The sequence below is a fragment of the Rhinolophus ferrumequinum genome, chromosome 9, assembly GCF_004115265.2.
Source record: "Rhinolophus ferrumequinum isolate MPI-CBG mRhiFer1 chromosome 9, mRhiFer1_v1.p, whole genome shotgun sequence".
NCBI lineage: Eukaryota > Metazoa > Chordata > Mammalia > Chiroptera > Rhinolophidae > Rhinolophus > Rhinolophus ferrumequinum.
In genome coordinates, this window is record NC_046292.1 from 21,899,142 (window position 1) to 21,971,230 (window position 72,089).

Here is a 72,089-nt window from a genome sequence, read left to right on the forward strand (position 1 = left end):
GAGGCTCTCATTCCCGTGGGAATGGCTCATTGGGATTAAGGTAGTAATGACCTTGAATGAGGGGCTGGCTACAAGCGGCACTGAATTTGCCCAGGATGAAAGAATGACTAAGGGTGGAACTTCGTGCACTGAGTGATGGGGAAGGTGGCAGAGGACAGCAGCAGGGAAGGGCAGTGGTTGTAACAGCCTGATGGTAACTGTCTCAAGATGATATTACCCAATAGCGGAAGAGCAACTGTCTGGACATGGCCATGGAGAGCTGACCCCTCATCTCTCACTGGCTCTTCCAGTACACGGGTCATGAGAGAATGAGGAGTCTCCATGCTTCTCTGCTTACAGAGAAAGCAGCGTCCTCAGGGGACAACTTGGTTTCAGTTCATAATAATAGCTTCCACTTATTGAATGCAAGTGCAGTGCCATGATCAGGGTTTCTGAGCTAGAAATTGCAGGTTAGAATTCTGGCTCTACCACTTACTAGACATGTGATACTAGGCAAGCTACTTACCCTTTCTGAGCTTTCCTGTCCTAATTGTAAAATGGAGATAATACCTACCACTCAAAAGATAATATACTTAAAACACTAAGCACAGTGCCTGGCAGATGGTAAACTTTCGGTAAGTTGTAAATATTATTGTGGCTACGTAAGTGAAAAATCAAGATGAATAATTATATCATTACAATTATGCATTGGGGTGAGAGGGGCAGATAGAAGGAATACATAATGATGTTAATACCAGTTGTCCCTGGACGGCAGGATGAGTTTTTCTTCACTTCCTCTGTATTTCCTAAAATTTCCACATTAGCCCTATTTTTACTTTCATTCTGAAAAAAAAAAAAGTATTTTTTAAAGCAAGGAGTGTGCACAGGAAGGAAAATTTTCATTTTAAAAAAAGACCAGTGTTGTTTCAGGGCATGAGAAAATAAAACAAAAGTCTACTGTAGTACACATGGGACTATCACCTGGGCAAATTATTGCAAAAGGCAGAAAGAACACCTGAAGAGTTTAACATTTCCAAGTCATCCTTTTTTACCACTGAAAAAAATCGATGTCAGAGGTTGTCTCCTCTTTTCTATTTTCTGTCTCATCCTGTGATTTTTAGATTTCAAGAGAACTGGTAGTAATGAATAAAGGTGCTATAAATTAATCTAACCACCAAAATGTTACCTGTTAGCAATCTTAGGGTTTCGGGTGTTAATGGCAACTCTAAATGAAAGTCAAATATAAACATTTGCATAAAAGCATTAGAAGGTGATTAGTTGGTATTTTCATGCAGCTGTGATCTATTCTGCACTCATAGAGATGAAAAACATTTTAACTAAAAACATTTACACTAGGGGGCCGGCCCGGTGGCTCAGGCGGTTAGAGTTTCATGCTCCTAACTCCAAAGGCTGCCGGTTCAATTCCCACATAGGCCAGTGGGCTCTCAACCACAAGGTTGCCAGTTCAATTCCTCCAGTCCCGCAAGGGATGGTGGGCTGCGCCCCCTGCAACTAGCAACAGCAACTGGACCTGGAGCTGAGCTGCGCCCTCCACAACTAAGACTGAAAGGACAACTTGAAGCTGAACGGCACCCTCAACAACTAAGATTGAAAAGACAACAACTTGACTTGGAAAAAAGTCCTGGAAGTACACACTGTTCCCCAATAAAGTCCTGTACCCTTTCCCCAATAAAAAAAATCTTAAAAAATAAAAACATTTACACCAATCCTCATGAAATTGCAGAACACCCTCCAGTTTTCCATGTACTCAGTTACATTGATAGCATTTTCATTTTGGGGTCACATTTTATATTTCCTGATTTTAAAAGGCATTACAATTGGGCACTCTTGAAAATTAGGCTGATTTCCACACCATTCCTTGAATGTTTATGTGTTCTGTTCCAACAGAATGATAGAGATGAAATTTACTCGTGTTAACAAATTCCCATTTGTGTGTTTTAACATGCTATGGAAAATATACTCCTCCAATTTCAAGGGGACTCAACTTGAGGTGCCCTAAAAAATAAGTCACAGGGCTTAGGTAGAAAAGTGTTTTCAGAAAAGTGACTTATCTATGCTGAATAAAAGCTGTAGCACTGCCAGCTCAGAGCCAGTTGTGATTGCTAAAGTATGTCCAGGCTGGTTACCTAATGCCTCTGCAGGAATTTAGGCCACACATTAATGCACTAAAGATAAAATCAATTTGAAAATTTCTTAAATCAAATACCAATCCTGGAGTGATACTCTATGTGCAGGAGAACCGGCCAACAGTAATAGGGAACCAACTATAAACTATAAACCACTCTGCTCAAATGTCCTGGGTTGTTAGTGGTAGGGCCCATTACACACGGTTTGCACAAGTTAAATCCATTGACTGAACTGTTATACACACGCACACATACGCTCCCCTGCCCCGCCCCCCCCACACACACACTTAACATAAAGATGCAGCTCATTTAACAGGGACTCCTGTCAAGTGCAAAAACCCACAGCAACATCCTGAACATAACATCTTCCCATTCTACCATAGCAGTACAGCCAAGCAGTTAAATAACCGATTTTAAAATGAGACCCAGATTCAAATACTGGCCCAGCCATCTGCTTGTTATTTCACTTCTTAGTTTTCTCCCTTACAAAAAGGGGTCAGCAATGAGTGGTAGCCTATGAAGATTAAAGGATAATAAAACGATAATAATGCAAGTGAAATTCGGAGTACAGCTGTACTCGGCAGACGTTGACTAGTGTTAGGCCCTTATTCTTCCATCTTCCTGATGCAGCAAAGGAGACAGAAGCGTCGCACCATAGTCACACTTACCAGTGAACTCATCCAGGATGGTTGGCAAGGTTGTAAACAGTGAGGTATTCTAATTCCTTTCATTTGCATTGTGTGTTCTGTAGAGAAAATCAGAGGTGGGGCTGGTTTCACAAATCTTGCCGGTGGCCAGATATCCCAGTTGAGGTAAATCAATCCCTTGAAATGTGGTTGCAGATGTACTCATCTTTTCATGTAATCTGGGCTCTGGGGGCTGAAAGGAAAGCTAAACCTCCTCCCCTATTCCTGTTGTTCCCTTAGTTAGGGCACGAACACCTCTGTGCTGGCCCACTGCGAGTCATCATCAACCCACCATCCATCTCTCCAATTCATTCAGCTGATATTTACTGCATGCACAGTACAAATCAGGCACTGAGTCTGCATAACAGGTACAGCATCTAATTTAAGGAGCTTCTTGAATAACCTTTTGAACACAGATCTGACCATGCGCGCTGTGTTTACCAATCTTCATAGGATCCCCCTGCCCAAAGCACACTCCCAACTCGAGATCCTGATTCAGAATGACCTTGGTGATGCCCGGACATAGACATTTTGAATAAACCACACCGTGGAGTCTGATGTTTCCTCCTGACTGAGAAACAGTAGATACATTTTCAAATTTCTTGCTATGATACATAATACCCTCTGCAATGTGACCCCAAGCTTTCCAGACTCACCAAATCAACACAACCTGGCCTCTGCCTAAATTTCGCCTTCACTCCCTACTACACTCCAGCCATACTACCCACACTGCTGTTCGCTGAACATACATGTCAAGCTCTTCCTTTCAAGTTTACACATACTTACGCACAGATTGGAAAGTTCTTCCACTGCCTTCACACCATTTGCACATAGTAAGCTCCTTCCCCTTCCTCAGACCTCCACTGACCTTTCCACAAAACTCCACAGATAACCCGTCACTAGCCCCTTACCTGCTTTACTTTCTTCCTATTTTCATAGCACCAATCACCATCTGAAAGTGTATTACCTATTGGTGTACCTGTTTATTCTGTTCCACTTTCATTTACCTTTTCCACTAGAATCTAAGCCCCGTAAGGGCAGAGTTGGTCTTGTTCGCCACTGTATTCCCACTGCCTAGTATATAGTATGTGGCAGGTGCTCAAATACTCACCAAATAAATCATCACTCTTCCTATAGGTACTTGTCACAGCACTTAACATGCTATTTATATAATCCCTTCAAATTAAGGCTCTATTGGCTATTAAGAAACTGACTCAAACTGCTTCAAACAAGGAGGGAGGGAGGGGGAAGAAAGCACTGAAAGGACTCCAGAGGAAGCATGCAACTAGTCCTAATGGGAAAGTGGAACTCAGAATTTGGCTGGAGCCAAGGCATTTCTCCCATATTCCCAGGCCATAGTTTCTCCATTTTGCTTCCCTAGGCTGCTGCTCCAGACTCCTCCCTCTGTCCTGATTACTCACTCAAGTCATACAGACTCAACGCATACATTGGCCTCCCCAGCTGCTCACATCCAAGAGCCTCCCTCAGTTGAAACAGAGCATCTATCTACTGGCCACTGGTTAGCTTTGGGCCAACTGTCTATCTCTGACCCAATGAGTTGTTGCCTCCTTGAGGGGAAAGAGAGGCACCGTCTGGTACACTACCCGGTCTGATGACGACCAAACCTACCTGGCACAAACCCAATACCCCCCCCCCAGATTAAATCATACCTTCCCCCAAACCTGCTTGCTCTCATACTTCCACTCCCTTGTATTTCTTCTGCCTGAAATTACCTTCCCCCACATCCTTTTTTTAAATGCAATTCAGTGGCATTTCGTACTCACTGTCGTGCAACCATCACCACTAATTCCAGAACATTTTCATCAGCCCAAAAAGAAAACTCCATACCCATTAGCAGTCACTCTTTATTCCCAATGCCCATCCTAGCCAACAACCAACATTTGCAGTTCTCTCAGGTATACATCTAAAATTGGATATTGGCTATACTCGAATTGTTGGGTCATATGGCAACTGTTTAACTTTTGAGAAAGTGACAAACTGTATTTGAAAGCAGCTGTACACTGCCATCAGCCATGTATCAGGATTCCAATTTCTTCACACTCTTGCCAAGACTTGTTATTGTCCATCTTTTTTATTACAGCCATCCTAGTGAAGGTAGAGTACTCTCTCGCACATCAACCTTTTACCTCACACTTCAAGCCCAGCTCAGATGATCACTGTGGACTTGGTAACGTGCCCCAGGTCAGGTTTAGCTACTCCCTTCTCCATAGTACCGTCATTACCTATGCCTCTATTCATGCCGTCATTTCCCAAACACCATTCTAGGGGAAGATATGATGAACAAAACAGACACCCCCACACCCAAAAAAAAAAAAAAAAGCCGTGCCGTGTGTTTATATTCTGCTGGGAAGAGACAAACAATAAAATCTGTGAAATGGTGCCATGGAGGAAACTAAAGCCTAACAGGGCAATAGAGCATAACAGTGGTGTGCTGGTGGCAATTTTAAATAGCCTGGTCATGGAAAGTCTCGCAAAAGTTACATTTGAGCAGGAAGTGAACTTTGAACTATGAGACATACATGAGATATGTCAAGTAGCACTGGACAGTGGGTCTAGAGTCCAGAGAATAGAGTCCAGGTAGATAGAGCAGAAGTGCAGGGCCTAACAAAGAACCAGAAACTCAAACTGAGGTGTGGCTGCTAACCTCAGCAAAAACGCAAAGTATGGTGTCCTAGAAGGCAAAAACGTGTATTAGTTTTCTATTACTGCTGTAACAAAACACAAACTCAGTGGATTGAAACGATAGAAGTGATCCTACAGTTCTGTAGGAGTCGACTAAAATCAAGGTGTTCGTAGGCGGAGTTCTTTTTTGGCGGCTCTTAAGGGAAAATGTTTCCTTGACTTTCCAGGCTCTAGAGGCCCCCTTCCTCTATCTTCCAAAGCCAACAATACTACATCTACCCAACCATTCTTCCCCAGTCACATCTGAGCTCAGTCAAGAAAGACTCTCTGCTTTCAAGGACCCATGCAATTAGATCAGGCCCCCAGAAAACCCAGGATAATCCCCCCAGCTCAAGATCCTCAACAGTCACGGCCAGAATCCCTTTTGCCATGTAAGATAACATATTTATAGGTCCCAGAGATTAAGGATGTGAGCTAACGTCTTGGGGGCGGGGGGTTGTTATTCTGCCTACACAGCAAATAAGCAAAGCATTTCAAAGAGGAGTGAGAATTAACCACTGGATTAAGTACCAGGGAGGTTCTGGCGATCTTTACCTGGGCAGTATCAGTGGAGTCAAAATCCTCATTGGAGTGGGTTCGAGAGAGAAAAGTAAAGGTAGTGTAAAGGTAAATAACTATTGAGCTTTGCTGTAAAGAGCAGAGAAAGGAGATGGTATCTTAAGGGATGGATGTGGATCAGATTTAACGTGAAATAACAGCATGTCTGTAGGCTGATGGAAATGCTCTACTAGAGGAAAATGAACAGAAGAATGGCTCCATCTGGGCCCTCGGAACAGAGAAGGTATGGAATCTAGTCCACACATGGAAGAGCTTGCCCTAAGTAGGGCAAGAACAATATATAACTCGAGGAAAGACAAGTACAAACACAAATGTAAGTAGGTAAGTAGATGTGCTGGCAGGAGCCTGTGGAAATTTCCTTGTTTCTATTTTCTAAGTTAAAAAAAAAAAAAAAGGTCATAGGCTGAGAGTGAGGGTAGGAAAGGTATTAAAATGTAAGAGTTTTCAAGGAGAGTGAAAGAGTAAATGGGATAGAGTAGGATTGTCAGATGGTACTAAGGTCTACTTGAGGTCATGACTTTAAACACAGTCAGCTTGCACAAGTGCAAAGGTGGCGTACTGACCTTAACCAAAACTGGAGCTGAGCCAGGCAAGTCCATATAATGAAGCAAGAGATGGAGTGAGGCAATTTACTGTAGCCAAGAGTGACTGTAACTAAACATGGTCTGCTGACCCTAAGCTGGGTAATGAAGGACATGAGGTGGAAAATTAAAGACAGGTGAGAGGATCAATGAATTTTAAGTCACATAGTCCTGTAACCATTCACTCTGTGTATGTCTACAATGACCCCACTCTTCCAAAGCAGGATCACTGTTTTATCTTTTCATTCTTGGGACCTTAGCATGTTTGCTATCTGAATGAATGATGAATGCTTACCCATGGTTTAAGGGACATTCCCCACCCCCAAATCCTAGGATACATAGAGTTCCTCCTTCCTCACTGTTCTTTAAGAGTTCAAGTACAAAGATACAATGCTTCATCAAAACCTACGGTGTAACCTATGGTATAAACAAGTCCTTTGGAATGAGACAACATGCGAAATTCCTACAGTTTCGTGTCCAAGAACTGAACCAGAAAATGTACCAGATGTATCCCAACTACAGTTAAGTTTGCCCTTATTGAACACCTGGGTGCCATGAAATCTTTAAACTTCCCAACTTCTAATTATTTCACCTCCTTGCAGTAATTCGCAGGACCCAAATCAGGCCTTGAGAATAGCAAGTTTTCTAAAGAGATATAAGTGAAACTCAACCTGGGATGGAGAACAAATGTACAAACAAAGAGCATGTAAAATATGTTTATTGTTCTTTAAAAGGGTTCAGGGTTTGGTTTTAAATCAGGCTGCACACCTTTCATCAGTCTGACATCTCTCTCACCATGTCAAACTGCTTCAGCTAGCAATACTTCATTAAATCCAAAAGAAAAAAAAAACCTTTTAATTTTCAGAAAGAAAATCCAGTTCTGAGAACAATTAACATTAGTCTGTAATTTAAAACAAAATGAGAGCTAATGTTTCATGTTGCTTTATTACCCTTCTCATACAGAACCAGGAATGTAATTTTCCTAACTCAGGCAGGCACTGATACGGTGGACACTGCACGCACGCACGCACGCGCGCACACACACACACACACACACACACACACACACACATTGTCTCTCTGTCTCTCCCTCCCCCCAAACAACAAAAATCAGAGCATGTCAAAGGAAAAAGGTTTGTTATGGTATTGATCAAAACCCTTGGAAGCAACAGACAGTCTATCTGAGCTTAGAAGATATGCTGTTTTGATCTTTAGCCTATGTTAAAGAAATCTATTGTCATGTTCTGAAATAATTTTGGGTAGTACCATCATTTTTCACTTTAAAATCCTAGAAACAATTTCAAAAAAGCATTATTTTGCTTTGTTTTCTGGGATGGGGAAGAGAGAATCTACAGATTTTCATTTTGTTAAAAAGCAAAACAGCTCCGGCACAAGAGATAGGCAGTTCACAGAGCCAGCCAACGTCTGAGGTATCATCACTGAGACAAGGTCCTGGTCCATTCCTACTGGCCTAGCTGATCCTAACAAAATGGGAAGTTTAGGGCTCTGCACAGCAAATTCCAGCAGGACAAGATCACCCTAAATTTTTATTCAAATCCTTAGAAGCAGAGCACTATGAAGTATACTACCGTGTTTCCCTGAAAATCAGACTTAGCCAGACAATCAGCTCTAATGCGTCTTATGGAGCAAAAATTCACATACGATCCAGTGGTCTTATATATTATATAAGACTCAGTCTTATATGAATTTTTGCTCCATAAGACGCATTAGAGCTGATTGTCCAGCCAGGTCTTATTTTCGGGGAAACACGGTATTTAGATAAAGAGTGCAAGAGCCCCTGATGGTATCCTTCAACTTGCTTTGTCGATGCAGCCCGGTCACAACTGCCTTTCACAAAAGAGCAGAAAGACAGCTTTTTTAGATCAGCACATTGAACCCAGCAAAGAATCAGCAAAAATGACACTACACCAATTCCACTAACAACAGCCCCTCCTGCTACTGGTCGTCGGGCTGCTCTGTCTCTCTCCTACCCTGTTAGGGCCTGTGGACACATACTCACTAGGCATTGTTGGTTTTGAACCAGCGATTTTTTTTTTTTTAATCTCATAAAGAACCTAGTAAGAAAATAACAAGGCAATCAGTGGTTAAACTGAACTGTACATAGAAGGGGCAGTTTGGAAAATACCCATCACAGGCATTTCTCAAGTCCAAAATATTGTGTCTTTGCTGCTACTCCTCTGACTGTTCCTGAATATTCAGAGTACAAATATGTCCTAAACTAAAAATTTTAAACTACCAGCATTCTCTGACATTAGACAGAAAGTCAGAGTAATACTACAGCCCACAATTCTACAAGGTGTAGAAAGTGTGCAAACTCTCTGCCCTGGACACATCTTTAGTGATGACCTGGAGTACTCCCCTTCAGAAAACAAGTTTCTGGGATACTCACTTAGCTTCATTGGTTGGAAAAGAGAAGAATTCGACTCTCAGCTAAGTTTTTGAGAAAAAAGAGACTCCTCTTAAAATGCCACTTCCCCACTAATTTACCAAAACAAAAACCCAAACAAAAGGCTCTTGGCTACTGTGCCTAATGTGGAATAGAGTTTTCAAGAAAAGAAACTAACATGAACACCCGATCATCAGCAAAGACTAAAACCACCTGGATCGTATAATATATATGCCTCTGCTTTTTTTGTTGTTTTGTGGTTTTTTTTTTGGTTTTTGTTTTTTTTTTCGTTTTTTTTCCCCTTAAAAAAGCCCCAGGCGGGCTTAAGGCTGCCAGACTGCACACACATCTACAGCAACAAGGGCTTCTCCTATTCCATCTACAACTTGTAATGGGAGGTGGGGGGAGGATTAGGGGAAAGGAGAGAAGAGAGGAAACATATGCCCCCTGCCCCCCACCCCCAAAAAAGGAAAGAAAGAAATCCTACAACAGGAAGATCTATGTGCCAAGCATAATGGAAGAGTGTGCTCCCCAAACAGATGGTTCTGCACAGGCTGATGTTCTGCTGGTTTTCCTTAGAGACCTATTTTGAAAAAGTTAAAAAAGACAGGAGATTTTGAAATAATTCAATCCTGGCAGAAATTCAAATTCCAACACTAGGAGCAAAATCATCCTTCACTGAATTAATCCCTTTTTTCTTTCTCTTTTTCTTTTCTTAAACATTTTATTCATGTTATAGAGGGATTTCTTTTTTGTTTGCTTTTTTCCAATCATTAGGAGAGTGGTTGAGGAGTACTAAATCCATCACTACTTTGATGACACAGTCAAGATTCCAGATTCACATTTCCAGGTACCAAGAGTCCCCTCTAAATGCCACAATCAAATCAGGCTTCGCTTATATTTCTTCCTACTGAACACAGCAATGCCCATTGGTATCTCTGAAGCGTAATCGCATCTTAGGTCGGTATTTCTCCAGGTAAAGCAGCTGTTTGGAATTGAATGCTCCCCTTCTTTTTCTGAAAATACAAGAATGGCAAACTTTATCATGTAAAAAGAGAGCTGCCTGATTCACTAAAATGTATTATTTATGGTCTAAGGCCTTTCTAACTCTACACTGCTGAAAACCAGCATTTTTCCCATACAATTATCACTTTTTAAGTTGAAACACGAACTCTCTGTGCCTCCCTAAAATTAGACAATTTTCTTTGCTGACTCTTATTAGTCTATTAATCATTTAAAAAAGGTAAGAATGGTTTATCCAGAGACACATGACTATACTCTTCCCAATCAGATTAATATTCTTCAGATTAGAATTGTTATCAAGTATTCAGGATGCATGAGCAAGTATTTATATGAAATAGCAGGCACAGATGGCATTCCTTGAAATATGTTACCTTCCTAGAGCTGCTACCATTCATTTCATGCCCTCTGTCACAAATATTCTATTTTTTTCTTTTCTTCTTAAGGGAAAGGGAGAAAGGGTAAGAAAATAATTGCCAAAGAATTCTGGACAGCAAAATAGCATGGCCCATTACTCCAGACTGATGCCAAAATCAGTCTGGGTACTACCGTCTGATTTTGTGCCTGACCAAGTAAGTCACTTTAGAGTCCTAGGTGATTAACTACTCCTCTACAGATTCTGCCTTGCCTCTTTGTTAGAGAATTGCATTTTTTAGGTATTTTCAATATCCATTAAAAGAGACACGAGATCACTGACACGCTACTATCTAGCTATTCATTTTAAAGAGTCCTAGATATTCGAGTCATATACTGGATATATTCTACAGTGGCCAAAATTTGCCACCTAAATTAGAATATCTTTAAATCTGAAAACCAGTAGTATTATTAAGAGTCTCTTTATCACGCGCTTTTTGATATCTCCAAACAAACATTATTTTAAGCCAAAGACAGCAAATTATTCCATACTACAAATGGATACTTTCCATAATTCCTTCCTCTTTTATGATCTTGCTTTATGTGTTTCTGAACAAAGAACTTCATACTCACTGTCTTATAAACTGAACTGCATCTTCGTACTTCATTCCACATTCAATTAAAGCAAGTGCAACCAGCACAGGTGCCCTGCAGTGAGAAACTCATCTGTAAATATCCACATGACTTTGGAATTACAGGACTTTTTTAAAACCCAGGCTTACACATTACCAAAACAATGCAAAGGTTTAACTTCTCTTTTTCCTGTATATGTACTAAAATAGCTGATACTTTCCTATACAATAAAAATATCTGTATCATTATAGCTTCCATGGTATTATTTTAGAAAAGCACTAAATTCTAAACTTTTATTAAGCGAGGTTTACTCTTTAAAACATCACATTGTAGCTCAAAATTTCACATCATCATATGTCAACAAAAATTCTTCATTAGTCTTTAACCATTATCACAAATCAATTTTAGTATAGTTTCCTATCAAATATTAAAAAGATGCCAGACTTCTTCAATAAAATCCTTTTTGTGAGCTAGGAGAGTCAGAGAATTGGTAATTAGGAACATTCTCTCTATATTTTTTAAAGATGTAACAAAGGAAATGTTAAAAAAAAAAAAAAGTCCATTACAGGGCACTAACTTTGGACTAACTAAACATAACCACTAGTTAAAAAATTGCCCCAAGTCAAGTTCAAATATTACCTTCACCCTTCAGAATCAGTACTGAAATTTCTAACCCTAAAGAAGAAACTGTACTACACTAAACTGCAAAAAAGGAAAACAGCAAACAAAAGGGCTGAGCAGAGGTAACAACAGGCTGAGTCACCACCTCCTTGAGGCAACAGCAGCTTGCACTAATGTTTTGAGTCAAAGTACACATCATAAGTTGACATTTAATCTGCTGTTGATGAGAGTATTGCAACACCATTCTATGCAATGCTCGAGGAAAAAAGTTTTAAAATCAAAGTTAATATTCATTCTCCATACATCTCTCAGGAGTTTAAAGTTCAGCCATCTGCTCTCTACCCATTCATCTCAAAATTAACCATGTATAGATTCTTCAAAATCTAAAATTATTTTAATTTTTTTGCCCATTTCAAAGACCTGAACCTTTGATTACTTGAAATGGGGAGAAAAAGAAAACATACTGAATTAAGGCGGTATTTTTAGCTCAAAGATAAGGTTATTACATTAAGTCAATTTCAAAACAACTTCTGAACCATCACCCACTAAATCTAATATGGCATCAGAATCAGAAAAGCAATGAAACTCAAAAAGTAGCTCTGAGAAATCATACACCAGCTTTTGCTCTCATTTCCTTTCCTTTCAGGCAATATTTAGTGTAACAAACCCAAATTTCTACCAAAGTGAAATTTTTGATAATGAATTCACAGTCAAAAGGATAAGAGCTTACCTTCCCAATCCTGCAACACAATGCACTGCAACACAGCAACCTGGCTCTTCACGAAATTTGGTTTTTAACAGGTTTAACCAATCATCCACTATCTGATTAGGGGGTGGCGCTCCATCATCAAATGGCCAATCCTGGAAAGAAAAAAAATATTTTACATTGAACTGATTGTTTTCTCCAGGATTAACATCCTACTGCACAATAGCTGCACGGTACACAGGGCAGGCCTAATTGAACTAACTATACTATATATACTATATATACCTATTCTTAATAACACAACTCTGATCACTGCTGAAAAATGATCCAGGATCGAAATTCAAGTGTGACAAATAAACTTTCTCAGTATAGTCAACCTCTAATTTTATTTTATGGAAATTAGTGTTCCTCAAATATTTTATATGAATAGAGAAGTAATTAGACAAAGAAAACTAATTAAAGCCAAGACAAAGTAAAAGAAAATACAACACCTGTCAATATGACTTAAAAGTCCACTCTGGCAAAGAAGTATACCAACTGATATCTTATTGGTCTCTGCAAGTATTTTTGAGGTTTATCCCCCAAATAGTTCTAAGATATGACATCTTTTCTTTAGAGAAAGGCTCTCTGCTAAGAAATCTCCAATAGTTAGCACACTGTAACAGAAACATACTACCATCTTTGTGCTTATATTAAAAATAAAACGCCAAGTAGCAAATATTTAAATATTTTTAAAGCTCTGCCTAAATTACACATATTCCATTTAACAAGCACAGTGCCATATGATAGGGTATTGAGCAAACAGAGACCTTTTTCCCAAGTATTCGTTTCTTGTTATATCCATCAATTTGGGTTGTTTTTTAATTAAGACCAGCCCCACATGCATTCACAATACAGGCAGGGGGTTATTTTCCTTGCTACCTAGCAAGAGGGTCCTAAGAAACCAATACCAACCAGCTTTGAACAAAGGGGACTCACATTTTACATACCCTCTCTTCCATCTAGCTTCAAGGACAGAAATGCAAAAACAATGGGATTTTTTTAAAAGACTATTCTAATAAGATTAGATAAGGACACTTTAAGATACTAGAGAAGGAAAAAGAGAAAAGTGACAGAGCACTCATTATTGGCTCCACCAAAACATTTCATGTAGCCCATTAGCCATGACAGTACATTATGTTTGATTTGTCAACAACACCCCATAATTAAAGGGTTGTCAGTCTTATCATTACAAATGTCACTAGAGTTTAACTGTAAATAGCAATAAAACCAGTAAGTACCTTAGTTGAGAGCTTACTTGCTCTATAATCCCTAAAATGCACCCAGTTAAGAAACAATATGAAACATGCTTCACTAATTCATATAAGCAGTTTCTACCAAAAAATTATTTAAAGTAATAATTGAGAAGCATCTGACTTCAAATTGACATAACGGAAGCCACCATTAGTCCTTTCCACTGTGCCTCTGATTTGTAAGAGCATTGGTCAAAGGATTGAAAAGTCTTATGTTGGGGATATTCTCTTATACAGTGTCCCAAATCCTCTTCACCTAGCAAAAGTAAATTAACAATTCATCTTAAAATCTGTTTAAAGAAATTCCAAGCTTAATTTTAAATGTCTTTGTTTTCTCAACTTAAATTAGCCCTTTAATTTTATCTGATCATAGCAATTTAAAACAAAACAGAAGCCTAGATTTAAAGGCCTGGAATAAATCCCAGACCTACCATTATCTTCTACAAACTAGTTCAAGTTATTTAGTTCACTTTTATTTCATAAAGGTGTTTACCAATATTATTGGTTCAAACAGACTATGGTCAATCACAGTTCATTTTCTCACCCTGCCACCTGTCAAAACAAACTGATTTCTCCTCTACCCACTGGAGAATATACCGTAGTCCTCCCTTATCCATGGGGGAATACCTTCCAAGACCCCAGTGGATACCTGAAACTGCAAATAGCACCAAACTCTATATATACTTTGACACTGCGTTTTTTTCCTATACATACATATCTATGTTAAAGTTTAATTTATAAATTAGGCACAGTAAGAGATTAACAACATTAATAATAAAATAGAACAATTATACTGTAATAAAAGTTATGTAACTGTGGTGTGTGTCTCTCTATCTCTCTCTGGTAATTTTTATATTTTTCAGTGTAAACCTATCCCTCAATCTGTGTAACCACCTCTTACTTGCAATAAATGGCTTGGTGTCACTTGCTTTCTGGTGCAACACACTGCCACCAATCAGAACACGTTTTCTATTCATGTTTTCTACCCACAAATTTAACACCTTTTCCATTTTAACTAAGTACTTATCAATGTACTGTGGCCGTAACTTATGTAGTCTGAGGTACAACAGCAAAACTAGCACAAATTTCTTTTTCTTTCATCACAATTTCACAGACAAAAGACTCATTTTTACTGTGATCTTAGCAACCTTAGCATAAGTTTTTTTCTTTCCTTATTAAGTCAGGAACTTTTACCTTTTCACTTAAAGGAAGCACTCACTTTGCAGTTTCTCTCTGGCATATCTGAATTGCTAGTGTCACTACTCTTGCCCTTTGGGGCCATTATTAAGTAAAATAAGGGTGACTTGAACACAAGTACTGCAATACCACGACAGTCCATCTGATAACTGAGGAACCTACACTAAGTCACTAACGGGCAGGTAGCATATACAGTATGGATATGCTGGACAAAGGAAGAATTCACATCCCAGGTGAGACAAAGCAAGATTTCATCACACTACTTAGAACGGCACACAATTTAAAATTTATGATTTGTTTATTTCTGGAATTTTCCACTTAATAATTTAAGACCACGTCTGACCACAGAGTAACTGAAACCGTGGATAAGGAGGAACCACTATACTCACAGGGAAAAGAACTTGTATTCAGCCTGGTTTCGGAAGTTAAATTTTGGGTTTATTTTTATTTTGTGGGTTTTTCTTAATTGGGGAATACTGGGGAACAGTGTGTTTCTCCAGGGCCCATCAGCTCCAAGTCGTCGTCTTTCAATCTAGTTGTGGAGGGCACAGCTCAGCTCTAAGTCCAGTTGCCGTCCTCAATCTTAATTGCAGGGGGCGCAGCCCACCATCCCATGTGGGAATTGAACAAGTGACCTTGTTGACAGCTCGGGCTGTAACCAACTGAGCCATCCAGCTGTCCCTCGGGAAGCTCAGCAGCAGCTCGTTGTCTTGAGTCTAGCTGTGGAGGGTGCAGCTCACTGGCCCATATGGGAATCAAACCGGCAACCCTGTTGTTCAGAGCTTGTGCTCTAACCAACTGAACCACCCGGCCACCCAAATTTTTTAATTTTTTTTTTTTTAATTTATTGGGGTGACTAAATTTTTTAATTTTTTTTTTTTACACAGGGCTACATTTTACACGTTTATACTTATCCCCAGTGATTTCCAGAGAGGAGGCCTTAAAGTCCTTTAGAAATGGATTTGCAAGCAAATTACTGCCATCCCATACTACCCTACTCAAACACATTTTTTAAAAAACATAATACTTAGCTATTTAGTTTTTGTGTTTTCACCAAAATGGAGGTGAGGAAACTTTATGGATAAGACAGGATGACTGCCTTACCAACAGGACATTTATTTTCTTTGCATGAACTACCTGTCCAACTATTGACGGATACAATAAAGACTGTAGAACTACCTCTCAATAAAAAGTAGGAACATAACCTCATACCAGTATCTTCTTTATTATTTTCTTCCTAACCAACTACTTATAAAATCTCCAGTTCTCTTCCTACTATACTACCTTCCCACAATCAAATCAAATAGCTCTAAAACACCTAAAACTACAAGGTCATTTCATTACATGCTCCTGAAATTTAGACAACTATTGAGGGAAGAAGGTATAAAACTTTACCTAATCTGAGGCTCTTGTTTTCCATAATAAAATAGTATATATAGGGGATAGGAAGGAATTTAAAATAATTCCAATTACTTTATGTTCAAACTGAACTATGAAAGAAATCTAATCACACACAAGTTTCTTAGGAACCTACCAAAAAGTATCAGAAACTATGCTGATAACTTTAGAGCAAGATGCCTTCTCCCTCTCCTTTCTTATCTTCTTCTCCCACCTTTTTGTCCCCTCCAAGTTAACCACAAAATATTAAGTAACTAATTTGTATTTGCAAGTGATAGAGAATATTTCCATGTGACTTATGAATGTATGATGGAAATTACTTTCAGTTAGATTCAAACCAAGAGCCTGGAAACAAAAGCTAAATACTGCATTAATTTCCTAGAAAAAACAAAATGCAGATTTCCATTTTCTTGAAGTGTTCACTAAATTTTACTTTCTATTGGTTGAAAATACTCTGCAAGTGTAGAATTTAAGAGCACAAATGACCAAAACTGCCAATCCAAAGGAATTTAATGGTTGCTATGAACATTGTATCTCTCAAGCAACCTATTACGTGCCAAGTTTTAAAAATATCTATGTTTGAAAGGGATAACTTGTTTTTAATGAAAAATTAAAACACTACACACTCACTAGAACGTGGATTCCTTCTTTTTCAACTGGAGCTTTATCATATGTAGCATCACAAACTCGAACCAAAGTTGTCACTCCATACTTCTTAAGTTCCTTTAAAGAAAAACAAATATAAGGGAACTTGCTTTAGAATCTACAACCAAAGCTTTAAAAATGGACTATTATAAATTGAAACAATGAGATGTCATTCTTCCACAAATATCACTCATTGTGGCAACATATACAATGGACGCTCTTGCACTCTCAGTGGAAGCATCCATCCGTAAGACTCACCTTTAGAGGGCAATTTGGTAGCACCACACAAACACTTTAAAAGCACACATATACTTTGACCTAGAAATTCTACTTCTGGGAATTTTTACTAACAAAATAATTAAAGACATACACAAAGACTTGGGTGCCAGCACATTCAGCACAGGCTGTTGGGAATGGTAAAAAGCTGGAAACAACATTAATGGTCCAAAAAAACAGGGGAATGATTAAAGTATGGTATATCCATAAAGAATACTATGACCGCCATAAAAATAATACTGAAAAGGTTGGGGAAAGATTTTTAAAAATATACAGTCTGATCCTATCTGTATCTGTATTTGTAAATATAATACATATATGCAGAGAATAAAACATCTAGAAGTCAGGTATTAACAGTTAAATATTTTTAAATTGTCTTTTGCTTATCTGTATCTTCTTTTATGTAGTAAGTACTTACTGTTATTTTTTAATTCAAAGAAACAAATAAGTTACTTTGAAATTACGATTTAGAAAGTGGTATTATATTACAAAACCAACTAACACACAAACAATTACAGCCAGAAGCCATGCTCCTTTAAAAACATTCCTACAGAACTCCTAATCCAGTGACTACCTATCTTCAAGGGGCCACCAACATCTTTTTATAGTTGCAGGAGGACAGAGGCCTCTGACACTTTTGGAATCTACAGCCAAGGAATCCACAGGCTTAAAGGTGACTGAACAACCTAAGGGCACATGGGCCTAGAATCAATTTGTATACTGTATACACAAAGTCAAGAAGCTCAAGGACTTCTAAGTACAGGTAACCCCCGTATAACACGGTTGCTAGGTTCATAAAAATGCCGTGTTATGTGAATCCATGTTATACGAAACAAAGAACAAGTACAAAAAACGGGGTTAGGTTCCAAAAATTAAAAAACATACTATTATATTTTTATAATTAAGAGAAATATCTTTATTGAAGCAATTTTCACCAAAAGTATGACATATTAATATGTATTAAATAATGTTTTCTTTGTCATCACTACTAAGCACCATTAACCAAGGGCGTTTTCTTTGATAAGATACTTCATCCTCTGAACTTAATACTCCCCGAACAAAATGGATTTAAAATTCTAATAAATTTTGAAATTCTGTAATCAAATCTGATATGACATCCACACTCGAATGAAAAATTTCAAATGAGATATCTTTTGCTCTTAAAAGCTCTTATTAAATTCCGTGTTATTCGGGGTTTCCCCTAATTCTCAAATCGTGTTAGAGTGAAACCGTGTTCTAGGATGCCGTGTTGTATGAGGGTTTCCCCAATTCTCGAACCGTGTTATAGAAGTGCCGTGTCATAGGGGGTTACCTGTATATAGGTATAAGCAAGAACCGTGATATCCTATATCATGTGGTTAAAGAGTAAAGTTATTTTAATTGCTAACGGACTTTAGTTTTCTCAGAAAGGCCTTCTTATAAAACATAGGAAATTTGTTAGAATTATACTAAATCAAGAATTAAGAAGTTTCAAAATACAAATAAAATCCCATTGAAATGAACGTCATAGAGGCCATTCATTGAAAGGTTATGGTCGAATTTTTTATGGTAAATATTTGTGGCCTTAAGCAAGTCAAATCCTCTTTTGAATTCAGTTTTGCAGCTGTAAAATGAGAGGGGTAGATTTAGAATCTCTATCAGTTCATCCAGCTCTCTAGGTATACTCTATAAAATACGTCAACAGAAATCACAGTCAAACTAAACAACCAGGGAATGATTAACAAGCTTACATTCAAATGTTTGTTGAATGAAGTACAAAGAATTCTACTACTACCAATAGAAAAATGAAGGATCTGACGTAAAACTGCTACCTATAATAAATACCTTTCCTTCCCCCAAGTTTCTGGACACTTGTAGTATATGACAGTTATTATTGCTAAATAGTTCTGGGGTAGCTTTTCATCAAAAGTGATTAGAATATTTGAGGTAAACATGAGTTTTAGTGTCAGAGACAGTTCTACCATGTACTTTGCGCTTTTAGGCAAATTACTAAGTCACTCTGAGCCTCAGTTTCCTCATCTGTAAAAGGGAGATAATAATGGTACCTATACCTCATAGAGGTATTATGAGGAATAAATGGCATAATGCATAAAATTGCTTATTGTAATGCTGGGTACAAAGTGTTCAAAAGTATTTATTATTTTTATACTAGATAATTTCTAAGGTCTCCCCAAATTCCATAAATGTTCTTTTAAAAATCTGTTATAACTAATCCAACCCAATTCAAAGATTGGTAGAATGACCACCCATACTCCGATCACAAAAATAAATGGCTTTGTGATGAGATTTCTTTGTAACGGTGTTAATTTTTAATGGAACTTTACCTAATCCAATCCCAAAAGTAGACCACGCTACCTATGAACTTACCTCTGTGAACTTGTTGAGGGTAGCATTGGTAGGGTTGTGAGTTATCAGAAAACGCATGTTCTCATAAGAGATCTCCACAGGGGCTGGACGGTTCATTATGGCAAAGAAAAAGTGTGAGCGTGCGTGTGTGAGTGTGATGGGAAAGAATTTTTTCTTAAAAATAATCAATAAATCTTGAAATGTTTCACAGCAGAAAACATTAAAAAGACCACTAAAATGCCTATTATCAATCAGTGTTTTCTCTATTCAACTTGTTTATTCTTTAAGAAGCTTCTCTCTTCAAGACAAGCAGAAGTATTTAGAATCCACTTGAATCCAAATTCAACTTGGGCCTCAATGTCTGCAGATGGATACCTTCAGACTCCAAAAAATCCAACTACATACAAAACTAAGCAGCCTTTACTACATTTAGGCACTAGTGAAACAAGTTAAAAGTGTGGGTCACTTTCCACTTTTGTTTACTTGATGCTTAATTTTACTGGAGTCATTAAAAGAAATATGCTTGCAAGAAAAAAAAAAAAAAGCCAACTATTTCTGAGGCCAGTCTCGGTGTGCAGAGTCTTCAAGGCAATGTTAATTATGGCACATAGAACCCCCAAGCTCACTTGTCAGCAAAAACGCTGTGCTGAGCCTGGCAGAAGTCTGCCCTCACACTCAGAATCGCCATAAATGTGCAACGTATATTCCAACGAAAAACCTGGAAGAGAAAAGCATAAGTAAAATGAACTGAAGGTTGATAGCATCATAAACACAATGCCCAGAGACAAGAATGCATTCTTTATGAGACCAAAGGCATCTGAAATGTCACCAATTCTAAATTATTGCCATCTATAGAGAATAGGATAAAAGCATATACCAAGAGTTTCAAAAGCCAGAGATTCAAAAGTCAAGTATGTCTTTCTTTTTTCAAAACAGGATCCAACAAGCAAAGTTTCCGTGCTAACAAGATTCTTTCAAACTCAAAGTCATTTTTAAATGATTAAAAGACCCTTAAAGAAACCTTCCCTCCATGGATTCTTCATAAAGTTCACATCGATCTCATTTTTTGGCTTTGACGGTTAAGTCCTTCACATATATTCTTTGCTTAAAATAATATATATCTATAAATGGATGGAGGATATTTACCAAAATTCCACTTTGAGGATTTAATTCTTTCCATCCAAAGTATATACATTGGCCCCCAATTAGGATACTAGTCCATAAAGTACTTCTTTCAAAAAATTATCTTCTTTTCCTCACAACTCTGAGTAGTTGTTACTACCTACGAGGAATGAGGAAAAAGGATCAGAAAAGTGAAGTGACTTGTCTAAGGTGAATGAATTAGTTGACCCAAATTCAAACCCAAATCTTCTGTTAGTTCCGTGTTTTTCCAATGTACCACAATGCCAGCTGACTCTAATGTGTAAATCCCATCCTCTCATTTTCTAGTCCAGTTTTACCTTTTCACTATTTCTCACATCACTACCTCAGGAATACAAAAGCATCTAAAGGTCAATGACTTACACAGTATTATCCTGCCCAAATATTAATCCCTACCAAAAACAAAGTAAGAAAGAGAAGTGGCAGAATTGAGTACTTTAGGCCTGGTGCTTTGAAACACAGTCATCTTTATAAGCCTGCTCAGAGTGTCAACATAATCACAATTCCTCTGGAAATAGGGACAAGATCTAAATTCTTTCACTCGCCTCTTCCTTAAGCTACCAATAAATTCTTATTTAGAAGTCTCTAAAAAAAGATAACTGTGACCAGACCAAAAAAAAAAGAAAAGATAATGACTATAAAACCATTTCAGGAAGAAACTGAATATAAATTAGAAAGAACCTAGGCTTACAAACTTTGAAACCTATTCATCTATCCAAGTCTTTTTATGATATTCTTATGGCATTTTATTTTGTAAGTTACATACTTGTGGTAATATTACCATGGACACAAGTGCAAAACTAAAACATTCCTAAAATATGAAAGACAGATAAGAAATTCAAAATGGGATTCTAAGAATTTCAATACCTCAGCAGAATGAGTTACCCACCACAATAAAACTTCTACTCTCAAACTAAGAAAAACAAAAATACATACCACCACCACTCTTCCTCACTCATAATTCTAAATTCTAACTGTAACCCTAAAACACAGCCGCCTTCGATTACACATTTCATAGACTACTTCTTGTAAAAGTCAAGAAATTTTAAAGCTAGAAGAAACTTAGAGATCAACTACTCTGATCTTTAAAAAACAGATGATGTTTGGGACCCAGTGAGGTTAAAATGACTTGATAAGACCACATTACTGATTAGACGCAGATCAAGGACAAGAGGCCAGGTCTCCTAACTCCCTATTTTTCTTTCAATCTTGACTAATGGAGGTACCCACATATCTTTCAAATCATACTCTTTTTCATGTAAGTGTAACTTTTCTTCAAATATTTGCTTGGAGGTTCATCTGCAACTCTGTGACCTTATAGTAAGGGGAGAAAAGATGATTAAAGTAACTACTCAAAGAACAATGGTTCGCACGCAGTGCAGAGCAAAACACAAGGAAATTCTAACCTGTTTGAATCCCTTTGGTTTAAAATGATGTTATCACAGCTAATATGTGTGTCAGCTGAGTAAAGGCACTGAAAGACCTGCATTGTAGTGATGGCCAGGCATAAAAGGTTACAGCTCTAGCTAGCATTAAGTTTTCTACCCAGTCTCCAGTGTTTGTCTGCTCAGCAAACAGAACAAGCTTTATCCCATCTTATTCCTCCAAGTTCATTTTGGAAGGACCATTTCCAGGGATAAGGACAATTCATTATTAGATTTTTAATTCTTAACACCATACTGAGATCCCTAGCAAAAGAACTTCTGCCAAATGAACAGTGTGTTCTATCAATGTTAACAGATACATGATAAAAGTAAGCTTCTGTTCCTTCCCCCACCCCAAGCATTCAACTACATACACATCAACAGTTAAATGTTTTTGCACCTGTCAATTCAGATAAACTAATGTTAATTCCTGTGACACCCATAAGAATGCAAAGCAAACAGTCTGTAAAAAATCATAAACAACTTACCACAGCTGGAAAGTACTCAAAAGTTACAGAACCCTGTATTTTAGCATAAACTCAGCACCTGTACAGCTTACAAAAAAGCAATCTTCTAAAATTCTCTTTGGCATTAATTCTGCTCTATCTACTTAAATAAAAATTGATTTTGTTTTAATTTATCAGGTGATGAATAAGCAAGGTTTACTTGACATATAACAGTGGCCAAATTCAAATATGCACCCAACTATTCTCTCCAACCTTTATTTTTATCTTTTATAAAACCTAACTTTTAAAATGTTGAATTTAGGACATTTCCATTTCACAGGCAACATTTCCATTTTTAACAAAAGAATAAACTTCACTGAATGATTAGAAAAAATGGCCTGTGGCAAAGAAGGCCTTTTAAATTGAGGAGGAGGAAGGGTAAGGAGAAAGAGAAAGAAGAATGAAGAGGGCGGCTGGAAGAGAGCAAGTAAGCACAGGCCTACCAAGCTAAGATAGTGCACTGCCAATAAAACGAAGTCAGTAACACAACAGAATACTTAAAACTCTGAAGAGGAATATGTTAGAGTTTAAATGGCCAGTTTGAATATTGTAATGCTAACATCTACCTAGATGAGAATCAAAAACTAACATGCATGAAATAATACAATATGCATTCTTAAATAGAAAGTTAAGCAGAGGTCAAAAAGAATAAAACAGATTTATATGACTGTTATGGCAAGATGGCTGAAAGACACTAATAAATGAAAAAGGCAAGGTATATAAGAGTATGAACAGTATATATAGAAATATCTGTGAGTACTGTGTATGCTTTCATATCCATGGACTGTCTGGAAAGTTACAAAGAGTGGTTGCCTGGAAGGGAGCTGAAGACCAGGAGTATGATTTAAATTTTTTTTTTATGCTTTACTTTTGAATTTCCATGTACATGTTACCTTAATTTTTTTTTAATGCTAGGATGATAAATAACACTACAATAATCTACAATCTCATTACATTCATAACAGTGCTATAATCATGGGATTACAAAGAGCCTGAAGATAGTCCCTCTGTTCCAGACAGTCCTGTACCTACACAATTTCAGAAAGACAGTTTTCTTCTTTGTTTAAGATACTAAATTAATGAGTAAAATTCAGGTCCTGCTTTGGCAACTGTAATTCTAAGTTCAAATATAAACAGAGAATTCAAGAGTGTGAGAGAACTTTTAACCCAAACTTTTGAAAATTCTGTCAATCCATTCACATCAAGCTTTCCACTGAGAAATCACCTCTTTCCAAATTAAAGGAAATGATACAATAAACCCTCTAACTTGATGAGTTATGCCAGTTTTCATCAAATTAGCACATTATATATTAATGCACAATAAAGAATTATAGATCTAAGAACATAAAATCTAAAAGCAAAGGTCAAACAAGCATACATTTACTGTTACTTTTCTTACCAAAATTCTACAGGAAGTCATGCAAATTTGAGTCAGCTTAGTTTGTACAAACAGGCAACATGAAAGCATTAATACTGTATATAAAACTGAAATCTTGCAACAATTTTTTCCTAAAACAAATTCATTTCACTTCAACAAAGATACCTGCATTTCCTTTAAAGTATGAATAATCTGCTAACAGTAAAGAATTCATTCTCTGAAGTTAGACATTTTCCTTGCAATTTGGCTAAGAATTTATTAATTCAAATATTTATTGGACATACATACACTATGTGTCACATATATTATATATAGTGAGTCACTTATAGTTGTAGCAAGAGCAGTAAACAAAACAAACAAAAATTCCTGTCAGGATGGATCTTATATTTTAGTAGGCAGAAAAAGACAAAATATGCCACTGCTATGGAGAAAAATACAAAGCAGGGCAATTTGTAGTGCTTCCAATTTTAAATAAGGCTATCAGGAAAGACCTCACTGGAAAAAGTGACATTTTATCCAAGAGCTGGGGGTATGAGCCAAATAGATGTTTGAGGGAACATTCTAGGCAGAGGGATTAGCTGTTGCAAAGGTTACGAGGTGGGGCCATGCTTGCAATGTTCTAGAAACAGCAAGGGGTCAGTGCTACTGGAGCAGAGAAGGCAAGGGAATGAATAGGGTCAAAGAAATAAGAGAGCCTTATGGGCCAATGTAAGTATTTGGCTTTTATTCTGGAAAGAAATGAGCTTCAAACAAGAGTGCCCATTTATGTTTAAAAGGCTCACTGACTACTCTGTGGAGTTAGATTATCTGAGTAGTAGGGGAGGAAGCGGGAAGGATCAGATAGGAGCCCGTTGCTATACTCCAGGAAGACACAATGGTATAGCTTGGGCCCGGGTAATAGCAGTAGAGTGCCTAAGAAGGGATCCAATTCAAGATATACTTTGAGGTGGAACCTGAAGGATTTGTCCACAGACTGGATATGGGGTCTGTGAAAAAAAAAAGTCAAGGCTCTGAGTAACTGTAAGAACTGAGTAACTGTAAAAACTTAACAACCTTCAGAGGCTATTCCAATAGACATAAAATCTTCACAACCATGAAGGAAGTAAAGAAATTCCTCTGTAAAGTACTATTGTATCTACTGCATCTTGACCATTTGAGAGAAAAACTATCTTAAGACTTGTAAACTAAAGAGAACTCAATTTTGCTAATTAAACACTCATCTTCTGGTCAACTGGTCTCAAACTGAAATTTTACTCATCTTTCATGACTTACTCCCAACTCATCAGAGTCCTGTAGAAAAAAGTTCTATTCTCTGTGCTACTTATCTTTGTTCAACCCTCTATTGCTGCAAACTAAAATTGAATACTTCTCCCTCCTTGAACTTAGAAAATTCAAATTAATGTTAGTTCTCCTGCCCTACTGGCTGCAGTGCTGGAGAGCTGATAAAAAAAGAGGTATCCATTAAATTCTGCACAAATTAGGATCCAAAATATATGTAAACAAGCTAAAAATAGCAAGATGCTTCTTTACTGCTAAAAAATAGTTTCATAGTTACTCCCTTGGTTATTCCCACTTTTCCACTTCCTCATTTAAGGAGGGAACTTGAAAATCAAGTTCCAGTACAGAAATCAATAATCAGTTCTATAAAAAGAAATTATGACATTGATGGTGGGAAAATATTTTAACATTTTAGAACCAGCAGGAGACCTGTGGCCCGGGCGACACTCAGAAAGGAAAGGAAAGCAATTAACCAACAATCACACCTGCTTCTGAGAACAGTGACAGTTATTTACTGAAGTCCTGTGGGCGCAGTTCCAACGCAAATGAAAAGGGAGTGGTTTTCAACTTTGCATGTACCCTGGTGATTAGTTGTCCTTTTCTAGTAATTTCTACCTCTAAGAATAACTATAAGACAAAAAATTGCACCAAATATTTTCATGCCACACTTGAAAATATTTACTTTTCAATTTTGTACTCCACTGTTCCTTTAAAGACTAAAAATTCTCCAGCTAAATCTCTTATCCAAATTAACTTTCTTTTCATTAATAAATTTAAATGGAATAGCACTATAACCAATTTTCACTTTTTCTGAAAAATTATTTGAATACCAGCAGTAACATTAAAAATCCCAACAGCACAATTCTAATATTGGGCATGAATCTTGTTTTCAGTGAATCTCTTAAAAATTAAGTTAAATAGCTCTATTAAATTGATTCTATTCATTCAGACTTTCATTTCCAAGGAAAGGTATCAGGGCTATCTTCTCTATGGACTTTAGTTTATGTGCATTTTAAGACTCCCAAGACACTTTATTATTAAGTGTAAGCACATTATTTTTCTAAACAACTATGGTAACCTCCTTCAGACAATAAGAACTATCTCAGACTCAGATGCATTCCCATAAAATTAAGTCCCAAGATTTGTTTTCTTCCTTCTTTCCATCCTTCTTTCTTTAATCTCAAAAGGCTAATTGTCCTAGGAACAATTTAAGTCTTAATCATCTTAATTTAGTTTCCAACATCACTATACATACACAAATTCAAGAACTACTGAATCAATTATTTCTTTAATAAAGAAATGCATTTAAGAATCTGAACTTCAACTGTAATAAAGCAAATTCAGTAGAAAAAATCCAAAAGGACACCTGGATTCACCCTGTCAACACCACTTCGAAATGTTTTTCTGAGTTATATCAGGACAGTTAGAATGACTATAACAGCTGCGAGTTCCCTGAAGTTGCAAAATAGATACTTGGAAAAAGGTTATTTGAATCACCTTTCAAAATAACCTACAGCACAGGAGCAGCATGCAAAGCAAAAACTTCCAGGCTATTGTTAGCATTATTTAAAATATATGTTTCAGAGCTTAGCAGTTTATGGGTCAGTTTAACTCTTTCATTTCCCTATTTTGTCAAATGTATCGAGTCTATTTAAAGGTCCTGTTCAAGTATCTACCATCAAAAGGGAGGAAGGAAGCTCTTTATGTACAGGATACGGAATAAAAACATTCCAAATTACGTCTTGTCAGCACAAATCCTTTTGTTTGAGCCCCAGAAATTTTTCTGCTGTTAGTGCGTTTTGGTCCAAGTTTCCCCTAAAACCGGGTAAGTTACACTTCACTTCCTCTCCTAAACTTGCTTTTCATAAATTACATTATATACTTCACAGCCATCTCTCTGTGTACTGAGTATAATACAAGATAAACAGACAAGAACCCAAGTCATAATATTTGGAGCTGCTGGTGGCCTTTTAAAATATACTGTCTACCCACTATTTGCCCAATAATGGCTTGATGTTTATTTCCATAAAACACAACACTCACAATCTTTGAGGGGAAAAAAACAAACACCAGTTATTTCACTTTACATAATAAAATGAAGTAAAAATGGTGAAATATCTCAACAATGCCATGTCAAGCAAGAGGTTATTATTCTTTGCACACTAGCTTCAAACATGGATCCCTTTCCTTCTCTTCCCACCTGAAGAATGCAACATTTCATGTCTTATCCTCTTCCTCCAAATGCTTACTGAGATGAGGGGCAATACACCACCTCTGAATGATACTAAAATGCAGCACACCCGATCTTCCAGTATTTGTGTAACTCTGTATACACACCACACAAACATTATCCACAATCAAGATCCTAGAATCAACGTGGGTAGAAAAACATTTGATGATGGGCATTAAAATTTCACATCAATACTACATACTTGGAAGCTACAAAGTAAGGGTGAGTAGAATGGAGTAGGATTAATTAAGACCTCGGAGGAAAGGTAAAACTTTTATGACGAGACTAGTATAAACAGTGAAAGGCATGGTAGGTAGCATGACTTGGGAAAAGACCTGAGTCTTTGGTTAGATATTTCTGGGGAGGCCTTGACCATGTTGAGAATTTCAAACCAATTCAAATGCAATAAAACCTCTTAGGATTTTAAAAGTAGAGTAGTAGTCAGGAAGCAACTCTTGGCTCACTGAGAGAAAACAAATACAGTTGACCATTGAACAACGGGGGGTGAGGGGCACCAACACCCACCTACAGTCGAAAATCCATGTATAACTTTTGGCTCCCCCAAAATTTTAAGTTGTCCCTCAGTATCCGTGGGGAATTGGTTCCAGGAGACCACGACCACGACCACCACCACCACCAGCAGCCCCCCAGCCCCGCCCCCACAGATCCCAAAATCGTCAGATGTTCGGCTCCCCTGTATACAATGGTTAGATCAACGCATCTAGTTGGCCCTCTGCAATTGCAAACTCCCAACCGTGGATCAAAAACAGTACAGGCAGTTATTTTTAAAATCCACGTATAAGTGGACCATGCAGTTCAAACCTATGTTGTTCAAGGGTCAACTGTATTGCCCAATTGGTGGGCATCTTCTTGATCTGCTGAGCAACTCCATAATTACCAACAAACTTCACAAAAATAGTCTCACAACTTACTAAATCCTGATAATTGAATTATTTTTCCTAGTCAACAAACGAGTTTAAATTCTACTTGTTGATGACGTCCAAATGAAGATCTCATATCGCACTAAAAAAACAATTTAGAGTATAGTCTATGATTTAAATTTGAAGTGCTTTTTATCCAGAAAGATCTAAATTATTTGAATAATTTAAACGAATCACCAAAAGGAAACTTGTTTGTAACCACACGTGTGGAAAAAAGAATAATGTCACTAGAATCTATTGTTTCTCCATCATATCCTTCTCCATTTGCTGACAAATCCTGCTGATGACTCATATCCTTCTGCACTAACCAGCCACTCTGTTCCCTCATGATAGGCTTTTCACCAATAATGGAAAGCAGAAAACACATCAATTTGTTTTGCTGCTAAAAGCAGTAAATATCAACATATGTTGATATTAAATACAATTTACAAATATTATAGTGGTACAACCTAGTGAATGTTTCCTGTAAAACAGTGCAAAAAAAAAAATGTTATGCTCAAATCTCAACTAAAACTAAAGGACAACCAGAAGAAAGCAGACCCAATTGTGAATTTGAATTCTTGTCAAATGATACATTAGTATAGAGCCAACATTTTTGACCACTGCAGAAATAAAAATATAAAGTAATTTATCTGATCTGCTAAAGCAAATATATCATGTGTGCATTTTATGCCAAAAGAATTAACATTTTCTGAGAAGAATGAAATTTCAACCCAAAAATACTATGAAAGGAATTAAATACACCAATTCTCTAAAGGTAAAGACTGTTCTAATGGTCAAAATATTTTTTCAAAACAGGCTCAACTAGCAAAAAAAAGGGTCAGAGAAAAACTTAATCTTAAAATTCTCTACAGTTTAAAAAGGCAATGTTGTGCAATGTAAATCTGTATTCAAATGATGAAATTTAGTTTCTGGACCACTTAAAATAGAGTGGATGCTGTGTTACAGAACCTATGGGAAAGAAATCAGTGCTGGCAAACGAAAACCATTTGTACTAAAGTCACATAAAAACTGCTGGTATAATCTGTCCATTCCCCATAGTCATTTTTCTGGGAAAGATTTTGTGCCCTGTAAATCTATACTGATTGAACAGATAGTACAGGGAAAACCACCTTAAGACATTGGAGAAGAGTCATTTTCTCAGCTGGGTTCTGGTAACTCCACAGGGTAACTGTGGAAAGTAGAAAGAGTCTGCAGGGCTGTGCAGCTTCTTGCCTGGAGGTGCTAGAGTAGTAATCGTTGCTGGGTACAGCCTAGACCTCTACAACTCTAAGGAGCAACAGATTTACATACAATATCCACTTGAACTCTACAATAAGCACCCCATTAAGTCTCCAAGTCCCAAGAGAGTAGCCAGAAAGTCAAAGGAACTAAAGAATGTGGTTCAAAGGATAACTGGAGAAAGCTAACACACCTCTATACACATACTAGTTCTGAAGTTAAAAATGGATAAAAGACTTTTCTAATATTCCAGATTACCAAACTCAAATCACCATTTCCCAAAGTAATTATAATTGATGGCATCTACTGTCCATTTAACAAACCACAGGTACAAAATTATCTGGACTGTAACACCAAGGACTCTTGTTTTTTAAACTTAAGAGAATAATCTTTAGTTTCTATATAAACCAACTTGGGTCTTGAGAAAAATCTCAAAGCAGCAACATCCCCAAAAGAGAAAAAAAAGTACGCAAGTACCTGAAGTATCCTTAAAAATTTTTTTCCAAGCAAAAAAAGGCCAACTTCCTTAACATCAACTTAACTCCTACCTAGCTCCCTGTAAACTGACTGGAGTTAACCAAGGTGGGGGGCAGGGGGAGCCAGAGATTTAAGTACTTTAAGCCCCAAGAAGAAACTTTTTTTATCCACTAACATTTATTTACTGATACTCTAAACTGCATTCCAAAACCTGGGATTCAAAAAAATTGATCTATAAATCAATTTCCTTAGCTGTAAAACTGAAAGAATGCCACTTACAGGATTATTATGAACTGTAAATGAGACGATTTAGGATTCAGCACAAAGAAAATTATCTTAAGAAGGGAATATTGAAACCGAAACATAACGCTGTACTTCTCAAGTATTCTAAGACCTCAAGAACTCTACCACTACCCTTCTCGATAAACATAACTACCGTGTTTTCCCGAAAATAAGACCTAGCCGGACCATCAGCTCTAATGCGTCTTTTGGAGTAAAAATTAATATAAGACCCAGTCTTATATAAGACCCGGTATTATATTATATTATATTATATTATATTATATTATATTATACCCGGTCTTATATTAATTTTTGCTCCAAAAGACGCATTAGAGCTGATGGTCCGGCTAGGTCTTAGTTTTGGGCAAACAAGGTAAGTCTACCACGTTAAACTATAGATCCTAATTTTCAGTTGTTCAAATTTTTTAAAGATCTCCAACTTCTATGAGTAGCATAGCTGATGACATATATAGCACATGAAGAAATCAACCTTAGATTTCACTCTTCCAAGAGCAACAGCTAAAAATTAATTTATTGCTCCTCTGCATCTTATCTGTAAATGTTTTTTTCTAGAGGCTTCACTGGTTACCAATCCCACATTCCAACAAATAGTCCAAACCCATAAAATAAATCTCTACTAAATTTCAACTTTGTGCCTCAAAATCAGTATTCTGGTAAGGGGGGAAGAGGAGTGGTAGAAGAGGGTAAAGGGGATCTAATATATACAGTGACAGAAGGAGAACTGCCTTTGGGTGATGAATACACAATGCAAAATATAGATGATGTATTATAGAATCGTACACTTGAAACCTGTAATAATTTTACTAACCAATGTCAGCCCAATAAATTCAATTTTTAAAAAAATCAGTGTTCTGTAATTACTGCATACAGAAATGCTACCTTTGAGAGACAAATTAATAAAAAGTTAAATCCTAAGAAGAAAACTTTTTTTTTAACCTTGTTCACACAAACGTCTTTTCAAGTAAAATGTAAATATGGGGCTTTCAGACTTGTTAAGTTATATGCAACAAGCATTCAAACATTTACTCTTCCCTAGTGCCACCAAAGTTCAATGATGTTGTAAATGGTTTCTGCCTATAAATTCTGTTCATTCAAATTAAATATTACTTGACTGATTCATGGAGGGAGTGGTTTGATTTTTGCTGTTCTGAGTCAGAATATACTGGGTTCAGCAGTTCTAAACAATTTCTCAGTTGTGTAGGTGTTCTAAAATGCTAGTCTTTTCCAGCTACTAAATATAACAAACTGTTGCCTTAGTAGAAAAGTCTTAGTGGTAATAATACTTTGAGTCTATTTCAACTTATATTAACAAAATGCTTTCATTCTATTTTCTCGCTTGATCTTCACAATCTGAGGTAAATATCCCACACAGCTGAACCGAAAGACTTTCACAAAGAAGTAATAATAACTTCTAGCTGACTCTTAGCCCCAATAAATACACTCTTCCTCTTTCCCAAAAAATAAGAAACATAAAAGGCTGCTGAGTTTCTTTAATCAGACTTTCCTTTCCCAGACATGTCCCAGGTGCCTCATAAAAACCTTGTCTCAAAGCACACTCCCTGGGGCCCTAAGAGAATTTCAAGACAGAATCTCTACCCACATAAAAGCCTAGCTTAGGTCCCAAAGAGCCTCAAGTCAGCATCTCCTAAATGATCCCCTTGCCTCCAGCCAATCTTCTGCTTTAATTTCAACATCTCTCATCTAAACAAGCTGCTAGGTCACTCACTGTGTGGATGAAAACCTTAAAGTGAGACAACCTATTGCCAGGATAGTAATGGTATGGTGGAAAAATCAAAGACTTTGGAGTCAGACAGATCTGGGTTTTTAATCCAACTCTAATTCTTATTACCGTGTTTCCCTGAAAATAAGACCTAGCCAGACAATCAGCTCTAATGGGTCTTTTGGAGCAAAAATTAATATAAGACCCAGTCTTATATTATATTATATTATTATTGTATTATGTAAGACCCAGTCTTATATTATAGTAAACTAAGACTGGATCTTATATTAATTTTTGCTCCAAAAGACACATTAGAGCTCACTGACTGACCAGGTCTCATTTTCGGGAAAACAGTCTCTGTGACCTGGGACAAGTTACTTAACTTCTTTGAGTCTCTTCATCTCATCACTGGAAGTCAATGAGGGCTAATCACTGTATCACTAGTGCCTGGCAAATAGAAACCACTCAGTATGTGCTGAATAAATACAAATGAGGACACCTATCATTTTTATAGTACTTGTAAGAATTAAATGAAAGTGTAAAAAGCACCTGGTGCATAGTAGGCACTTAATACTAATTAATCCGGTGCCCCACTAAATAGTAACAATATTATTTACTATTATTTCCAAAAACAAGAGAGCATGCTAGTAATTGAGAAAAAGAATGCTCTAAGGAAAATATAATTTCTGACATATCAATGCTTTTGCCTCTGATTCTATTATTACTATTAAAAGGACCACTCTACCCTTTGCTTATCATATTGAAAGAATCCCAACTTCTAAGAGAAGTCCCATCATTAAGGTGTAAAAATCCACATCAAGGTACTCTTCATCAAGAACCCCCTACTTCTATAACAAAAGAATCTGGGAAAAGCCCATGACAATTTAGTCCATTCAATATCCAACATGAAACAACTTTAAAAATGTCAAAATCACAATACTGGCAAACAACTTCTCACCATCTTCACCAACACAATGCTATGCTGGCAAGTGATTCTGAAGCCTTAATAATGTATCATTCATTCTGTAGCTTTAATTTCCTTTTGCACATTGAATAAAGCATAACATCATTCACTTCCTGTCTGAAATTACTCTGTAATATAAAGCACGGCAGCAAATAACTACCATATTCTAATCCAGTAGTGGTTGTGGTGTGGTTGACTCCAGACAAGCAGCATTTGCTGAAATGTCTCCAGTGAAGCTCGAACTGCTAGACACTTTATCTCTCTTGACAAATTCCAGGAAATAATAAACTAGCCTATGATTCTTCATCATCAACGTTACTACATCATCATCATCATCATTATTTAAGAGCTTTTCTCCAGAACGGTAGGAAAGAACCACAATCTAAAATTTACCTAACCATGAAATACTTAACAATAAAATACCTTTCAGCTGAAGGGCCAGCAGCACTTTACAAAAGAGCCGATGTTTCTGAACACTCTAAAGGCAAGAGCCTAGGATCCTGGGCAATAGACAAGTTTTAGTTAGCTCTGGCAGCCCCAGAGCCCCAGACTAAAATGGAATGACAACCATATCCTCGACAAATTTGGAAATTTAAGTCGATATCATGAAACAAGGGGGAAATTTTTACAAAAAAAGAAAAAAAAGGCACATCCTTTTTTTTTTAAATCCCCGAGCCAGAAGATGATAGTACCACTAGAATACACTCCTATACGTCTTCCTCATGCTTGAACCCAAGAACCCAGGGACTAGATGCTCATGGAAAGAACTCCCTAACCCAGGACAGCAGGATTCCCTACCGCCGTACACAGCGATCGAGGAGAGCCTCCCGGAAGCCTGCTCACACACTGGACAGATGCAAGCACACCCTTCCAAACGCCGTCCTCTGCCACTCACCTCCCCAACCCCTCTCACACCGCGCGCATATTCTCCCCACACTCGCTCACTCATTCCCAGACACTGCCCTCACGCTCACTCACCTCCTACACTCACTCATCCTCTCCCACACCGTCCACACAGAGAGTCTCCCCACACGCACTCCCTGCCCACACTCCCACCACTCTCCTGTACACTCACCCCCTCTCACACACATTCCCCTCCATACTGCTCCCAACTCCCCCATCCACACTTTCTACCTCCTACTCCCCCCTTCCCGCACCCCACATGCACACTCACCCCTCTCCCCAACTCACACACTCCTTCCGCTTCACACATGTACATTTCCTCCCATCCACAGTCAACGTTCACACACACACACACACACACACACACACACACACACGATGCCCCCCTTCCTCGTTCTCCACGCTTCCTGGCCGCGCTTCCCCCGCCCCGGGCCCCAGCCTGGCCCTCCTTCCGGGGACGTGTCTCGGGCCTGCACTAATGGCTGCGGCGCCTCCCGCCCTCCCTTTCCCGGCGGCCCGGGGAGCCGGCGCGGGGGCCGCCCGGGAGCAGCGCACTCACGCTGGCGAGCTGAGGACTGGGCATTGACGTCCGGCGGCGGCGGGAGCGAGGAGGCGCCTCTCTCCTCAATCACCTCGGCGGCGGCGGCGGCGGCGGTAGCGGTGGCGGCGGCGGCGACGACTCCCCCCCAGCCTCGGCGCGCGACACCCGGCCCGGCCCGGCGGCGGCGGCGCGTGTCCACGAGTCCGTCTTGCTGCTGCTGCTGCGGCCGCCGCTGCGTCTCCTGCTACCGCCGCTGCCCCCACTGCCGCCGCTGCCCTGTGGCGTCGCCTCGCGCCGTGCCCAGCCGCCGCTGCCGCTCCAGCCGCTACCGGACGGACGACGGTTACAACCCAGCCGATTACGCCGCCGCCACCACCGCTGCGCGCGCAGCCGGAACCAGCTCCCGCCGCCGCCCCTCAGGAGGCGCTGTGGGGCGCGGCGCGCGCGCCCGTCAGCCCGCCCCCCGCACCCGCTGACTGGCTGGCCAGCCGGCTCGCGGGGCGGTTGGGCCCGCCCACTGCTCCCGCGGGGCGCTGACCCAGTGCCCTCCGCGCCTCCCCCGCTTCTCGGCCTTCGTTCCGCTTCACACTCCTGGCTGCGGAAGCGCGTCCATGTGACCGGGGACCCGGCAGAACAAGGCCTGGCGAGTCGTTTGCCCACGCGGACCGCCCATCTGCACCTGGGCTGGGGAGAGGGCCGGAGTCCGCCACGTGACCCACAAGGTCGAAGGGCTTTTTCCCCGCGTCCGGGTCTGTGGGGCCTGGGGCCAGATCCTGTTGTGACAGGGCGATGACCCAGCCTTTGCTCGGGGATTTCCAACTCAGAAGTGAGAACCAGGGCAGCTCAGTTCTTGGCTGCCCTTCCTCGAGGCCCCAAATAAATGGCGTGTGCGTCTGCAATTGCAAAGAATGTTTCTGTGTCTCCCCCCAGTTCCCTGCCTGCCACACACACTCAGACCTATGAACCTTCACTGACAGACCAAAATTCAAACTGGCGGAATGTAGCATCTTGAGCAAGTTATTTTCTCTCTCTGAGTATTCTCAACTGTTAAATGGAAAGAGTTATCGGCTGCCTCATGGGGCTCTTTTCACGTATCAATGATTCAACTATGGAAAAAAAAAAAATGTCTGATGAACAGGCGACCCTGAATTTCAAGCTTTCCAGCCTAATGTCTCCCTTAACGGTAGGGAATATTTTAGAGATTCCACCATTCTTCCTGCAGTTGGAAGGTGGCCAGAAATTCTTTAATTCTTTGTCAGATCATGGAAAATATGGTCACCGGTGAATTGGGAGACTGGTCTGGGTCACTACCAGATGGCAAGTAGAAAGAGGCCCTAGAGGTTGGCTTGGGACAATGACAGGACGCTTACCCTTGAGAATTAGTGGGAGGGAGGTGCTTTGTCCTCCCTCTCCACCCTGGGAAGTCTCATCTGCCCAGAACTAGCACCTGTCTACAAGGGACTCCTGCCCCTTGTGCTGCCTCTCCTCCAACCCCCGCTCCACCACATGTCTATTTATCGGGCCCTGTGGGGAGAAGCAATGGTCAGTAGTCATCAGGAGGCCTTCCCCACGAGGTAAACCTGGGGCATTGCTCCTGACCAGAAGGCATCCATTAGAGCTTAGCAGTAAAAAGAAAGGTCTTATGACTCAGCCACATCAAGCCACAGCACAGAACCCAAGATGTTCACCGCCAGCAGGTGGCCCAGGAGGGGGTATTCCAGGTCAAGGCTGGCTGGTAGGGCTGTGTGGGAGTTGAGAGGCTTTGAAGCAAGAGGGACTGAAGATCAGACTCACTGCCGCTGGGTGAGGAGCACAGGCTCAGCTGCAGCTTGCATTCTACCTGCCTTCAGCAGGCAGCATTTTCCACTTCCTCCAAGCACAGACTTGAAACAGAGAACTATATGCTCTGCAAAACTTTTGCTGAATCTCCTGGTTATTGATCCTTCTGCTAAAGTCTCAAAATACCTTATGCAATCCCCTATCATAGCATTTATCACATTGTATTGTAAATGCCTATTTTCACTGTTCTCCCCTATTTAGACTGACCTACTTGGGGTAGTCTAGTAGATTGATGAACAAATGATTGAATCTTCCCTCCATCTAACTCTCAGCCTGGCCTTAAAATAAGAGTAAATAATACAATAATGTAAGGGTAATGATAATGGCTACGATATGGCTACCATTTATAAAGCATCTCTCTAAGCGGTGGGCAAGGTGTTTTTAAATACGGTGTCAAGTTTATGCTTCAAAATAACCCTATGAGGAGGGTATTATTATCCTCATTTTAAAAGGGATTGGAGGCTCAGAGAGATGAAATGACAGAAACAAAATTCAGGCGAGGTGTGTGCCTCCGAAGCCCAAACCAGTATCATGTTAGTCTCTGACTCCAGTCAATAACTGGTATCCCTCAGATCAACCTGGAATCCCTTCTGAGATGTTGGAGAGCAGAAGGGCACTACCAACTCCCCACACACCAGGATAGCAGGGAAATGCTCTAACCTCTGACACGAATGACCTCATCCAAATGGTTCCCCAAGGAAGGCTGCACACCTCAAACAGATCAGGAACTGAGCAGCAGGCGCCTTATTACAGCGTGAACCACACTTGGCAGTGAGTGTTACATATAATAAGTACTCTGAGTTTATCCAGTGCCTTTGCTAAAGCATTCCAAGTGCCATTAGCTTATTAATCCTCTCAGTACCCATGTGAGGCAAAGCTGGCTGGTATTCTGGACTGATTTCATAGAACGTTAGCTCCTTGACAGCAGGAGCTCTGTGGGCCTGTCACACACGGAGGTTAGAGAAAGAAGTTAATGGTTGTGTGACACAGTAACCGAAATCCTTGGAGAAGTGGTTTTAGACAGAGGTGGGGAACACAACTCAGGTGCCTGATTCCCACCCTGAGACTCTAGACTATTTCATCGGGTATCCTCGCATTGCCTTTTAATTGCTGTGTAACCTTGGGAAGTTACTTCATATAGTCTCAATTTCCCCATCTGCAAAATGGAAAAGGTAACAGTACTTAGCTCATAAGGTAGTTTTGAGTATTACAGGAGTTAGTGTACATAACTGAGGTAGGATCACACTGGACACAGTAAGTGTTCATTCAATATGTTAGCTATTAATACAATTATTAGAATGTTACTTGGCACTGTGGAACGAATAAATGTCACGAGCTTTGCTGCTAATGGCTCTGTAAGATTTTATTTCAAAATTGCAGGCTCTGCGACTTACTATTAGCTTAGTGACTTTGGACAGATGGCTTAACCTCATAAAAGAACCTCTATCCTCATCTGTGAAATAGGATTGCTCTGAAATGAAGATCTTAAAAGTGCTTTGTAAACTGTCAAGCACTATACAAACCTTAACTATGGTTTTGTACTATGTACAGGAATCCCAGGTCTGCCCCCTTAAATTCCTGACTTCTAAAGTTTCCTCGTGTGTAATAGGTCATGGTGATCACATCTATCTCAGGAGGGTGTTGTGAAAAAATTAAATCATTAAAGACAATATATTTAAAGTACCTAGAACGGTGGGAGGTGGTCCATACATATTACTTCGCTAGGCCCTAATAAGTGTTGCCTTTCAATGCTCTAAAGTAAAGGAAGGCGCAAGGTGTGGTGGGAAATTTATGGAACCAATAGAGCTGGGATTATTCCTGGCTCTGCCACTGTGTGACCTTGGGCAAGTTACCTAACATCTCTGAGTTTTCAGATTCCTTGCCTCTAACATGAGATAAGGCGTGCCTACATTGCAGTTTTAGGAAGGTAAGGCTGACCCAGCACAGACCCTGCCTCATAAGTAGAGGTTTTGCTCACTAAGTGGGAGCCAGTCTTATCAAAAGGACCCACTTGGAAGCAACGACCAAAATTCCCCAACCCGATACCGAACGGGGTCATGAGCTGCAAAATAAGCGATCCAGGCTCTACTAAGTTCAGCTGACCTTAGGAGGGTCCTGCCCAATACCAGTTAACTTGCCTGCACCCTGCCAGTGGAGCGGTCAGGAGAAGGCCATGAGAGGACCCAACCCTCCCAAAGCGATAGCCGGGGAGGAGATGGCAGAAAGGAGGAAGGAATGTACTGATTCACCGCCCCACCCATCCCTTGCCTCTAATCTCTCTTCCGGAATTTTACAACCCTCTTTTACTGGGACAGAGGCGGAGGGGGCAGGGCGCCGGTTACCGCCGGCTGCAGGAACCATCCCCCACCCTTGCCAATCGTCTTCTGCAGGAAGCCTCTGGAGTCCTGCACACACCCCGGCAGTCTGCTCCCTGTTTGCTGCTGTGGGGAGCCCAGTGGGGAGGGGGAGAAACTGTGAATTCCGGGAGACTTCAAGTTTCGCTCTGGGGGTGGGGCCGCGGGCGGAGAGTTCCCTCTCCTCCTGCGGGGTACGAGCTGGAAAACTGCGGCTGAATCTCGGCTTGGGCGTGAGTGCACTTGGAAGGCCACGACCTCTTTCTAGATCCTTCCTACGTACAATCAACTATCAGGATCCCATCTCCACCACTTTCAGGTGTCACTGGATTTCAGCCAGAAATCCAGAAAGGAAATGATTTCAAGTATTGGCAGTGAGGGAGAGGGAAACTTTAAGAAACATGGCTCAACTTGCTTATTTTATCTTAGTAAAGATGAGGCAACTGAGGCCCGGAGAGTGCGTAGGGATCCGCTCAAGGTGGTCCTGGGAATCACCTGCGGACTACAGCCCAGTACTTCAACCTCTGGTGCTGCCTTGCCTGCTGCGTTCAGTTCACAGCATTCTCGGATACCTCGTGACTCAGTTTCCCCGTTCGGCAGTTGGAAAATACGCCAAAAAAAATGTATCGGTAACTGAAACAAGAGCTGTTGGAAGTGAAGCAGCAACTCTCTGTACACAGTGAAGGGATTAGGAGATAATGATGTTCACAGCTAACATTTATTGAGGACAGTTGTTCTAAGCCCTTGATATGTATTAACTGATTTTCACAACAACCCTAGGATTTGGAAACCATTATCCTTATTTTACATATGGGAAAACAGATGAATAACAGCGAAGCCAGTTAAGCGAACTTGACCAACGTCACCCAGACAGCATATGACAGTCAGGATTTGAACCCAGGGAGTCTTTGTCGAGGGCCCCACACCCTCAACCTGTATGCCATCTGCTTCTCGAATGAGAATGTGGTTACAATCTACTCACATTCTGGACGTTGGTTTAACAGTGTAAGCTCTTTTCATTATGGCAACCTGTTTCAGAGTGACTTAGATTATCTGTGTGTGTATAAATGTTTAATATATGCTCTCTGCCCGTGATAATGTTTCTACACACTGAGACATCAAAGTACCAGGTTAAATGGGGCAATCAAGGTCATATTGTGAAATCGAGAGCGCTCCTTCTCCAGTGGTGCACAGTTGTCTTAATTCTAGCAGGTGCTATGGCCAGAATCTTGACTTTCCCTCCACAGTGGGTCCCATTTTACCTACTAGTAACCTCGAGTACCCATCTCCACACCAACGATCCTAACTTGACTACTACTATGTTTTTCAAGGATGAAGAGGTTGCCAGGGCCCCAAAACATATCCCATACCCCATTCTCAGTTTGTGTGCATATAAACTGCACAATCGAAGGTCTCTTTCTTGGTTTAAAGCCAAATAATAGTTCATCTTTTGTTCAAATGTAAACATCACCAGAGAGAAAAAATAAACTGGGCCTCACCAGCCATTCTCATGTGATGAGAATGAGATGATCGGATCGTCCCTAAAAATGAGTTTGGGTAGGAGGGAGAACAAAAGGACTATAAACTCACTGAACTACGGTAAATGTCTGAGAGAACTTCAGAAGTCAGCTAGTGCAACCCTTCCTTTTACAAGCCCAGGTAAAGAAAAGGAGTTTTCCAGGCCACACAGAGATATTGAGAGGGGTGAGATGACCCATTGTGGGAAAGGGAACAAAAGGGCAGGCAAAGGGACAAAAGATTAGATTAGCTTCAATGTCAGAAGCCTTTCCTTCTCGTTGTGTTTCAAAAAAATCTTTCCCTGCCCCCAATCTCAAAAATGATATCTGAATTTTATGGTATGTAAATTATACTTTAATAACTATTAAAAATAAGACAACCTTCTTATACATTTTTTTAATTACAGAGATGAATGTTTAATAAAGTAAAAGTCCCCCACAATCATACCCAGGGAAAGAACCACTATTGACAATTTGTATTTGTCATTTGTTCCTCCAGATTTTTCTCTATACATTCATATTTTTTTTCGGTGTATTCATGTGTGTGTGCATATGTGTGTGTTTAACAGAAACGGGTTTCTCTTAACAATATGTCTTGGACAGTACATGTCAATACATTTAGATCTACCTTATTCTTTTAAAGACTGCCTACATAGTATGACTGCACTATAATTTAATAGGTCCTCTAATGATATACGAGTATATATTTGGATTGTTTCCAATATTTTGCTATTACAAACAGTACTGCAATGGACATTTTTGCATATACATCTTGGAGCCTTTTTAGGGGAATTCTGTAGGATAAATTCCCAGATAAACTGTTCCTTTTAAAATAACGTGCTTTGTATATTATCATTTTCATCTTATTCCAAATGGGCTGATATAAAAGCCTGTCCCTGATTAGAATCATATAAAGTGTTCAGGCTAGAGTACACGTAAATAAATGTTAGCTATTTTCATGATTATTGTGACTGTTGTTTCATTCGTCTCGTAGGTAAAAGGTCATTCCTTCAGTCAACAATTATTGATGAGCTTCTGCCATGTGATGGTCCTGACGTCCAACAGTGAAAAGATGTAGACCCTGCCCTCAAGAAGTTGAGTCTAGTTGTTGCTGGATGTGTCACCTGGCAATTACAACACTGTCTGATAAGAACTACAAAAGTGGTAACTGCAGGGAAGATAAGGAAGCATGGAAGAGGGGCATTAGCCAGCCTGAAGAAGGGCAGGCAAGAGAGGGTGATGAAAAAGGAGCAACAGCTTGAATCATCCAAAGAGAGAAGGTGGGAAGCATCCCAGCCACCTGAGGTATCCAAACAGAGGCCAAGACTCTATCTCCAAGGAATACTGGTAGGAACAGTTAACTAAATCAGTGGTTCTCCAATGTTCACCCTGAGACTGGTGCTAGTGCCTGGGGAAAGGAGAAAAAGAAGGATAAAGAGGTGAATTTTCATATGCTAAATTTATTCAGTTTAAGGGACAGTCTTTCCTTCTGAGAATTTACCCTTCCTACTTTTGTTGGTATTAAAATGTCCCTCCTTTCATGAAGCAGTGGTTGTAGGGCATGATAGCTGGTTTTCGTTAATGTCCTTGTTTGGCTCAACTCAAAGCTGGCAACCATACCTGGCTGCCCCCTTCCTCATTTTTTAAAGTTTTGCCTACTGATGTCATCTAACAGTCAGGGGATCTCTGAGTCAGGTAGGTGACTTCTAAAGTTCTCTCCATCCCTGTGGCCATAGATTCTCTGCTCAGGAGTGATTAAGGCCTGAAGCTAAATTGAGTTTGGAATCCGTGAGCCAAATCCTTTTCAACAGACCCAGGGTAAAAATAAATACGTAAGTACGTGAGTAAGTAAAAGAAAGAAAAACAATTTGGTACCCTCTCAAATACTTTTATTTTTTGGTTCCCAAACCACATAAGAGTACCTCAAGTTTCCGTATAGACTTGCTCTCCTGCCCCTGGGAAATGCAGCAGTGAAGAAGAGAAACCACAGAAATAACAGATAGAAGGGATATGGGAAAAATCAATTTGGTGCAGTTTTCACAAACCTTTAAAATGGAGTGATTTAAGTGATGATGGGATTTCATGACCAGCGGCAGCAGAGCCTCTGATGGGAATGCTGGTGTTTTTCTGGAGTTTCTCTGAGAGGGTGGGAGGGGAAGGAAAATGTATTTTTCCTCCCCCTTCCACTTATAAGAAAATGGAAGCAATAAAAAGCAAAGTCTCCTGTAATGTCCCATTTAGAGGAACAAATGAAATGCAGCTCCCTTGTAGCCAGAAAATGCAAACCCTTAAACAGGCACTGGGCAGGCCTTCCCCGGCAAGTCGCAGGAACTAAGTATTCACCAACACACCTGTGCTACTGTTACCATGGAGACTCCTCACCTTTTGCATTCCTTGACTTGGGGGTTGAGACTGGTTCCCGGCACATTTGAGTTTTCATGGTACCTCCTTGGCTTCTGAAGAAAAAAACAAGGGGGGAAGGAGAGGGAAAGAATTCTAAGTCAGCTCACCTGCTGCCTTGGCCATTTGCGTCTCAGCTTGTGTAACTAGCCCTCACTGGTGGGAAGACCCTGTAGCAGGGTGAGGGAGTGGAAATGGTTCTAGCAGAGCCCAAAGGACAGACTCCAATCCCAGCTCCTTAATGAATCAATTCATTCAAACAAGCCCTCCTCTGGGTCAGGCACTAGCGGGTACAGAGAGATGACTGAATCGCCAGAGTTGGCCCTCAGAGAGCTGGCAGTTCAGAGGGAAGGCTGGCTCAGCAAATGACCACAAGCCAGCATGATCAGTGACTTCACAGAGGTAGGTGCTGATTCTATCACGGCCTAGAGATGGGGGAGGGGAGAAATGATCTGAAACCCACCCTGCATTGAGAAGGACACTCTTACGTGGGAACACTCCAGCGAGGGTTCCTCCCTCTTGGGCCCACTAGAGTTCAGCATGAAGGCATCGAATTAAAGGTGACAAGAGTTGAGACTTGCACTTTGGCCTCAAGCAAGTTAATTCATTTTCCTGAGTCTCAGTTTCCCCATCTATAAACCAACACTAATAATAACTACCTTACCCTTATTGAGAAAAATTACATTAATTAACATATAATGGTGAAGCAAAGAGCAAACAGACCCAGGTCCAAACCCTGTCTCTCCAATGCCCAATCCAGTGGATAAATTCTGATCTTTAACCCCTCTGAGTTTGTTTCCTCAGCTGGAAAGGATAATCATAATCATAGTAACTCCTAAGAGTGTTGCTAGAATTACTAGATGAGATGGTACATGAAAACCACATAGCACCAGCATACAATAAACATTAGTTGCTTCTTATTACATAAGTAGAGCTCCTGATCCAGTGCCTAATGTGTCCCAAGCCAGATATTATTGTTGCATGGTGCCTGGGTGGCATTCTGTAAACATTGCTTTTTTGCCTTACCCTTAGCCTCCCTCCTAGGCTGAATGAAGGAGAGAGGGCCTGGGCTTGGCCCCATGGGGCTCCTGTGGAGACTGAGATGGGGGAAAAGGCAGGGGGAGTACGTCAGCCCTGATGCAATCGCAGGCTCATTGCTTGGCCCACTTCCTCCTCTTTGGGTGTTTACTGGAGATTGGATTCCACAGGAGCCCTTGGAAGTGTACACTGACAGTGGGGGCGGGCAGCACACAAAATTGTCCCTCCTTCAGGGACAGTTTAGGAAGAAAGTGATACTGTGCCCGCCTGGGCCTCCTGCACCCTGGGCTCAGGGACACAAGAAAGAGATACCAGGTGTCGAGTCCAGAGGGAGGGGCAGGGAAGGCAGGCTCCTGGAGGGAGGGACCAACCACTGGCTGATTGATGCCAGGGCTAGCTTCCAGACCCAGATCTGGGAGGCCCAGTGAATAGGCCCTTTATCCCTGAGCTTCTAAGCTCAGGGGAGGGAGCCATGGAAGGGGGTCTCAGGTGACAAGGATCCTCAGAGCAAGCTCAGATGATCCTGTCCCTTCCTTCCCAGGAGAAATCTTGGCTGGAGGGAAGGTTCTTTCAATACCCTTGTTTTGTAGCCATTTGCGTGGGATCTTCAGCAATCCCACAGCCTTGCTGGGTCACCTACAGACATCCTGTGAAGCACAGGGTTGCATTAGTGGTAAAGAACTTGGGCTTTTCGCAGTCGATTCTCAGCTCTTCCAGTTACTGGCTGGATGCCCCAGGCAAGTCACTTCACCTCTCTAACTCTCAACTTCCTCATGTCAAACAGGATAATAAGAGTATTCAATGTCAGAGATAAAGCCGTAGGTCCATAAACAGTGCCTGACAATTATAAAAGCACTCACTAACTGTTATATTGTTATTTTTATTAAGATGTAGGGGGTGGCAGAGATAAAAGCATCCCAGCATCCGTTGTTTGCTCCCAGATCCAAGCATTAGAATTCTCTAGTACTTAGAGACCTTTTTTTCCCCTGAAGCTGGGGCTAATTGTCCTTCTTTCAATATCTAATGACTGTTTCTCAGTTATCAGGAAAGAAATCGGATTTCCCCTCCCCCAGAGCTGTGAAACTCAGTACGCAAAGCTTGCTCAAGCTCCTGAGTCATTCAGCAAAACCAGCCCAAGATATTCAATGGATCAAGGAAACTAGATGCAGAGTGGGGAAAACCCAGCCACAAAGCCTGGGCCTCGTCTTAGGGTAAATCCCTTTGCTGGCCCCTAGGATGAGCTTTCATTCCAGTTCCACGAATGAGACAGCACCTGGCAGCTAAGTCCTTCCCAGGCTCTCCTGTACCCAGAACAAGACATTAGCTACACCTGGGTCTCTACCCGCAGCCAGGCCTTCCCATGGAATCTTGTTCGACACAAACTCCTCGCTCTTGGACAAACTCTCCCCTTCCCTCCACACCCCAGTCCTAGGGAGCGTCGACACCCTGTCTCCCATCTCCCTGCCCACTCATTTCTCAGCCCCTGTAACTTGACTTCTGCCCAACTCCCATCACACTCATCAATGCTGTCTTCATTGCCAAATCCAAAAGACTTTCTCCAGGGCTTTCCTTCTTGCCCTCTTGAAACACTTGGCACTGTTGACCGCTCTCTTCTTTAAACTCTCCTGCCTGGACCTCTGTGAGGCCAAAGCCCCTCTGCAACCAGCCCTTTTTGGTACAGGTTGCTGGCTGCTCTCCATCCCTTAAATGTTGCTCCTCATGGTTCTTCTCTGACTCCTCTTCCCTTCCTATTCTTCGTGCCCCTCCCTGGCTTTAATCAGAGCTCAGATCTTTAACACCCACCTCTTTAACTCCCACCTCTCCGGCCCATACCTTCCCCTAAATGTCAGCTGCCTAGTAAGCAGCTCTACTTGCATGACCCCAAGCATAACAAGCTCAACATGCCCCAAACTGAACTCTGTCTCCCCCCATACGTGTTCCTCCTGTGTTTCCGATCTTGATGAATGACATCACTTTTTGTTACCCAAGCCAGCGGCTCAAAGGTCACCCTTGCCCCCTCCCTGCCCTACCCACAAATCACCACGCTCTTAACATGTTATATATCTCCCCCTTCCACCTTCATCCCCAGTTTCTGCTTCGGTTCAGGCCTTCGTCATGACTTGGAGTTTAGATGATTACACACTTATCAGTGGGCTGTAGGCCTGAATTTCTATCCCCTTTCTACTAGACATGTCTTGGAGCGTCTGCCCAACTATTGTCCTTTTTCTGAGGACCCACTGTTGCCTATAGACCTTGCTGAAGAGGCACCCCTAGATTCCACGTTGACCTCACCGAAACCTGCCCTGCTATCACCATGGTGTTTTGAACCAGAGGTGCACATTTGACTCAAGCTGGGCTGAATTCTATCTCCTGGGACTCTGAAACTGGGCCATAATGACTCTAATTCAAATGCCCCTAAGGGTCACATCAGTAATGAAAATGAGTGAAATAGCCCAATGAGAGACAATGGGAAATGGGCAATTGTGGCAAATGGAGAGTCTGGGCCTCATCTGAAAGTAGCAGCTGCTACTCTGCTCTAGCAGATGGTTGCCATGGGAGTATAGGCCCAGACTTGACAGATATTCTGATTTTCCAGATTTTATGTCAAATTTCCCAATTTTTAAATATTGGGCACTAATTCCTTCTTTTAAATGCCACAGCCTAAGAATATCTTGTGCATCATATTTGGCCTACAGGGCTGCCGGTTTGTAATCAGAACTAGAGGGTCAGGTGCAGGCACTGGACCCAAAGCTGGGGACAGCCACTCTCTGCCATTTGTATGGAGAAGCAGAGAAAGCCCTCTGGGTAGAGGGAAAAACAAAGCCTGTTCCGGCAGGCTCCTTACCCACAAGGTACACCACACGCCCAGGTTTCCTGGCCCAATACCCCCTGCCCTTCTTTCCAGGCCCAGGCCTATGTCATAGTTACAGTCATGGGTTCTGAAGTCAGACAGACCTGGGTTCAAGTGCCAACTCTGAGACTCCCCATCTGTGTGCTCTTCAGCAAGTCACCTCACCTCTCTGAGACTCAGTTCCTTCCTCTGTCAAATGGGGTATTTTCTTCATAGGGTTGTTATTGGGATGAAGGGAGACATTGCTCAGAGTGTTCTTAGCACAATGCCTGGCACCCTGTAAGCACTAAGTGAATGTTAACTCTTTCAGTAGTAGTAGCAGTACCATTAGTAGTAGTATTTCCCCCTCGGCCCAGCCCTCTCTGTCAGAGCACTTTGTTTGTATAACTCTCTGGGCATTTACCATTTGTTCCTATTATTTATCACGATTTTATCTGCCCTGGTATATTGTAAGCTCCTACAGGAAAAGACCACATTTTATCTCTCTTTATATGGAAGGGAGGGGAAAGGAACTGGAATGGAAATAGTGTTTTGTACATAGTAGGTGCTCACGAAACATGTATCAGTTGGTACACTACTGGAATTTAAACTCCATGGGAATACGGACTTCGTTTCTCTGATTCACTGTTGTACGTGCTGAGCACACATAAATGTATAGTAAGTAAAACGATGAAAAGCATCTCCACACCCTCCACCAGGATTCTTTAACAAGTCCTAGGAGGTTACCAGTGCAAATTTCAATTCACTGTTTTAAAATAGTAGTTTCTGGAATCTCTGTGAATAGCACCCCATTTTTCCTTTGGGGAACTGTTTTTCTCCCACTCCACTCAATGTGGCCTATCCACGTCAGCGCTTGAAATGGTCATGTGACCCAGGGCTAGCCAATCAGAGAAAACTATCCTGTGGTTACAGTGATTGGTTCAGGATGGGCTTATAACTCAATCAAAACCAATCATCGTAGAAATGATTGGAAAGGAGAAATTTGCTTTCCACAGAGAAAGCTAAGGCATGAGAATATAAGCCTAGAGCTGCTAGTGGCCATATTACCACCACGAGGAAAAAGCCTACTGAGGAAAGAAGCAAACACAGAAAAAGGTCTAGCTGAGAAATGGAAAGAGAGAGGTTCCTAATGGCATTTTTTGAGCAAGTGCATCTAGCTGTGCCTGAAGCCAAGCCCTGACTCTTCTGTTACAGAAAATCAATTCCCCTTTTTTGTTTAAGTCATCTTGACTTTCCGTCACTCAGATCCAAAAGAATGCTGATTAACATTTGGATTTTATACATAGGGAGTTATAGTAGACATAAACATACATTTTTGTAGGAATCTTCCCAGCCCACAATGATCCCCTTTTTCGAAGAACTGCCCCCTACCCACAAACTAAACCAGCATCCACGTTTGTACTTCCGAACGCTGCACCCCAAGGTCACGACTGGTTGGACCAGAAGTGAATATGTATCATGGTGTAATCAGATCAGATTTACTTTTACCGTGTTTCCCCGAAAATAAGACCTAACCAGAAAATAAGCCCTGGCATGATTTTTCAGGATGACATCCCCTGAACATAAGCCCTCGTGCATCTTTTGGAGCAAACCTTAATATCAGACCGGGTCTTATTTTCGGGGAAACACAGTAGGACTGAGAGATCCTAGCTCAGTCTGCGCTGCATGCTTCAACTGAGCGGATGTAAAAGTGGGAGCTGGGAGAAGATCACATTTGTGGAGCAGCTGAGAAGCTGATCTGCTGAAGAAGAATGAGGCTGACGCACCCATGGAAGCAGAGGCCGGAGGCTGTGATCAGAGAGAGAGAGAGAAAGAGAGAGAGAGAGAGAGAGAGAGAGAGAGAGAGAGAGAGAGAGACGAGAGAAGGAGCAACAGGGAAAGAGAGCTGCTTCCTCATCCCTCATGAGACCAATTACTTCTCCTCTTGGATTCCATGAGATTTCTCTGTGTGCATATAATTCTCTCCCCCCGCCACCATCCTCCTTTTAAAAAAAACCTAAAATAGCTTTAGTGTTTTGGGGGGTTTTGTTTTGTTTTGACTTGTAACTAAAAGGTTTTTAGAAAACCGTCCTAGGAACAAGTCTATAGCCAAGGTGCCCTGTTCACCAGGCTGACAAAGCCTGGCTTCTTGAATCAAAACAGCTCCATATCCAACTACTAGCTGTGTAACCTTGGCCAAACTGAACTGGCTCTGTAAAATGCACAAGAATGTCTACCCTACCAGGTTGTTGTGAAGACTGAGTGAGATATGGTGGAAACAAGAGCTTAGTACAGCACTGAGCACCAAGAAGCCGTATAATCAGTATGTGCTGAAGGCTGAAGCGGGGCGGGGGAGGGTGGGGGTGGGGGTTGGCTCCAACCCTACAGCCAGTTCACCGTTAGGTCCCATTCAGGACTAGAAAAGGACAACCCCTCTCCCCATCAGCACCTTTTTCATCTCATTTGTACCAGTTTTTCAAAAGCACTGAGGAGGAAAGGAATATCTTTGTTTTTAAAAGTGCCCACTCTAGAGCTCTATTCTAATGATATATGAAATCAGACAAGAGAAAATGCATATGCATAAGAATGCTCATTGCAGTAGTGTTTATATTAGAGAAAAATCGGAAATGACTTCAATGTCCAATGCTGTGTTTTGCTTAATAGATGATGGTACATGCATACAACAGAATGTTATGAAGCTTTGGAGGAGCAAAGACAATATTTTAAAATAAAAAAAAAACATGGAGTAGAATGCAAAATGTTATGAGGTATAATACAAGATTCATCTGAAGTTTTAAGTCAATAGCCCAATATGTCAAAGAAGTTTCTCCCACTCTCTTACTTTCCAGCACCACACACTGTCTCACACACCACCCGCCCAGCAATGCATTCATTCATCTTCTCTGCCTTTGGGGTAACTTGGGTAGAAAAATTGAAAAAGCGTTTATGTAAGTACAAGTCCTGAGGCTTCTAACATTAAAGGTATTGACAAGAATAGATGGCCATAACATCTTCTGGGTAAAAAAAAATAAAGCAGTTTACAAAAATATTGCCAAAATGTGAGCAGAGGTTATCTCAAGCTATGGGATTTCAGGCGGTTTTTCCTTTTCTTCTTTGTACTTTTATATATTATTTGAGGTTTTTATAGTGTGTGCGTATTATATTTGTGGGGAAAAACTAAAACTATTGTCAGGGGTGGGGAGCAGCTACCTTGATTTTATTTTCTCCTACATTGTCCTCAATGCACATTCTACCAGATTTCCTCTAACACATCTTCCTTCTTCAAGAATAGGGAGATTTGCCTGGCTGCCCAGTCCTCTGTGGAGCTGCTACAGCAGAAGAACCAACTTGTACAGGAAGGAGAGCCTTCCACGAGCCTGGCACAAGTGCTAGGCAGCTTACTACTGCCCTCTCCTGGTCAGAATAAGTCAGAGCCTGATCTAGCTAAACCGCGGCACCCAGTGCACCCTGATGGCCACGGTCATCCCAGAGGCATAACTCTGGCTCCCCCTGATGCAGACCAGCATCAGTAGCTCAGCACTCCACCCCAAAACAGGCCATGACCTGGGCTCATCCAGGCTGAGCCTAATGACAGCAAACCTATTTGGACAGTGCTGTCCACTCCAAGCCAGGGGCTCGCAGGAGACACTCTCTTCCAGCTGTTAGAGCAAGGGGTGGAGAGCTTTCCTGTCTGCTTGAGAGCACTGACGATCAGGACTGGGCGTTCGAGAGGGTAGAAGGTAGGGTTGCAGGAAGATAACTACAATCATCTTAGTCATAAAAACCCATTGTCCTTTGTAGTTGTTTTTACTTTTCAAAGGATTTCCCAAGGCAGCTTGACATATACAAATAAATTCATAAAAGGATGTTTCCTGTAGAATTGTTAGTAACAGCAAAACAACAACAACAACAACAAAACAACTGGAAACAGTCTAAATATCCCTCAGTATGGGAGCATCTGGACAAAATGGAATAGTATGCAGCTGTTAAAAAGAATAGGGTAGATCTGTATGTGCTGCTGTGGAATGATTCCCAAGATTCATTGATAAGTTAAAAAAAAAAGCAAGATGTTTAATAGACAATAAGTATGAGTGTGTATCATAAATAAGGATCTGTATAACTATAGACATGTATTTAGTTACGTATAGCATATATTAGAAGAAAACACCAGAAACTAACACTAATGGCTGCCTCTAGGGATGGTGGCACTGAGGGCATGCCAATAAGAAAGAACCACTTTCACTGCCTATATTTTTATACGGTTAAGTTCTTTATCATGTGCATGTATTATTTTTTAAGATAAAATTTGTTTAAAATTTTAAAATAATATTTTTCAAAAAGACAGATTCATATAATGGAATCACGAAAGGCTTGGGTTCAAATCTAGACTCTGAAACTTACCAATGCTATGACCTTAAAATCATTTAACTACTCTGAACCCCAATTTTCTCATATCTAAAATGAGATTAGTAATATCAACCTCAAAGCACTGTTGTGAGAATTAAAGATAAATGTTTGATATCAGGACAACCGTGTTGTCTCCGAGGGGCACTATTCACATTGTCTTCTGTATGACTGATGGCTCTGGACCTGAACGTTGTGATGATTCTGTTGCATACAGGGCCTGCTACATAACAGATGCACGGAAAATAACGTACGATTTTCATATATATTATCTCGTTTTAATTTGTCATTTCTTCAAAGAATTTTGTAGCTGAAGAAACAGGAATGGATCAGCAGCTAAACTTGGCTTAGAATGTCAGTCTCCAAATCCTACTCCAACTTGAAAGCAAAACACTAGGAAGATTAGCCTAAAGTCTACGTGTGAGAAGAACAAAAGACAGGATAAGAGTTGGGAATCATGGCATCTTGATTGGAAAGTAAGAAGTAAAACTATCTCTATTTGCAGATGACGTGATCTTGTATGTAGAACATCCTAACACACACACACACACACACACACACACACACCCAGAAAACTATTAGAACTAATAAATGAGTTCAGCAAGGTTGTAGGAGATAAGATCAATAAAGAAATGTCAGTTGAAATTCTATACACTGGTGTCTTAGTCCATTTAGGCTATTATAATAGAGTATCATAGACTGGGTGACTTATAAACCACAGAAATTTATTTCTCACAGTTCTGGAGGCTAGAAGTCTGAGATCAGGGTGTCAACATGATGAGGGCCTTCTTCTAGGGTGCAGACAGCTGTTTTCTCTAGGGTCCCTTCTCTAAGGGTCTTAATCCCATTTATAAGGGCTCCTCCACCTCCATGACCTAATCACCTCTCAAAGGTTCCCCCCTCCAAATACCATCACATTGGAGGTTAGGATTTCAACATATGAGTTTTGTTGGGACACAAACATTCAGTCCATAATAACTAGCAATGAACATTCTGAAAATGAAATTGAGAAGATAATTTCATTTACAATAGCATCAAGAATAATAATATAATTAGGAATAAATTTAACAAAAATACAAGACTTGCGCTGAAAACTACAAAACATCCTTGAAAGCAATAGAAGACCTAAAATGTATCACAGACCTAAATGGAAAGAAAGCTCATGTACATGGAGTGGAATGAACAGATGGCATTCTGGGGAGTAAGACGGCAATGGTCTCCAAACTGATCCACACAATCAATGCAATGCCTATCAGAATCTCAGTTGGCCTTTTTGCAGAAATTGACAAGTTGATATTAAAATTCATGTGGAAATGCAAGGGACACAGAATAGCCAAAACAATCTTGAAAATAGAAATAAATTTCAACCCTATTACATTAGCTAAAATAATCAATGGGAGGTACTTGCATAAGAACATATGCAAATGAAAATCCAGAAATAAGCCTAGAAAAATCCAGAAATAAATCTAGAAATGAAAATCCAGAAATAAACCCTTACATTTATGATCGATTAATTTTGGAGAAGAGTGTGAAGACAACAAATGGATACCAACATGCAAAAGAATGAAGTTGGACCCCTACTCACACCATATAAACAATTTATTTCAAAATATATCATAGACCTAAATGTAAGAGCTAAAACCATAAAACTCTTAGAAGAAAACATTAAGAGTACATCTTTAAGACATTGGATTCGGCAATAGTTTCTTACACACCAAAAGAACAAGCAACAACAAAAAAATAGATAAATTGGACTTTGTAAACATTAAAAACATTTGTGTTTCAAAGAACATTGGGGCAATGAAAATATTCTGGAATCAGAGTGTGGTAATGGTTGTATAACTCTGTGAACATATTGCGAACCACTAACTTGTATACGTAAAAGGGTGAATTTTATGGTATGTGAGTTATATATCAATAAAGCCATTATTTAAAAAAAAAAAAAGAATTGGGGATTGTTAGATGGGAAACACTCATCGTTTCCTCCATGGGAAAGGCATCCACTGGCTTCCCCTAAAGGAGAGAAGTAACTTAATGGATCTGTGAGTTTAGAAGAAAAAACTGGTCTGTGCAGCTCTCCTCCTGGAGGAGGCATTCTGCCCTGTTTCTCTATGCCTTAAGTTCTATAGTATCAGGCACTGCCAATGAATGGGGGGTAAAGGTGATCTAAGTGTGGGATCAATATTAGGAAGCAGACCTATCTCCAATATCAATGTCATCAATAACAAGCCTGCTATTTTGGTCTCCATATGCCTTGTTCCTTCATCTTATTTCTCAAATGATTCAAAACTTTTTCAAGCAAGGATGGTGTTATTTAATAACGAATCCCTCCAAAAACCCCCCTGTAGCACTGGGGGCCTGGTGTGAGTACCAAAAAATAACTACTTGTGTATCACAGAGACATTGAGTTTGGAATGGTAGCATGGAGCAATGGAAGGAGTCATCAGGCTTCATTTCTCCTTCTAAATGCATTCATTCATTTGTTCAACAAAGAAATAACTATGCATTTCTTCAACAAATATTTATCAAGCACCTAGCATATGCCAGGCATTGTTAAAGGATCTGGAGATTCAGCAGTGAACAAAACTGACCAAAACCCTGCAATAATGGAGCATACATATGAGTGGAAAAACTGACAATAAACCAATATATATAAGACCTGGTCTTATTTTCGGGGAAATATGGTATATTATCTTAGATGGTGATAAGTCCTAAGGAGAGAAAAAAGAAAATAACACAGGGAAGGAGAATAGGAAATATCAGTGGAGGGTGTCAAATTTTGAATAAGGTATCCAAGAAAAGCCTTACCAAGAAGATGGGGGTTGGAGTCAAGACCTGAAAGAGATCCAGAAGCAAGTCCTGTGGGTTTTTGGGGGAAGAGATTTCCAGGCAGCGTAAACAGCATACGCAGGTGCTCTGACGTGAGAGTGCATGGTCTGAGGACAAGCCAGTGTAGCAGAGTGATGAGATAGGGGTGTGGTGGAGAGTGCAAATGAGGTGAGAGAAGTCTCTGGAAGCGAGCTCAGAATACCACTTATAGCTCAGAATAAGGACTTTGGCTTTTACTCAGCAATTTGCCCATTAAAGGGTTTCCAGCAAAGGTGTGACATCTGAATCTGATTAGATTAAAGAGGGCTAAGGCAGAAGCAGGGAAACCAGTGAGGAGGATGTTACAGTAATCCAGGTGAGTGATGATGGCTTGGACCAGAAAGGGAGCAGTAGAGAGCGTAAGAAGTGGTCAGTTCTGGAGGTATTTTGCAGGTAGAGCTGGCCCAGTGTATTGAAGGATTGGAGTTAGGGTATATGAGAAAGAGAGAAATTAAGGATAACTCAAGGTTTTTGTCCTGAGCAACTGAAAGATGCAGTTGCAATGAACTAAACAGGTCGGAGGGGAATGGACACCAGGAATGCAGTCTTGAATGTGGTCATTTTCAGATGCCCATTGGGCATTTGAGTGAATACATCACATAAGCAGCTGAAGATGCAAATCTGGAATTCAAGAGAGTGGTCCAAGCTACTTACTAGCTTACATTTAGCTATTTGTAGCCTTGTGACCTTAGACAACTCACCTAACTTCTCAGAGCCATACTTTTCTCTTCTGTATAATAGGGATGAAAAAAATGCAGCAAGATTGTTGTGAGGATTAAATTTGATGATCAGTAAAGTATCAAGTTCACAGGACGCTCTGAATAAATGATCACTATTATTAAGTTCAATTAAACATGCATTTAGTTGCTGGAAACACAAAAAACTAGAGATACAGGCTTTTATTTATTTATTTACTTATTTTTTATTGGGGAAGGGGAACATTGTGTACTTCCAGGACTTTTGCTTTTTTTCCAAGTCAAGTTGTCCTTTCAATCTTAGTTGTGGAGGGTGCCGTTCAGCTTCAACTTGTTGTCCTTTCAGTCTTAGTTGTGGAGGGCGCAGCTCAGCTCCAGGTCCAGTTGCCGTTGCTAGTTGCAGGGGGCGCAGCCCACCATCCCTTATGGGAGTCGAGGAATTGAACTGGCAACTTTGTGGTTGAGAGCCCGTGCTCCAACAAACAGAGCCATCTGGGAGGCAGCTCAGCCCAAGGTGTCGTGTTCAATCTTAGTTGCAGGGGGCGGAGCCCACCATTCCTTGGGGGACTCGAGGAGTTGAGCCGGCAACCTTGTGGTTGAGAGCCCACTGGCCCATGTGGGAATTGAACCGGCAGCCTTCGGAGTTAGGAGCATGGAGCTCTAACCGCCTGAGCCACCGGGCCGGCCCCTAGAGATACAGTCTTTACCTCAGTCGCAGTGGAGAAAACTTGGTCAAAGCTTTCAACAAAGAACCTCTCAAGTAACAACAGTCATTTGGGAGAATCCTCAAGTCCTGGAACCTGACTGGACAAAGATGATGGATGACTAGCCTCAGGATGAAGTGATCGAGGGGCTTGGAGCGTAAACCAGAATGCGTATCCGGTCCTACACCAGCTTGCTGGGGAGATTTAAACTCATGAACCCTCTCTCTCTCACTTCCCACTAGGGTAAACCGCAGCCCCCTAGAGATGTTTAAAAGTGTCCAAAGCTGCTCAGGGGGAAAACACTGGTTCAGTGATATTGATCCATCACTTCCCCATGCCTGTTTCCCACCTGCTCTCCTCTGTCGGAACCCTGACCCCCATCAGGACTTCTCCAGTCTCTTATGGACCCTGAGCCTGGTTTTTCTCAGCTTCTAAGTAGCAAGAGAAACAGCTCAGAGACCCTGTGCAAACCTCAAAGAACCTAGGATGGCTAACACTGGGGAGATACTTGAACCACATGAAGAGAAAAGTGAGTGAGCATAAGGGGAAAGAAACTACCCTTGAGTTCCTGCTGGACCAGGGGCTGTGCTAGGTGTTTCCAGACCTGAGAGAGTCGTTGCAAGGATTAAATATGAATCCATGGGGCGGTGGATGGCTCAGTTGGTTAGAGCGTGAGCTCTCAACAACAAGGTTGCCAGTTCAATTCCCTCAGGGGATGGTGGGCTGTGCCCCCTGAAACTAAAGATTGAAAACAGCAACTGGACTTGGAGCTGAGCTGCGCCCTCCACAACTAGATTGAAGGACAATGACTTGGAGCTGACGGGCCCTGGAGAAACACACTGTTCTGCAATATCCAATATTCCCCACTAAAAATTTTAACATATATATATATATATTTAAGATTTTCTTTTATTGGGGAAGGGGTACAGGACTTTATTGGGGAACAGTGTGTACTTCCAGGACTTTTTTCCAAGTCAAGTTGTTGTCCTTTCAGTCTTAGTTGTGGAGGGTGCCATTCAGCTTCAAGTTGTTGTCCTTTCAGTCTTAGTTGTGGAGGGCGCAGCTCAGCTCCAGGTCCAGTTGCCATTGCTAGTTGCAGGGGGCGCAGCCCACCATCCCTTGCGGGAGTCGAACCGGCAACCTTGTGGTTGAGAGGACGTGCTCCAACTAACTGAGCCATCTGGGAGCTCAGTGGCAGCTCAGCTCAAGGTGCCTGTTCAATCTTAGTTGCAGGGGGCACTGCCCACCATCCCTTGCGGGACTCGAGGAATTGAACTGGCAACCTTATGGTTGAGAGCCCACTGACCCAAGTGGGACTCGAACCAGCAGCCTTTGGAGTTAGGAGCATGGAGCTTTAAACGCCTGAGCCACCGGGCTGGCCCCCAAAATATATATTCTTAAAAAAAAAAAAAAATCCATGTAGAGCATTTGGCTCAGGGCCTGGCACATAGTAAGAGCACACAAAAAAGTTAGCTATATTATTTTTCTTATTTATCTTTTAATCCTCACAACAACCCTGTCAAGCTGGGCTCTAAACTACTTTACTGAGTCTTGGTTTTTTCATCTGACTGCGGAAAATAATGGTACCTACCAAACAAAGATTCATCTAAAACCCTTAGTGTAATGCCTGGCACATCGTAACTGTTCAATAATCATTAGATATTCTAAGTACTCTTGGAGAAGAGGAAACAGAAGTTTCAGAGATTAGGTCATTTATCTAAATTCACACAGCCAAATAGAATAGACATGGTTTTGCCCCACTCAGCATCTATGCCTCCTCTGTTGGTTAGAATAACTCTTTTGAGAACCACCCTCCCACATTCTCGGCCTACTCTCAGGCCATGTGATTTGGGTGAGGTTAACACCTCTATTTCAAGCTCCAGAAGAGAGTATGTAACCCAGGTCTGGCCAATTGCTTATTACATCCCTCTAGTCACAGGGATTGGTTTAAGAGTGGACTTGTGACCCATGTGAAGTCAATAAGAAGTCAGTGCTGGAAGTTGGTTGAATCCATTGGGTGAGAAATAAACTTGTTTTTGAACTTGACATTGAAGAGGATAGAAGCTTGGAGATGCTGTGGATTCCTAGGTGGAGAGAGTGCCTAAAAACAAAGCAAATCCAAAGGAAATAGAGCCAAAGGATGGAAAGAAACTGAAGCCTGAAAGCTTTGAGCTCTTGCCTAAACACTTGAACAGACACGTCTAAAGTCTGTACCTCAAGTTTCAGGTACATGAGGCCATAATTCATATTCGTATTCATTCTCTCTCTCCCTCCCTTAAGACAACCAAAGGAATCCTTATTTGGCAAATGTATTAGTCAGGGTCCAAACTGCAAACAGATGGCACACTTAAATTAGAATAATTTGAAAAGGGTTCATTTAGGTGGTGTAGGAGAACCACACGGGATAGCATGGTGATGCAGAGCTAGTAACCACTAAGGAGCTGTCATCACCCCTAGACCTGAGGGACAGAGGAAAGATAGTTACCTGAATCTGGAGGGAGGGTGTTTTGGAGAAGAGGCCTCCATAATAGCAGTGACTATCAATCAAGGCACACTGCCAGGCTGTGGAGGGGGAAAAATACCACACCTCTCTCTCCTCTTGCCTGTCATCCACATACTCCCCACTGGCTGAGTCCAGCTTGAAGCCAGAAGGCAAAGGAGCCTGCTGATACATTGAATCAAGTTAGACCCAGAACAGGATGAAGTATAGATCTATAGGGGCAGATAGGAGATAGCTGGCCCAACAAGAAAGCAGCAGACTGGGTTTCGGAACCCCCACCCCCCCAAAAAAAAAAAGGAAAGAAAGCAGCAGAGCTTGTCTGGCTGTCTCTCCCACAGTCCCTTGATGACGTTTTCAGAAGCTCAGTCCAGAGTTTTAAAACCTTTTGAGTTCCTTTTGATCTTTCCTGTGTAGTGCTCTCCCTTCCCTAGAGAAAAGCCCATAGGGTGGCACATAGGAGACAGGGATTCTGAACATCTGGGAAGAAGCCACTGAAGCAGCCCTGCTAACTTTGCAGGGAGAAAGAAGCCTCCAGGCTAGCTACCCACTTGGCCAGATACCTGGACTGACCCTTGGGCCTTCACCCTGCCACCTCCCTTGTCCCCACAGAAATCTGTCCGCTGGCTGGTTTAGCCCCAATCTCAGGCACCACCAGAGAGCAGCCCTGTGACTTCCCTTTCTCTCTGTGGGAGATGTCTGTTTCCTTCTGCAGCTAAGCCAGAGAAGCTTCTGAGGTTCCCCACTACTGGCAAGGGCCCAATAGTGCCCCGAGGACAGGGTTGAGCTGTATCCAACTATCTCATTTTGGTCACAGATACCTGTTCACTCTTCTTCCTTCCCAAAACATTCATCCTGATCTCTTTGCCAAAATAGGTTCCTCCCCAGCTTTCAAATCCATTTTAAACCTTAGACTCTCCTCAGAAAGCCTTCCTCGTTGACTCGTTCGTCTGTGCCCTCTACTATATTATGATGCTTATCAGAAGTACTTCTACATGTAAAATAACTAATAATAGCAACTCATATGTACTGAGTGCTCTCTGTGCCCACCACAGAGCCTTACAGAAACCATCTCATTTAATTCGCACAACTACCTTGTAAGGTGGGTGCTATCAATACATAGCATACGTTATGATCGGCAACCCTTTGATGGTGACAAACTTAGGAGCAACGACTTTATCCATTTCTACAGAGGAGAAAACTGAGGCTCAGTGAGGATAAATTACTCGTTTAAGTTCACACCAGCAAGCAAAAGGCAAAGATGAGATCTAAACCCAGATATGACCAACCGCGAAGCCCATGCTCTTAAAAATGCAATGTTTTACTGTGTCCCAGCTACGTGCAGTCCCAGAGTTGGGTAATGGCTAGCCAAGGCCTGGGTGATATGCAGGCCTTGTGCAGCCCCACCCAGACCACCCAGATTGAGACTGGAAGGATGGTTCCCAGGGAAAATTAGAGTACTAACCAAGGAGCCGGAAATGAATGCTGGGTTGGCAAAGACAACAGATGTCTGATCCAGGGATTCAGGCAATGATACTGGTAATTACAACACAGTGTGATAAGTGACATGACGGGAAGGAACTGGTGCTGGAGGAATGCACAGGAAACACCTAAGCCAGAGGAAATGGCATGTAACATGAGACTGGAAAAGGAGGTCTCAAAGCAAGGAGGGATGTGGGGGGTGGGGAAAGGACACGGGTCATGCAAATTTCTTGAGATATGTGAGATTGCGAACAGGGGCCGTGAGAATGGAGATGATGGGCCAGATCATGAAGTGGGCCTGAGCAGACAGGAAGAAAAATGAATTTGGGGCTGAAGAGGAGATGAAGATTTCAGTTTGCGATGTCGATCTTGAAGGACATGTGGGTCATCCTGGTAGAGATATCAAAGAGCCAGCTGGATATGTGGGTGTGGAGTTTCGGAGCAGGATTTCCGGAGGCAGCACAAGGATGTAATCAGCACAAGGATGGACACCTAAGTGTGGGGAAAAATCTGGAGGCGAAGATCAAGGTTGAACAGACTCTTTGAAAAGGACATCCAAATGGCCAATGAGCACACGAAAAGGCCAATAAGCACATGAAATAAGCATATGTAAACAACATCATTCGTATAAGTGTAAACACAGGAAAACAATGATACCATTACACATCCACCAGATGGCTGAAATTAAAAGGATTGACAATTTCAGGTGTTAGCAAGGACATGGGAAAACTGGAATTCCCATACATCACTGACAGGTACAACCACTTTGGCAAACTGGCAGTGTTTACTAAAGTGAAACATACGCGGTAAGACAATTAAGTTTGCGAACTCATCCTAGAAAAAGTGCTACATACCTCCCTGCTGAATATCACTATGGTCACCTTCGAAGTACACCCCTTGGGAAACTATGCATCGACGCCAGCGCCTAGTCCACCCTTCAAAACAATTTTGGAACTCTTTTTCTGGAATGACCGTCAGAGCTGTCATTGTATTACCCTTGATGTCCTGAATGTCATCAAAATGTCTTCCTTTCAATATTTCCTTTATCTTTGGGTAAAGAAAGAAGTCACTGGAGGCCAGATCAGGTGAGTAGGGAGGGTGTTCCAATACAGTAATTTGTTTACTGGCTAAAAACTCCCTCACAGACGATGTCATGTGAGCTGGTGCATTGTCGTGACGCAAGAGCCATGAATTGTTGGCGAAAAGTTCAGGTCATCTAACTTTTTCACGCAGCCTTTCAACACTTCCAAATAGTAAACTTAGTTAATTGTTTGTCCAGTTGGTACAAATTCATAATGAATAATCCCTCTGATATCAAAAAAGGTTAGCAACATTATTGCAACAAGTTTGCAAACTTAATTGTCATACCTCATATGTGTCCTCTATGACCCAACAATTCCATTCACATATATACTGTATAGTCAAGGGAAGTAAGTGCTTAAGTCCACAAAAAGATGTGTGAAAGAATGTTCATAACAGCATTATTCAAAAGAGCTAGAAGCTGGAAACAAACTAAATGTCCATTGTTATGTGCTCATTCAATACCGTGTTTTTCTGAAAATAAGACCAAGTCTTATTATTAAGGTTTGCTCCAAAAGACGCATTAGGGCCTCTGTTCAGGGGATGTCATCCTGAAAAATCATGCTAGGGCTTATTTTCCGGTTAGGTCTTATTTTGGGGGAAACATGGTAGTACACTACACCACACACAGACACACAGACACACACACACACACACACACACACTCACACTCACACACTTACACACAGCTCCAAGAAGACAGGGACCAGGAACACACACACAAGAACTAAATACTGACATGGATGAATCTTACAGGTATAATGCTGAGTGAAAGAAGACAGACCTACAAGAATACATGCTGTGTGCTTCCATTTATAATGATCAGGAAAAGATTCTGAGATGTTCGAAATTGAATTGCAGTGGCCATAGAGTGAGAGAAAGGGATAGAACCGTGAGTCTGTTAATGGCTGCAGACCAGCTAACAACTTCTCACATTCCTGTTTGGCCTTCTGAGATTTCAGATCAATTTCCAGGTGGCTATTTCTGCAGATTATTTTAGCCAGGCACCATCTAACTCTAGGAGCTTCTGTTTGTTTACACGTGGGCTCTCCAGACCGCTCCCCACAGCCACTCCACTGGGGAGCGCACATTTCTTTACATGGACTCTGTTATCCCAAGCGGGCCCTACTTCACCTTCTCCCACCCTTTTGCCTATAGCTCATATACATTTTTTCAGACTACCTCTTTCTTACCCTTTCCCCCCATTTGATATATAAAAACGCTTGCAAAACTCTGGGACCACAAACATGCTGTCTTTTCTACCTAGCCATGCTGCTGGTAGTTTAGACTCCATGCCCCAAGATGTGTCTTTTGACTAGCATTTTTGGCTCAATAAAACCTTACTTAAAAGAAGACTTCAGTCGTGGAAGTTAAAGATGTTTTAGTTTAACAATAAAAAGCTCAAAAACAGTTGATGGTGATAGAGGTCAGAAATAGTGGTTTTATTGTAGCAGGGGCTATAACTGAAAAGGGTCCAAGGGAACCTGCTTGGTATCGGAGATGTTTTGTATCTTTATCTGGGGTGGGGAGGGTGGGCGTTTATAAAGGTATATACACATATAAAACTCCCGTTGTTCATTTAAGATTTGTGCACATTGCTGTATCTATTTTATGCCTAAGTGGGGAAGGAGCTTATCTCCTCCCCTCAAAGACAAAAGAACCAAAGATAGCAGGAAGCATCGATATTTTACCCGTTTGTGATACGATGTGATGTTTCACAAGGCCCAGCTTGATGGTGAAGTCGCCGAGGGCCAGAGTCTTTTTTTTTTTTTTAATCTCTACTGTTCCAAAGCGTCTGTATTGGGGTTCATGTCACAGCAGGTCCACAGCAGGCATGATTCAGTGTCTGCTCAGAGCGGCACACTTGAGCTCTTGAGTGTTCAACTCAACACTCATTTCCTGCGTGTCTAGTCTGTGTCAGGCCCTGTGCTGAGAGCTGGGAGCATGAAGACAAATAAAACACCAGTTCTGCACTTAAAAGCTGCAAGAGGTGAGTGCTCCAGGATGAAGGATGGGTTCTTGCAGCAGCCAACTCATCCATCAGCACATGTAAATAATAATAGTAACAACCAACCACCATTTGTGAACTGCCAGGTGCTTTATGTGTGTAACAGACTTTTTTTTTCCTTAATTGCTATTTAAAACTATAACTGCCTGCAGCTACTTTTGTCTGTTAGGGGAGTGGCATAATTTTTCTCTGAGTAGATGGCTCTTTGTTTAGGAAAATACTTAATAAGTCGCTTTGGCATGAAGAAGGATGCTCCCTGTGGACGGGGCAAGACAAAAGGAGCTGAATGGCTTTGCAAATTAAAGTGGGGGGGGGGAATGTGGCTGCAGAGAAAGGGAGGAGGGTCTAAAAACAGGAGGAGGGGAGATGTTAGGGTGTATAGTTAGAGAGATCTATGTTTTTCTTTTCCCAGGCTCTGTTCCTTAAAGAATCATCCCTTTGCTTTCCTAACCTCACTCATTCTTCAGGTTTTACCTTTCAAAAATCACTTCCTCATACCACACACCGCCTTCAAAAAGAGCGAGGCAAAGCTCTCTCTACTGACATGCACTGGATATATTGTGAAGTGAAAAGAAGTAACCAGCAAAATGGGTGCATAATACAATCCCATTTTTAAAAAAAGAGTTCCATATATATATGTACTTACACTTGGCTACACATAGAAAATTCCTGGAAAAGTACAGAACACTATATTAACAACTGTTACCACTAGGAAGGGTGGTGGGGGATAATCAGAAGCTTCTATTTTCAATTTTTGCCCTTTTTACCTTCAAATATTTTACCATGAGATTTTATCCCTTTTCAAAAGTCTGGGTGGTGGGGGATAATCAGAAGCTTCTATTTTCAATTTTTGCCCTTTTTACCTTCAAATATTTTACCATGAGATTTTATCCCTTTTCAAAAGTCTCTTCCTCCAAGCAGCCTTCCCTGAGTTGTATTGTAGATCTGGTACCCCTGGTATCCTGCCCTCCTTTGTTGTGACATTCAGCACCTTGGTAATTTCCTGTTCATTACCTGTCCCCTCCCTCTACCTCCTTCAATCACCATGCTCTCTCCTCAGCTCCAAGAAGACAGGGACCAGAAACTCCTAGCAGAATGCTTGGCATAGCTTAACCAAATGACTGGATTCTTCCACCTTCCAAAGAGTTTTTCTCCTGCCTGGTTTTGAATCTTCCAGAGAGAGGAGAGAGCAGCTCAGCTCCGTGTGGGTGTGCTGCCCAGAGCTGCCCAGAGTGTTCCAACTAATTCCCTGCCCAGGGCAGGATGACATGCCTTCTTTCTTGTTCCGGAGAGAAATGTAAAAGCAGCAGCTTCTGCCCTCTTCATTGCTCTGAGGGACACCAAAATGCCTGAGACCACGACAACCTGCGAGAGGTGTGAGCAGGTGGGGGAGCCAATTACTGGAACAGGCCAGGGCACTCTGGCTGACCTTGGAAGCAGCAGAGACAGCTTCCCTTCCATCTTCCTTTTCTTCCTAGCAGTAGGGGAGGAAGGGATGGAGGCCTAATTGCTTTCACCTTGCGAAAAATCTGCTACTGACCATGAGCAGGGAGAATCACTCAGTTATACAGCAGGGGGCTTGAAATCATATCAGATCAGGAAGGCTGACATTTTCCCTGAGGCTCTCTGACTAATGACCAAGGGGAAGAGAGGCACTTGGCCTAATGGCCCCCTCCTTGCTCTGGCCTACCAATCACAGTGTCATCAACTGAGCTCCCATTTATTTCTGACCAGGACCCCGCAGGGAAATCTCCAAGTCTGCCCCACTCTCCAGCCAGGCTGCTCTCACTAAGAGGTGCCTTCACTAGGTCTTGCCCAGGCCACAGTAAGGATGCTGGGAGAAAATTAGAGCTCTGTCTCACAGGCCCTGCACTGCCAGGCAGATGCTTCTATCGATCCAGCCAGCCTCTTCCTGCCGAGTTCAGTCAGGAAAAGTGAAGCTGGCCTCTAGGACTGCCAGGGAGCGGCACCGGCTAGCCACAAGTACCTCATTCTGCCTGAACACTTCTAACAATTAAGGCAGTGGACGAACTCTCATCCATCCCCAGTGAAAAGCAAATTCAAAAGCCACACACTATCCCTCAATCCGTGGGGTGAAGAAAGGAATGTGATAAAGAAAAAGCAGTGCAACTCAGCTGAGCAGTCTTGAGTGATACTGATGCTATTCCGGGAGTCTGCCACCAGGATCTCAGCATTCGAACCACTGAAAATCACCCAGGAAATATGTGATAGTGGTTTTATACCATTAATGACTAATAATAAAGCTTCGGAGCACTAGTTGGTCACTTAGTGGGTCTCAAGTAGAAATTTCCTTTAAGAAATTCTTGAGAGGCAATAGAAGCCCACAGCTTCATATATAGCCTACTTCAATCACTTTCGAGCTGTGTGGCTTTGGTTAGGTTACTTAACCTCTCTGAGCTTCAATTTTCCCATCTGTAAAATAGGATTAATAATATTTACTTCAAAAGTTACCATAAAATAAAATTACTATACATAAACTATTTAATACAGTCCTTGGCGCTCATGAAATGGTCACTGTTCATACAATTATTAAGGAGCCATCAGTGCACACAGACACTGGGGTGAGGTGGAACCTGTGGCGCCTTTACGACCATGCAGACCTGGTTTGCAGTCCTCGTTCCATTACTTCCACTATGTGGCCTTGGGTGAGTTAATTAACGTCTTTGAGCCTCTGTCTCCTCTCTAAGAAGACACTGATAATACCGGCCTGGCCAACAGGATGGAGTCCAGCCATCCCTGAGCCTGAGCACTGGTAGTTGCATTGGTATGGAATCACCACTCTCTTTCCAGTATCCTTCACCTTATTGTTTGGTAATTTTTTTTTCACTTTAAATTTTTTTTTTTTTACGTGTGTTTTTCCAGGACCCGTCAGCTCCAAGTCAAGTAGTTGTTTCAATCTAGTTGTGGAGGGCGCAGCTCACAATGGCCCAGGTGGGGATCGAACCGGCAACCGTGTTATTAAAAGCACTGCACTCTAACCAACTGAGCTAACCGGCTACGAGACAAAAGCCTGCTCAAAGTGATTTACTTGGGGGTAGCATATTGATTTTCTCAGTCAGTGGTCTCTTTCCTGTTGCGATTCTTCTTGCCATCTCTATACTATTTGACCCTGTGGTCACCTCTAACTTTTTTGAGACCTCTCTCTCTCCCTTCGTTTTCTTGACTCTTTGATGCCCTGATCTCTCTCTCTCTCTCTCTCTCTCTCTCTCTCTCTCTCTCTCTCTCTCTCTCTCTCTCTCCTCTCTCACTCTCTCTCTGGCTCGCTCTCTCCCTCCCTCCTTCCGTCTCTCCTTCTCTCTCATTCTTCCCAGGCTCTTCTCTTCATCCTCCTTCACTTATTCTTCTCTCCTTTGCTGCACATTCTATCTGCTCTCCCCCAGAGATGGCCACGAAAAGCAAGCTGTCTGATCTCAAAGGCACCATTATCCTTCTGGCCACCCAAACGTCAAATCCCAAATTCCTGTCTTTTTCCTTTCCTCTCTTTCTGAATCCAATCAATTGCCAAGCATCTCAATGTTCATTTTCTTCCAAACAGTCTCACATCCACCTCCTTCTTCTCCATTTTCTGTCTTGTTACTCTAGATCAATATCAACCCAGATCAGAGCTAGTTTAAATGGCTAATTCCAGTCCATCCTGAATATTGCGACCTTCCTAAAGATCACTTTAAGTGCCCGATATTCTCCTTCTACCACCCTCCTATCTCCGTTCAGAATCCTAGTAAGGCTTTTTCCTTCCTACAACAGATTCGAGAACATTTCATGCCTTCCATATTTGATTGCCTATATTTGACTTTCCATCAGGCCCCATCCAGACTTTCCATTCCCTGCATGCTTTACCCATGTACAGCTCCTCTTCTCTGCATCTGTAGCCTCTTCTGCTTGGAGTGTCCTCCCTCCATTTCCTCCTCTATTCAAATTCAATCCATTTTTTAAGACCTGGCTCAAAAGTCAACTCCTTCATGAAGACTTCCGTGCCCACTCCAGTCCACAGTTCTCATTTTCTCCGAGTTTCCCTCGATGATGTTCGTGCGATGATAGTGATGGAGAGCTGCCGGTCTGGGAAGTTGGTCAGTGCCTGCTGGCCACCTGCCTATGCCTTCACCTTATACCTGAGGGCAGAGTCGGTATCACCTACGTACTGAAACTGAGGGTCTCTATGACTTTGATTAAATTTCGTTTTAAATCCTAGCTCCAGAAATCATATATATATATATATGATTTCTATATATATATCATATATAGAAATCATATATATAAATCATATATATAAATCATATATATAAATCATATATATATATATGACCCAGGGCTTCCCCTGGATAGTCAGCAACCCCGAGGCAGCAGAAGACAGTAGCCCGGACCTGACTGATGGTCACACAGTCCCGACGTCTGGCAGCTGAAGATAACATCGTGACCTAAGTTATGCTTCAGCTCTTGAGTCCCAAGGCGGAACAATCCCCTGGCTACTTTCCCATGAAAGCAGACTGAGGGATGTGCTGGAACAGACCTCAGAACTGTCCTCAAGACCTGAAGAAATGATTTATTACCCTTACCTCACCGCCAACCAATCAGCTCCCAGGGTGACCTCGAACCTGTAACCCATGGTGTCTTGTGATTTTTGCCCTATATAATCTAACCTACACGTCGTCAGGGAGTCAGGTTTTTAGAGCATAAGCTCCCCATCTCCTTATTGGCCAATTCAATATTAAACTATTTTGTCTTTCTACACTGCAAACTCCTGCTTGTGCATTTCTTTGAGCCAGTGCACGCAGGCAGGCGGACCCAAGGAAAACCCTTGGGGTCCCTAACAATACTCCTAGATGAGACAGCATAGTGGCATTGTGGTTTGGAGTTGGATAGACTTGTGTTCAAATCCTAATCTGCACTTTCCCACTGGTTGTAAGGCCCTCGCAAGTGACCTAACCTCGCCAAGTCTCACTTTCCTCATCTGAAAAATAGGGGTCATAATGGCCTCCTAGAGATGTTGTGACGATTAAATGATAATGTATGCAAATGACTTTACCCAGTGTCTGGCACCGTCTACATTCAATGAAAGGTAGAGATTATTATAGTTCCTGGCACCCTGCAGTCTAAACACTACATATGCAGCCCTGCTCATTTGCATAGCCAAGGAGTAATTTACATAGACTGTGATATTTTACTATAGGTATATCTGCTTTCAAAACAGCTCTCTTTTTCCAACTTTCCATTTTTATAAATGGCACCACTGTTCCAAGGCTGCCAGACTCAAACATTGGCAGCGTACTCGGCTTTTCTGGTCTTTCATGGGCCAAACCCCTTGGCACTTAACCATGGGCTGTCTCTAACTGTTCTGAGAATGTCTTAAGTCCCCATTGGGACTGTAAATGCTTTGGCAGCAGGAACTCTAACTCACACTGCTTTGATATCTATTACACTGGCATAGCGCAGGGACTCAATACATATTTGTTTTCTGACAAGATGATATCAACAAATTAATTTACAGAAGCAGGTGTGAAGGAAGTGCTACAACAATCTGAAACAAAGATAAGATACTCTGTGACTCTGTTTTATCGTCTCCCGTTTCTCTACTCCACGAATTCCTCCTACTCATTCTCTAAGGCCCAAATCAATATCCTCCTTAGGAGGTCTGCCATAAGCATCATTTCCTTTCTTTTATTTATACTACATATTTAGTTGCATAGAGTTTTCACCAATTTCTGAAATTATAAATTGAAAAAATTAAAATGAGATAGAAAGGTGTAAAGTGGTGATGAAGGTTTTCCACTCCCACTTCTCAAAGATAACAACTGGGGACATTTTGGTGAGCATCCCTCCAGATCTTTTACTGCCACATTGGGAACTATTATCTTATACTAAGACAGAATATGAAAATAATCGTTTTAAAACAATTGTGTTTGTCTTAGACTTTACATGCCATTTTCTGTGCCATGGGAGGAGGGGAATTAAAATAAATCCAAGTTGGCATATGAATGAGTAAATTTCAAATCGGTTCCATAGTGCTTCGACAACTCTATTACAGAGCAGTTTGTATACACCTCTGCCTCCCGGCTGATTTATATACAGGAACAGCAACTGACATTAATTTTTATATTCTTGACACCTAACTTACACATAGTAAGCACTCAATAAATGTTTAGTAAAGAATGACTTAACTTTCATCTCCCATCCTTCTTAATAGGTTTTATGGGTCAGGGATATTATTTTTAAATAATAAATGGACTTACTTTGAGAATTTTGCATCCCACCTTTAAATGACTGATGATCTATCAGTCAGAGTCTCAGCAGGAAACTGAACTAAATTCAAATGACTCAAGACACTTTCATGAAGAAACTATTCAAGAGCTGTGGGCACAGTTAAGGGAACCAAAATTGGAGGTTGAGGTGGCCAGAGGCGAGCAACAGTAGGAAGTTATGACCATGCTTGCTTGAAAGTCAAGGGGAAGGAAATGGAGTTTCCTGAACCCAGTGAGACCCTGAGTCGTGGAAGAGGGGCTGCTGACAGGAGCTTTTGTCTCGGAAGGAAGCAGCCGCTGCCAGAAAATAAGAGAATGCAGCACAGAGCACAGGAAAACCCCCAACTCTCTCTCCTTCTGCATGCCCATCTCTTGTCAGTGCCTTCCATTGGTGGAACCCCAGTGAGCAATGAGCCCAGGTGATACAGTCCATGGAACTTAGCTTCCAGGGACACAGGGTAAACACAGAAAGAGAGTGGATGGGGTAGGCAACAGAGAGGAGGCACAAAGTTCGTCAGTTATGTACCAACCACATCGTAGCTAAGTGATGTCAGCTCAGTTATTCTTCCATCTTGAACCTAAATTGTAAAGTTAGCCACTACCAGTGTTTTTCATGCCAAGTAGTAGGGCCTAGGGGCAAGTAGGGAAGTGGAAGAAAAGGAGAAATAGACAATGAATATAAGATAGCCACAGTAGCTACAGACCCTGCCTCAGTAAGTGGTCATGAAGCTAAGCTGGTATTCAAAGCTGCCTTCTTCCAGGGGAATTACATATTCCCCTTACATTCTGCCAGCATGTTGGCTGGAGGGGAGTCTTTGCTTGGTGGGAGGACCCAAACCTTCATTTCCACAGGATTCACTCCCTTAGTGGTCCTGTCTCTTTTATTGCTTTGCTATAGTTTTACATTGATGGTTATTGGGTATGGGAGTACTCGGGGGTGCCCTGGTGAATCCACTGGGCACAGACATAGTTCTCCTCACCCCTTTTAGTAGCAGCAACCTAATTTCCACTTGATAATCAGGAGCAATCACCCTAGGCAATATTAAAAACCCCTTTTCTGCCATTGGCTCAATAGCATAAGGAACCCAGAATGACCAAGCGGAAGTCTCAGCTTCCAAGTTAAAGGAATCAATTTAATGTCTGTATTCCCAGGAGGAAACATTCCTTGGAAAACAAGATCTCCAAACCCACTGAACCCAAAATTGCAGGGAAAAAGGCAAATATTCGATGAGTGAGTTAAAAGGGTGGAAGGATCACTCCCACTTCCACCCTGGACCCTGGTATTTAGGCCATAGAGAAGATGGCACCATATATATTACTAATTTCTTTAAAGCATATACCACATCCTTTGACATCACCTCAACTTTGCAGGTTGTTGTCTCCTAGATGGCATTCCCAGGAACCACCTGGCTGTGATTTACTAAGCTATTTTTATGCCATCCAGAATTTATCTTAAGGTGTTATATCCGAATTGGAAGTTTTTGTGGGCGGTTTTATCATCTATGAAAGGGGTATTTTGGTTATTTGAGACCACTTTGCATTTTCATCACCAAAAAAAAAACAAAACCAAGAAAATAAAAAACACTCTTGTTCTATAATGATATTTTAAGGTTCTACAGCCGGACCCCACCTAAGGTAGTTGGCTTTTGCCATGCTATTCCATGCCTAATTATCACTCATATCTCAGCTCTCGTTGCCGCACTCCATCTAGTGGAGAATGTATCCACTATGCCTGTACCAGCCATTTTCACAGAGATGTTTAAGATCTCCTATTAAGAACTATGGCTAATGACAACCTGGTAATTCTGTGGCATTCATAAAGTGTGATATGCTCTGTAGCACATCAACCAAGTGTCAAGTGGGCCCTGTGTTGAAGTCAAGAAAAAAACATAATAGCCCATAATGCATCCCAGTTCATATTTTGTTCTGATAATTTAGATTAAACTGAGGAGCGGTTGGGGATGAAAAGAAGAGTCTGCCTTGTTCAAAATTGTAGTAGAAACACCCTTATTATACTAACAATTCTCATATATTTAACTAAGTATTTCTTAGAGCATATCTCTACAACTATTAGTAGTTTAAAAGCCCGGACTTTGAAATCAGAGAACACTGAGCCCCAAACCTTAATTAACCACTTATGTGATCTAGGAAAAATTATTTAAATTCTCTGAACCTTGGCTTTTTCCTCTTTGTAAAGCAAGCACAACTATAGTCCTTTCTCCTAGACTTAAAGACTTGCACAGAGCTTGTCATATACTAAGCCCTTTAAGAATGTTAGTAATTGTGATTTGTAGTAGTTATTATAGACACTAAGCTCTAAGTACTAGGCATTATTGATGTTGGGCTCTAAGATGAAAAAAGATTTCAGAAGTTTCTATTTGTAGTAGGGAAAATTACCGAGAGGAAAAGACTCCAACTTGAGTTTCCTTTAGATCGTTTTTTCAGAAGGTTGGATTATTGTCCCTCCCTCCTCCACCCCCTCCCCCAAAAAAGACATGATAAACTTTAAGAATGCAAGCACAATTGCTTAACATGAGCTTTATCATAGCAACTTAATATTGAAATAGTCTGAAAACAAATTAATTCATTTAGTTCTACTATATGGTACAGTATATAGTAGAACCATTTTTATGGGTTACAAATGTTTACAATGTTTATGGGTTACAAATGGGTTACAAATGTTTTTTGTAACCATTGTAGTATGCCATTGTATAATCACTGCATTCAGTACAATGATGCCCACTTTTGTAAAACTAGAGGCCAAAATTTACCAATTTATATAATGCTAGGGATTTATGGTTATTTCTTTGTCATTATATCCCTAAACCAGTCACACTTATGGCAGAGTGCTTAAAAATTGGGGCTCTCAGCTCAGACTACCTGGGTTCAAATCCCTGGTAACCTTGAGCAAGTGATTTAACCTCCCTGCGCTTTTTTTTTCGACTATAAAATAGGAATAGTATTTTCACAACAGTACCAGCCTTGTATGACTGTTCTGAAAATTAAATAAACTGAACACATGTAGATGTTGGCTATTATTATTTCTGTCACTCCAAGTCCTTAGTAAGTGATGCATTGTGGAGAGAAGTGGGAACAGCCTATCCTATCAAAAAAGGTATCTGAAAGTCATACGTGCCTGGTGAGCTTGTCTCAGGAAAAAGTCTAATTGCACGGGTAGTGAACCACTATCCAAAGACATACAGGCCAACTGTGCTAATAAGGAATTCATTTCATGCACAGCTACCCGAGAGGTTAGGGACAAACCTTATGAGTCAGCTTATTGGAACGTAGAATCAACTGACTGGTCCCATCCTTTACTAAATTGGATTCTTCCCGAGTCCATAAAAAAGCTCAAAGTAGGCCCCAAGTCTCTTTACCACATGGTAGCCCTGGCTGTGGCCTCACAGACGATAGGATCCACATAGTCTCAGGCAGGTTTTTTTCATTACTCAGAGAGTAATGATTCTGCCCTCCTCCTGTTCCTTTTCATCTAGTTAGGGTAGAACAGAGGTGTTCAACC

At 41.2% G+C, this 72,089-nt stretch overlaps 1 protein-coding gene across 2 annotated transcripts; it reads right to left on the reverse strand.

The window, feature by feature from the left end:
* Nucleotides 1–7,354: 7,354 nt before the first annotated feature.
* PTP4A2 (protein tyrosine phosphatase 4A2) lies at nt 7,355–34,991 on the reverse strand. Of its 2 annotated transcripts, XM_033113857.1 has the most exons (7): nt 34,615–34,991; nt 20,696–20,831; nt 19,571–20,267; nt 16,913–17,005; nt 12,420–12,550; nt 11,069–11,143; nt 7,355–10,077 (listed from the first exon to the last, which is right to left on the reverse strand). In XM_033113857.1, the coding sequence occupies exons 3-7, from the start codon at nt 19,664–19,666 to the stop codon at nt 9,969–9,971; spliced, it is 504 nt and encodes a 167-aa protein (XP_032969748.1). In that variant the 5' UTR covers nt 19,667–20,267; nt 20,696–20,831; nt 34,615–34,991; the 3' UTR covers nt 7,355–9,968. The 2 variants fall into 2 exon arrangements, with proteins under 2 accessions (XP_032969748.1, XP_032969749.1); XM_033113858.1 differs by lacking the exon at nt 20,696–20,831.
* Nucleotides 34,992–72,089: the final 37,098 nt, after the last annotated feature.

Coding starts and splice junctions, on each gene's coding strand:
- PTP4A2 (XM_033113858.1), bottom strand. CDS start 19,666: ATGAACCGTCCAGCCCCTGTGGAGATCTCTTATGAGAACATGCGTTTT. Junction 12,551..16,912: donor AAGAAGGAATCCACGTTCTA/GTGAGTGTGTAG, acceptor TTTTCTTTCCAG/GATTGGCCATTTGATGATGG. Junction 10,078..11,068: donor GCAGTTCAGTTTATAAGACA/GTGAGTATGAAG, acceptor TTGTATTTTCAG/AAAAAGAAGGGGAGCATTCA.